Source organism: Gracilinanus agilis, chromosome 1 (assembly GCF_016433145.1).
Source record: "Gracilinanus agilis isolate LMUSP501 chromosome 1, AgileGrace, whole genome shotgun sequence".
Lineage (NCBI taxonomy): Eukaryota > Metazoa > Chordata > Mammalia > Didelphimorphia > Didelphidae > Gracilinanus > Gracilinanus agilis.
The window spans coordinates 437,829,757-437,901,845 of record NC_058130.1 but is presented as its reverse complement, the minus strand read 5'-3'; the positions used below and the strand labels follow the sequence as shown (position 1 = coordinate 437,901,845).

The window sequence follows — 72,089 nt, the reverse complement described above, 5'->3', positions numbered from 1 at the left end:
TTATTAAAGGTAGTATAGAAGAAATATCTGTACTTAACCTATATGCACCAACTAGTATAGCATCCAGATTTTTAAAAGAGAAAATAAAGGAGGTTAAGGAGGAAATAAATAGCAAAATTATACTAGTGGGGGACCTCAACCTTCCCCTATCAGAACTAGATAAATCTAACCAAAAAAAGAAGCAAAGACAATAAATGAAATATTTGAATAGTTAGAACTTTCTAGAACTCTGGAGAAAATTAAATGGCAATAGAAAAGAATATGCCTTCTTTTTAGCAATACATGGTTCCCACACAAAAATTTACCATGTATTAGGGTATAAAAACTTCATAACCAAATGCAGAAAAGCAGAAATAATAAATAAATTATTTTCAAATCATAATGCAGTAAAAATTATAATCAATAAATCCCCATGGAATGATAAATCTAAAATAATTAATTGGAGACTAAATAATGCTAAAAAGCAATGAGTCAAAGAACAAAATATAGAAACAATCAATAATTTCATTAATGAGAATGCAAATTAGGGGACATTATAACAAAAATTATGGGATATAGCCAAAGTGGTACTCAGGGGAAAATTTATATCTCTAAATGCTTATATAAATAAAATAGAGAAAATACAGATCAATGAATTATGCATGAAACTAAAAAAAACTAGAATAAAGAAAAACTTAAAAATCTTCATTTAAGAATATGAAGGGAACTAATAAAAAACATAAAGGATTGGGGACTAGCAGTACTGGATATTAAACTGTACTATAAAGCAGTGGTCATCAAAATAATATGGTACTGGCTAAGAGATAGAAGGGAGGATCAATTGAAGAGACTTGGGCTAAATGACTTCAGCAAGATAGTGTATGATAAACCCAAAGATCCCAACTTTTGGGACAGAACCCCACTATTTGACAAAATCCACCAGGAATATTGAAAAACAGTATTGGAGCGATTAGGTTTAAATTAGTGTCTCACATCCCATACCAAGATAAGTTCAGAATGGGTGAATGCCTTAAATATAAAGAAGGAAACTATAAGTAAATTAGGTGAACATAGAATAGTATATCTGAAAAATCTATGGGAAAAGAAAGATTTTAAGATCAAGCAAGAGATAGAGAATATTACAAAATGTAAAATGAATAATTTTGATTTCATTAAATTAAAAAGGTTTTGGACAAACAATTAGAAAGGCAGCAACAAATTTGGAAAAATCTTTATAACAAAAAAGTCTGAAAAAGGTCTAATTATTCAAATTTACAAGTAGCTAAATCAATTGTGCAAAAAATCAAGCCATCCCCCAATTGATAAATGGGCAAGATACATAAATAGGTAGTTTTTCAGATAAAGAAATAAAAACTATTAATAAGTACACAAAAAGTGTTCTAAATCTCTTATAATTAGAGAAATTCAAATCAAAACAACTCTGAGGGTATCACTGCATACCTAGTAGATTGGCTAATATGACAGCAAAGGAAAGTAATACATTTTGGAGGAGATGTGGCAAAATTGAGACACTAATACATTGCTGATGGAGTTGTGAATTGATCCAACCATCCTGGAGGGCAATTTGGAACTACACCCAAAGGGCTTTAAAAGACTGCCTTCCTTTTGATCCAGCCATACCACTGCTGGGTTTGTACACCAAAGAGATAATAGGGAAAATATGTGTACAAAAATATTTATAGCTGCACTCTTTGTGGTAGCAAAAAATTGGAAAATGAGGTGATGCCCTTTGATTGGAGAATGGCTGAACAAGTTGTGGTATCTGTTGATGTTGGAATACTATTGTACTAAAAGGAATAATAAACTGAAGAAATTCCATGTGAACTGGAAAGACATACAGGAATTGATGCAGAGTGAGAAGAGCAGAATTAGAAGAACATTGTATACAGAGACTGATACACTGTGGCACAATGGAATGGAATGGACTTCTCTACTAGTAGTAATGCGACAATCCAGGATAATTCTCAGGGATTTATGAGAAAAAAATTCTATCCACACCCAGAGAAAGAAGTATGGGAGTAGTGTAGTATAGAGAGAGGGGGTCATATAGTTTTTTTCAAGCTTTGGCTGAGTTTTGAAATCAGTTAGGGGTTTGGAATCTTGAGGAAAAGACAGTTGGTTTGGGTCTCTCTTGGAGGGAGGTTGTCTGATCAGCTGAGCTGCCTCCTTACCTAGCTGTAGAATTGAAATTTAGCCTAGCTTTGAAATATTTATTTAAGAAATTGTTATTTTGGATAAACCCTTTATATCTTCCTTCCCAATATTATTTCCTACCTTCCCTCCCTTACCTTATATGTCTGTGGAGTTAATAAGGAGAGTAATTAGAGAGGAGTTCAAATTCGTGAAGGGTTAACTATAATTGACAATATTAGATATAAAGAAACTAGTCAGTCATCATTTATTCCCTTTAGATATCAAGAGCACTTTGTAAGCTTGAGTTAAAGGCAGGTCCTTACTCAGACTCCATCTCTGCCTCCCTTCCCCCACCTGAGGTCCCTGAGACAACTGTTAGGGCTTCCTTTAATCCACTTTCCTGACAAATCATCCTTGAAGATAATAAGCCCTTTTGTGTTTCAACAGACCTATTAGTATAATTTGTCAGTTAGTTATTAAGAGAGGGAAGAAGAGAGAAAGAACTAACATATTCTGGGCTTGAAGGGAAGCCGGGGTATCCATCTTGAAGGAAGGTGTAACTTCAAAACAGGTCCTTTCCTGTGAAATTAACTAAGCCTGTTGTTAATTTCAGTTTAGTCTATTTCCCTCAGCCTGTGTTTAAGTCTGAGTCCTGGTCTATAAGCCCTGCTGTATTTGCCTGTTAGATTAATTCTCCCTCTTCCTGAAGATCTTATTCCTTCAGTGTTATACTCCTGACTTCAGCCCTATTATATCCTGAATCTCCTTATTCCAGCCTACCTGTAATCTAAATTTACTATCTTAACAAATCCCTGATAATCTCCTTTCAAAATTCCCTTGTACCACACACCTTTCCTCAAATTATCCCCATTACAGTAGACACACAGAAGAAAAACAACTGCTTGATCAAATGGTTTGTTGGGGATATGACTGGGAATGTAGGCTCTAAATGATCAATCTATTACAAATATTCATAATATAGAAATAGGTTTTGATCAATATCAAATGTAAAACCCAGTGGATTTGATCATTGGCTATGGGAGGGGGGTGAGAAGAAGGGAGGGAAAGAACATGAATCATGTAACCATGGAAAAATATTCTACCTAATTAATTAAATAAACTTTAATAAAGAAATAAATGTTTTAAAACATCCTCTTTTAAAGACTAAATTGGAAATCTTAAAAATTAAAGGAGAAATTAGTAAAACTGAAAGTAACAAAACCATTGAACTAATAAATAAGACTAGGGGTTGGTTTTATAAAAAATCAAAACAATTAGAAAATGTTGTTAATTTGATTAAAAAATGAAAGAAAAAAACAAATAATATCAAAAATGAAAATGGTGAACTTGACACCAATGAAGAGGAAATTAAAGCAATTATTAGTCGCTATTTTGCCCAATTATATACCAACAAATCTGGCAATCTAAGGGAAATGGATGAATATTGACAAAAATACAAATTGCTCAGATTAGCAAAAGAAGAAATAAAATCCTTAAATAATTCCATATCAGAAAAAGACATTGAACAAGCTATCAATTAAATTCTTGAAATTATCCCCAAGACCATATATATTCACAATTAAATTTGACCAAACACTTAAAGAACAACTAATCCCTACACTACATAAACTATTTGGGAAAATACACAGAAAATAAATTCTACCGAATTCTTTTTATGAAATGAATATGGTACTGCTACCTAAGCAAGGAAGAACAATAACAGAAAAGACAAACCAATTTAATTAATGAATAGAAATGCAAAAATTTTAAATAAGATACCATCAAATAATATCAAAAATGAAAATGGTGAACTTGACACCAATGAAGAGGAAATTAAAGCAATTATTAGTCGCTATTTTGCCCAATTATATACCAACAAATCTGGGCTGGGTTTGGTGGGGGTTAGTTACCCTTAGGCAGTAAGGCAGGCAGGATAGTCAGCAGGCAGTCAGGCAGGCAAGTTGAAGTCCATCTGGGTCACCATAAACTGTCACCCAAGAAGGGGGTGAATGGAGTAAGGTAGAAGGAAGGATGGATTGAATAGGAGAAATGAGAGAGGAAGAGAAAGAAAGGGAAAGGAAGGTAGGGTCCCCAGCCTTGGCAGGGGGAAATTGGCCAGAGCCCCTTTAGGAGCTCAAATAAAAAATCAGAGAGCAACTTGGGGTTTAGAATAGCTAGGTTTTATTTTAATTAGGAAAGGGAAAGTCTAGGGAAAATTAGGAGTAGATAGAAAGGGAAAAAGGTGCCAAGAGAGAGAACTCAGGATCCTAGAGCCTCCAGCTCCAGAGCAGACCCTCCAGGGTAGAGAGAGAGAAAGGGAGCCAAACTTTCTCTTTTATACTTTCTCCGACACCTCCCACAAAGGAAGTGGGAGTTGTTGGGGGAAGTTGTAGCCGGGAGTCCTGAGAGTTGTAGTCTTCTAGGGCTTAGAGTCATTATAAACTGCACAATAGTATATACCTAAAACCTTCAGCAAATATCATCTTCAATGGGATAAGTTAGTAGTGTAATGGAGGATTATTAAGAATGTAATCTAGATGGTTTTGTGGGTTCACACTGGGTTGAAGGAGAGACAGGAATGTCTGATGGTCTGGACCAAACAGGATAAGATTAGGGTTTACTGCCAAGCTGTTAACTGTCACAAGAATGGCAGTTTGGCGAATAGTCACTAAGCTCCCCTAGGTTAGGGCCTATGTAACCAGCAGGCAACAGGTAAAAGTTGTAATAGTTTTAATTGAATAAACAAATAAACAAGGATGGATATTAGGGACTCTACTTTTAACAACTAAGGACACACCACAAGGTCAAGGGAGGGACTTAACTATACTATTCTATTGACCTAAGCCAGGCAGGGCCCAAAGGAAGCAGTATTGAAGTCACAGGGGGAAAGCTCCTCCAAACCTGGTTCCAGCCAGGTTTGGTCAGCTCAGCTAAAGGGCCTGAGGATGGCTTTCAATTCAGATCTCACGGTAAATCCAAGGATAGTCTCAAGGTGCCAGGAGCCAACTCCACCAGGACAGGTGATCCAAGGTATCCAGGTAGGGAGAGTGAGTTTGCAATGCTGTCCACCAGTTCACAAACCATTTCCCCACTTGGTGCTGCTCTGCAGGTCTGTAGTCCATTGCTGAAAGCCTCCACCTCTCTCAGGATCCCAGGGAATATGGTTGCAGTTTTCCCTAACTCTGAGTTCTCTCAGGGTTAGCAACAGTTATGTCCCCAACCACTATGGAGTCTCTCTCAGAGAGCAAGAAGCACACTTCCTGCTTCTTCATTCCATCTTGGAATTCTCCAGCCCTTCCTGCTAGGTCCAACACTAATACTAAATTAATAACTAAATAACCCTCACAACAGTAGTCTTCCCAATAAGATCAGAGGTAAAGCAAGGATGCCCATTATTACCACTATTACTTAATATTGTATTAGAAATGCTAGCTTCAGCAATAAGGAAAGAAAAAAATTGAAGGAATTAAGGTATGCAATGAGAAAACTAAAACTATTATTCTTTTCACACAAATAGACAGATCTTAACAATTGGGAAAATATTAATTGCATATGGGCATGGATAATGTAATAAAAATGACCATTCTGCCTAAATTAATTTATTTATTCAGTGCTATACCAATGAAACTACCAAATAACTGTTTCGTAGAACTATAAAAATAATAAAATTCATCTCAAAGAACAAAAGGTCAAGAAAGTCAAGGGGACTAATGAAAAAAAATGTGAAGGAAGCCGGCCTAGCAGGACAAGATCTCAAACTGTACATCATCAATACAATCTGGTCCTGGCTAACAAATAGAATGGTAGATCAGTAGAGTAATTTAGATATTCAGGAGTAAATGCCCTTAGCAACCTAATGTTTGATAAAGTCAAAGATCCCAGCTTTCAGAATGAGAATTCATTCTTTAACAAAAACTGCTGGGAAAACTTTAAAACGGTGGGGCAGAAGATAAATATAGACCAATATCTCACACCCTATAGCAAGATAAGGTCAAAATCAATATATGATTTAGATATAAAGAGTGATACCATAACTAAATTAGGGGAACACAGAATAGTTTAAGTAATAGAGTATTGTAAGATGTAAAATTAATAATTTTTATTATTTCAAATTAAAAAGCTTTTGTACAAACAAAACTAATCTAACCAAAATCAGAAGGGAAACAACAAACTGGAGGAAAATGTATAACAAATGTCTCTGTTAAAGATCTAATTTCTCAAATTTATAAAGAACTAAGTTAAATTTACAAGAAAATAAGCCCAATTGTCATATGGTCAAAGAAAATGAACAAGCAGTTTTCAGATAAAGAAATCAAAGCCATCACTAATCATATGAAAAAATGTTCTAAATCCCTCTTGATTAGAGAGATGCAAATTAGAACAATGTTGAGGTACTGCCTCACACCTATCAGATTGTCAATATGAGAGTAAAGGAAAATGGTAAATGTTGGAGGGGATATGACAAAATTGAGACATTACTGCATTGTTGGTGGAGTTGTGAACTGATCCAACCATTCTGGAGGGCAATTTGGAACTACGCCCATAAGAATATAAAACTGTGCATACACTTAGATCCAGTAATGCCACTACTGTGTCTGTATCCCAAAGGGTAAAGGACATACTTATTCTAAAATATTTATAGCCGTTCTTTTCAAGGTGGCAAAACATTGGAAATTGAGAGGATACCCATTAATTGAGGAATGACTGAACAAATATAGTACCTGTTAGTAATGGAATACTACTGGGCTAAAAGGAATAAGAAAGATGATTTCAGAAAAAAAACAACTGGAAATATCAGTGGGAATGGATGCACTGTAAAATAAGCAGAACTGGGAGAACATTGTACAGAATAACAACAATAGTGGATAAAGATTATCTGTGAAAACATGGCTACTCTCAGCAATGCAATGATATAGGATAGTGATGGAGAACCTTTTTAGACTTTTTAGGGACTCCATGTCATACCCCACCAACCAACCCCCAGAGTAGGTGCCAGTGCCTGCCCCACATTGTGTGCCATGCCTTGCCCCTGACTGCTGGAAGTTACCCATACACTCTTGCGTTTGAGGGTGGGGCCAGGGGCTCATGGGACCAGAGTGGTGTAGCCTTCACCACTGCCTGGCTAGAGCTAGAAATGGGGTGTGGGAAGGAGGAGTATATCCACACCTGGGGCTGAGTGGGCTTATTTGTGCTGAGCCCCTGTGATGATGGAGAGAGGCTAGAATGCCCCAGCCCCTTTGTTCAGGGCCATTGCCAGACTCCCAGACCCCCAAGCCAGGGGCCTATGTGCCCAAGGAAAGGTGTCTGAATGCCATCTTTGGCACATGTGCCATATGTTCTCCATCATGAATCAAGGACAATCCTGGAAGACTTATGATAGGGAATGCTATCCACTTCCAGAGAAATAACTGTTGGAGTCAACTTTCACATCATTTTATTTTTGGCTTTATTTTTAGGCTTTGTTTATGTATGACTTTGTTCTTACAATAATGAATAATATGGAAGTATGTTTTGCATGACAATAAAAAATGAAGAAAAAACATATTTCATGCCCTACCCTTCTGTTCCTTTCACATTTTTCTATCACATTAAATAGATCTTTATTATCTTTCACTTAGATTATTGAAGAAGTCTCCTAAATGGTCTCCCTGTCTCATGTATCTAACCACTCCAATCCATTCTACGCTCTGTTGCCAAAGTAATTTTTCTTAAATATAGATTGATTTTGTGACTTCACTATTCAATTACAATGGCTGCCTGCTGATTCTAAGATAAAATATGAACTCTTTGGTTAACCTTTTTAAGCTCTACAAAAGGTGGGTCCTTTTTTTCTTTCTAGACTTTCTAGACTCACTGGACATTGCTCTCTCTCCTTCACACTGTGATGTAGTCTTGCAGGTCTAATAATGCATCTTTCATTTCCATGCCTTTACACTGCCTATTTCTTATTACTAATATGCACTACTTCTTGATCTCTGCCTGACAGGGTCTTTCTCTTTCTTTAAGATGCATTTCACTGGCAAACTTATACTTGAAGACTTTTCTTATACCCTCTACTCTAAGGATTCTTTTCAAATATTAATCAATTAGTTATCACAGAAAACACTTAAATATTTGATGACTGAATACATTTAATTATAAATGAAAATGAAAATTGTGAGAAATGAAATGTCCTATAGTTATCTTAAACAATCTCAATATATCCCAAATTAAATTCATTCTTTCCCAAAAATCATCTTTCCTTCCCAGACTTCTCAATTCCTTGATGCCCATCAATTGAGGAAGAGCCAGTTATGTTTTGGCATATGATTGCAATAAAATTCCTTTGTGCCATTAGAAATGATGAAAGGGATTGTGGATAGACTCAAGAAACTGATGCAAAGTGAAATGAGTAGAACATTGTACATAGTAACTGCAACATTTTTATGATGAAATATGGAAAAATTTCTCTACTCTTTAAACAATTATTCAATAAAATTCCAAACAATATGATGGAAAATGCTTCCTACTTCCAGAGAGGAGAGAACTAATCAACAGAGTATAGATTGAAATACAATAATTCTCAAAATTGTTTCTCTTGTATCTATTTTCTAAGTCAATTATTTTTCAATAATATATTTCATGTTTTCCTCTGTTTTTCCATTCCTTTGATTCTGTTTTTTTGTTTCTTGATTTCTCATGAAATGATTAGTTTCTAGATGGTCAATTCTGATTTTTAAAACCTGATTTTCCTCTTTCAGTTTTTTGGTTCTCCTTTTTCAGTTGGTCCATTTCTTTTTGCATCACTTTCCTTTCTTCTTGCATCACTTTCATTTCTCTTCCCCACTTTCCTTCTGCCCCTCAACTGGTTTATGAAGACTTTTTTGAGCTCTTCCAGAATCTGTGTCCAATCCATGTTTTTATTTTGGACTTTGCATGTCTTTCCTTTGCTTTCACTGTCCCCTTCTGTTTCTGTTCATTGCACATTGTCTCCATAAAAATTCCTTAGAGTTAGGTGCTTTTTTTTGGTTGTTTGCTCATTTTTCCTATATAATTATATGTAGATTCTGTTTTCTGGGAAGTTGAGGTACCCTCTTAAACTTCCGTCCTTCCTTGATGTTATTCTCAGCTTATTTTCTGGGGTTTTACAAGTTTTAGTTCTTGGGGGCTGATGTGATGGTCTGAGGGCTGATAGCTCTAAGAGTCCCCTCCCCTGGTGATTCAAATGACCCTTGAGATGCTAATGGCTTAAGGACTTCCCTCAGCCTTGGGTATAAGCTTTTGATCTCACTCTGAACTTGATCATGTCAAGGGATGATCAAATTCTAGCTCTAGGCTTAGGCTCAATTTTTTGGTCTCACTGTATACTTGATCTAATAAGGTACACCTTTGATTTACCCTGTCCTGGAGCTCTGCCCTTAATTTTGGACAAAATTATGGAGGGTAGTGGGGAGGACCCTCTGAACTGTATTCTCAAACCAAAGTGTGAACTATGTCCTCATCCCAAGCCTAAACTGGAATTCCTGCCTTCGCTCTGGGGCCAGAGGGATGAGCCCACTTCAGCCCAGATTGCTCTTCACTAGGACTCTGGACTTTTCCACAGGTTTGAATATTCAAAGGGTGTGGCGTGGCTTGTGCCACTATTTGCCCCAGAAGGATTTGAGGATCTGAATGTTGGCTTGAACTTAGGTTCCCAACATATGACAGCAGATGTGGGGTGGGGGGTGTGTGGCTTGCTTTTCACTCCTTGCTACAGCCTCTTGAGGCTCTGTTCTCCTCTCACCCCTGTCACCCAGATGTTCTCTGCCTAACTTTTGGGTTTTTCTTTTCTTGGTAGTGGTTTTACTCTGTCTTCTAATATTTTATGTAAAATTTTTATTCTGAGGGGCAACTGGGTAACTCAGTGGATTGAGAGCCAGGCCTAGAGATGGGAGGTCCTAGGTTCAAATCTGGCCTCAGACACTTCCCAGCTGTGTGACTCTGGGCAAGTCACTTAACACCCATTGCCTAGCCCTAACCACTCTTCTGCCTTGGAACCAATCACAGTATTGATTCCAAGATGGAAGGTAAGGGTTTAAACAAAACCAAAAGAAACAAACTTTATTCTGATGAATTACATGAATTAATGAAATTATTCTATAATTTTCATTCTCTCTGTTTTTCCTCCTCCTGATTTATTTATCAATAATAATTTTTTTCATAAAAGGAGTTTGGCTGGACTCCTTTTTTACCAAGTGTTCTTACGATTTTATGTTATATTGGAATTAGGTGATTTTTGAAATGTTGAGTAAAATTATTTATTTATATTTATTCAAGTCTTCAATAATTTTCAAAGGCTACTTGTGCCATTTTTATATTTAATACCTACTCTTAGAAATATTATAATAATACTTCAACTTCTGTTCTTATTCAACCTGATTTAGAAAATGTTGTTTCTTATAACCACACTGCATTACTATGTAATGCATTTCTGTGTAATTTGGAGCTGAGGATATAATTTACAAATATATATATTATATATATATATTAACATGTATACATACACTAATAACCTCTGTCACAGTTAAGAGCCTTTCCAGACCTTGTGATGACATAGCACTGAAAATGATTTTAAAAGATTTTTGTTTTCAGTCCATTTCATATACACTTATGCTTTCTTCTCTCTGTTTGTCAATAGTATCTGAACCCAAACATTTCAAACAGTTAAGGTATTGGCATATCTAATGTGTTCCTACATATTTTGCTTCCTTTGATGCTAGCATTACTTTATTGTCCACATCAAGTTTATTATTACAATGGCTTTATGTTTTTTCACTTTGTGGTACTCTATTTCTTAATGTCCTAAGTACAATTACATCTCCCTGAAAAGGAGGATTACACAATTAATGGGGTCACCTGAGCCCAACTGACTAGCATATTTCTTTTGCATGCTTCCATAAGTAATTTCATAAGGCCGATGGTCTCAGGAGGGAACATAAATTCCCTACTGTACATTGTTCTGACTGGAATTCCCAAATTTTGCCCTGCTGCTCTCCTACTTCATGAAAGATTCACTGGAATTTGAAAGAATGCTGCTGCTGCTGGTAACAACAATGATTATCTTAAATATTACATGCAAATTTCTGCATATTAAACTTCATAATTTAAAATAATGAATCTGCCAATGTGATTGCTGATCCTAAAAATAGCATTGTAAAGTAAAAAATTTGCAAGCTTATTTTTTATAGGGCAGCATGGCAGGATAGAAGAAGAGATCCAAAAATCACCATATCCAATCATTTTAATTTTGGAAGTATATGCTAAAATGGTATTAAAAACAACAAAAAGCTATCTATTCAAATATTTTTACATTATTACTATTGATGCTTGCATAAATAAATAAATAAAATTAATCTCATATCCAACAATAGGAGAAAGGTTACAAAGAATAAAATAAAGACCAAGAAGTAAGAATAATATAAAGCAATTGGTTCAGACTGAAGGTTGTGCAGGAGCTACCTCAAATCAGGTCATGGAAACTGATTATTAAAAATTCAGTCTAAGTATTTCCACTTCAGAAATAGGCAAATACTTCAAATTAAGGTTTTATTTGCTTTTTTGTTGATTTTGTAGGTCTAATAAGGTGACTGGAAAATGTTAACAATGCAGATTAAATTCATACATTTGTCATGCATACATTTTTCTCTTCAGAGAACCAATTATTAAATATTTGGTAGTATACCCATTGAAAGAGCTTTCTGAAATAAAGCAGAAAATAGAAGTAGAACAGAAGTACAATACCCATTATGATTTCATAATGAAAAGCAAATAAAAACTAATGGACAAAGAATCCTGATGGAATCCTCCAAGGAAATGACTGAAAAAATGTTATATTATACTTATCAAAAATAACTGTTTGTAATTTAGTATTGCATTGCAGACCCATGTTAAATTTTGTGAAGTCCAACTCCATTTCTCTTATCTTGATCCTAGACCCTGCAAATAACTTGATTGACACCTGATGAAGTGTATAATAAAATGTTTTTTTAATCTAACTTAGTAATATTTTATAAATGTTTCTTACAAGTTGTTATTTTTCAAGAGAATTTATCATATTCTAGAAATAGTTAATATGTCTTCAACAGAATCAGTTCCAATAAGGGATTTTGTTTAGTAGCCTAAAAATTATGACAATGTGAAAGGTAGTTCATATGGTCATTTAAATGCAGGTTTCCTTGTTATAAAGGACTCAATTGCCTTAAATTCCAGAAAAAGTAAAATTTGGATAGATATTTCATTGACTGTGTATTGAATACACCCCAGAGAAAGATCCCTGAAAGTAATAAGAGAGGGAAAAGCTTTTGTTGAAAAGATAATATGACACGGGGGTGGGTGGTATAGGGGGACATGAGGAGAACTCAACAGATATATTCTGACATCTGTTGTCTTCAGGATAGAATCACCTCTTAAAAGTTGATTCCTAGAATTAAGTAAGATTATTTATGTTGTGTGTTTTTTATTTCCTCAATTTAGAAAAATCTATGTCTGAAAAATAGTTCAAAAAATAAAACATCTTAATATAAGAACATTGTTTCTTCTGTGATGGTTGTCTTTACTGCCTCAAATTGAATTATCTTGACTTTCTGAAAGTAGATTAATTAGTTTCATTTGTTATTGCTTTAACAGAAGCTAAAAGAAAGAACAAAATACTGAGTGTTATACTTAGTCACAAAATTAATTTATGAGAATAAGATAATAATCACATAATATTAAATAGCATTGTAATTTCCTAAACATTTTTGACTCTATCTTCTTGATTCTTAGGAAAAAAGATTTGAGGATTTTCAAATGTATCTGTGTTCTTAGCAATGTGGATAGTTTCTATTGGCAATGTCAGTCCAAACCCATCTCCATGCTCATTATGTGCAACTCTTATCTAGGTCTATCCATATGTTTACTATTGAGGGTCCACCTAGTATGCCAGGGATCTATTTCACTTTTTCTTGACAATGCCAGTAGGGGACACATAATAGAGCACACATCAGCAATCTCTCATTATCACCACATGATCAGCCCCTTTCTTGCTCAAACATTTTTGATGGTATCCTTTATTATTTCATTCCTTTATAATTCCTTGCTTTAAATATTCCTACTCATATTCCTACTCTGTACCTTTTCATTGGCCTTTTGGTGCTGCTCTTTTTTATTATTTAGAGATTGTAATATTCCCTGACCCAGAACCATACATTATGTAATGCTTATTGAATCTGGGTATTAAAAAATGGAGGCTTGTTTTGAGGAAGAAGCTTGGTTTCAAACAAGAATTTATCAGCTTCCCAAATTTAATGCATGATCCTCTCTATCCGTTAGCTCTAGCATCCTTTATCAAGTCTTGGCAACATCTAGTAAGCTATTGGTTGAAGAGTTCTACAATCTGCCCATATAATTGCATAATGTAGTCTAAAAAATAAGCATGATTTTTTCCATGTGAACAGCTACCCCAAACTCTGTTAATTAGTTATGAATGCCAACCAGCAGTTGCCTAAGTTACATAAGGACTTAATGCAACTAGCATAGCATCTGGAAGATCTCATTGTCTAGAGGCAATCTTTCTTCACCTTCAGCACTGCACTATATCTCCACCATGACAAAATGGGACTAGAAATAACTTGAGTATTTTCTGTGGGAAAGCCATCAAGCTTGTGACGTTTAGCACAGCTTGTCACTAGTTCTGAAATCCACATGGCAAGTGTCAGAAGGATGATTGGTCCATTCAGTCTTTAAGAATTTCAAATAAAAAGTTAAAAAGTGATCTATGCTTGACCAATGACAAATGAGAATTGCTAGTTTCTGTCTACAGTTCCTATTCTATAAAGAAGGGATAATAAATCCTCCTTTGCTTACTCATGTCTGTATTATTACAATATGCTTCTAAATTGTCTTTCTTCATTCCAATCTATCTTCCACTCATTTGCAAAACTGATCTGCCTAAAGTGCAAGTTTAACCATGGCACTCTTCTGATCAATAAACTACAAATACTCTATATTACTTTCATGATCAAATATCTCTTTGTGGCTTTAAATTCCTTCATTCCTAGTTTTTAGTCTTCTTACATTTTTCTTCCCTCCACATATTCTGAAATTCAGATATGCTGGCATATTTGCTATTGCCCATCCAAAAAACTCCATCTCCTGACTCTAAGCACATTCATTGACTGTCTCTCATACATTCTTTTTTTCCTCCACTATATCTCCTGATTTCCCTGGCTTCCTTCATAACTTAGCAAAAGCAAAACTTTCTACAAAAAGCATTTCCTGATCTCCTTTAGTATTTTTGCTTCTCCTCTTAGATAACCTCCAATTTAACCCACATATATTACTTAAGTATTGTTGTTTGCATGTGATGTTTCCAAAAAGATTGTGACCTCCTTAAGGGCAAGGGCATTTTTGCTTTCCTTTTTGCCCTAGAACTTAGACAATCTGGCTTTCCCTTCAAATCCAGTTCAACTCTGGCTCCAGTCATCATCTGTTTATAATTTTTTGACCAACATATATGTACTGATGATGGTCTGTCTATTACTCTCAAAATAGGCACTCTTAATCTATTTTGGTTTTTGCCTTTGTGAATTGTAAAACTAAATGGTGAAAGGGGTCACTTTCCCTTGAATTGTGTTGAACAACTTCCTTGATTATGTAAAAGTGTTGGTTTGTTCTTTTTTCAATGTGAATAATCAGAGAGATATTGGATAAAGCTATCTTTGTTATTATACCTTTCTAGAAATTTTAAATGATTTTGAAATAAGCTTGAGAAACATCTTTTAGGAGGATAACATTTAAGTCAAAATTTTACTCTTCTGAATTAATCACTTTTCTCTCTAACAAAAAAACAAATAGTGTAATATTGTATTATTTTCACCTTTCATTCAGTTGTTTTACTATTAATATGTAGTCCAACATATAATAATATCAGGACAAGAATATCAGGATATTATGAGCAGTAACAACTAAGGAAATCAAAGTAACCACTGGAAGCATAAATATGTTTAAAAAAGTATTAGAAATCCACCTAAACAAATTTATCTTGAGAGCATCTGAGAATAAAATTGGAAGGATAAAAGTGAATAGGAAAATAATTGAAATGACCCACAAGTATTTTTACAACTTTTTTGCCCTCATGGACAAAGAAGACATAACTTTTAAACTCTTAACATCACAGTTATATGCTGCAAAATGAGATGGAAATGGCACTGAATGAAATAAGACCAGCTACAAACAAATAGATTAGGGCAATTGTAAAAAGAGGAGGGCTGTGAGGGAGATGACACATCACTGAGGACAATGAGGGTCAAGGTACCTGAAAGTTGGGAGGTATCAAAGACATTGAACAAACATTGGACCTTTTATAAAAAAAAAATTACTTCATCCACCCCACAAAGGTGATTGAGAAAATACTGATAATTCCTCATCCATGTTACTTTTCTTTCTCTAAAAGTATTTTTATTTATTGGTAATTCTTGATTAATATATGAGATGAATATATAACAGGTAGGGTTATCCTAGGGCCAGTTTGAACCAGCTCACAAAAACAGATTGTTACATTATCAGTGTGAGCATTTACACTTGATATATTGGTCAATTCCACAAATTAAGGCTTGATCTATTGTTTTGTAGATCTAAAGTAAAGAAAACAAAGGAAAAATATTAGTAATGCAGATTAAACTTTAAAAGAGATAAGTATGCTTTTCTCTCTTATAAACCAATTGTTAAATATTTGCCAGTAAACCCATGGAATAAGCATAATTTCATTGATTTTGTTAACTTGGTCTTATTTGATATACTCGAGTCAGCATAATTAAAGTAAGGAAAAGTTGTTTTGTGGTTACCAGGCTGATTTTTACATAGATTCCTCTGGATCTTTTGTAACACTTTTAAAAAACAATGTAAGGGGATGTTGTAGTAAGATTGCTAAATTTGGAATAAGAATATTTTGTTTCAAGTTCTAATTCTCTCATGTTTTACTTGTAATAATGGGTAAGTTTATTCAATCTCTTTGAGTCTTAGTTTCAATTTTGGCAGGATTGGGGGGACTAGATATATGCTTTCATTGAGGTATGGAACTCCTGGTTCTACCAATACAGATCAATACCTATACTACAACTTAAATAGTTTGAGAGTTGCTTTAGTCTCCATAACTTTAAAATGAGAATAATTATATGTTTACTACCTAGCTTGTAGCATTCATGACAGATAGATACTATTAAGATATTAAAGATATTGAAAAAGATGAGGATATTGAATGATATTATTAAACTGGACATTTTAGACCAAAATAATTTTGGCATAACACTTGCACATAAAATAACTTGCGCTAGGAATAATTTCTTTCTATGTCTCATTACGTAGTGTTTGAGAATTTATAAAATGATATTTTTTTCTTACATCATTGTGAAGTATCCAGGGTATGCAAGTGTTAGCATCCATATTATACCAATGTAGGAAGTTCAGAGAGTGAAATATTTTGCTCATCATTACACAGTTAACAAATATGCCCTCTGACTTCATTTAGTGTTCGTTCCACAATCATTATGTTGCCTCTGTTTACTTTGTGATGAGACAAGATATATATAATCATATAATTAATTTTCTTTATATATTACTCCAAAAGAAAATCTACGTTTTCCTTTTTGATTCAGAAAATGTTGTTTATTTTAGAGAAAGCATGAACCAAGAAAATAGGTGTTGTATAGAATTTGTTAGTCACTTTAGTGGCTGCTTCTCAATGAGATGTAATGAGTTAACAACATATTGATGGCATGAGCACAAAGAGTATATAACACACTAGCCATTCACTGGTAATTTATAACGTTACCAAACACATCACCATCTATTGCAAGCTCATTCATTCCATTCTAAGTGTTACATATTTCATTCTGGTGTAAATGGCAAAAATGTTGAAGTATGCCATAAGCCATTTATGAAGGGATCATTTGCCATTAAACTAAATTAATTTGTATGAGTTATTGACAACTTATTACTATTTAATAAATTGCTCCAAATGAACTATATGCATTGCATAAAGCTATGGGTGTTATGTAACTATTCCTTTAGCCATCTGAAAAAATATAACTTTCAAAATAAAGGAAATCTATTTCCTTGGTCTTGGGCAATTTTTAATCTTTTTAGTACCACAAACATCAAACATTATTGGTAACATATTTTCTAGTCCTGTATACTATCAACAGATTGCTATTAAATGAATTTACAATTTATTGCTAATTTATTCTATAGATTACCTTTAAACCATTTTTTCCAGTGTTGTGAAGTGAGTCTACAAACACCTGGGAGCTGACATCCCTTAGCAAATGAACTACAAATTACAGAGTATGATTTATTAAGTGAAAAATTTTAATAATGTTGTAAGACCTTGTTTTGAAACCTACTTTCACAAACTCTCAATATAGGGTATAATTAATGGAATATTTTCCTGCTAGGTCTATTAACATTAAAAAAATCATAATGCTAATTGTAAGAACAACATCTCTATTGTCTTTAAAAGCCCTAGTGAACAAAAAAATAGTCCCCAGATTTCTCTTCATTGTCACCCCACCAAAAAATTATTTTTTCAACCTTATTTTTGAGAATTTGTTCCAAACTGTAAAGGGATAAACTGTAGGTAGAAATTGAGTTTCAAAATGCAATTATACTTAAGGATAGAGTGTCAAGGAGTTAAATAGTTTTTCCATATTAAGTGCTAATGAAAGGAGTGAAGAAATGAATAGAATATTGTGATGTTAGTTAAATTAACCTTTGTATATCACTAGCATCAGTCACAAAAATGGCCAAACTAAGGAAATAATCTTGCTGAACATAATGACTGCTGATAGGCCAGTCTTGGATGAGAATTTCCAGCTTCTGTTCTGTCAATGTGTGAAAATGAGTACACAGACATACACACACACAAAAAGTGTGCATGCATGCATGTGCATATGTATTTACTTATACATGTATCTATATACTATACACATAGAAAACAGACCTAAGTATTCATACATACATATGAATAAACTCACACATGTGTTTATTGGACAAAAAGATTCCAAGGAACATCTCTACATACAAAATTGTAGTGGCTAATATGTTTGGCAATTATGCATGTCCTGTTTAATGACTCACCTGATGATTAGGAACAGTGGGTAATTGAACACAGTTTTGATTATTATTGTATCTTTCAAAAAAATCTTGAATAATTGTGATATATATATAAGTATATGTATATATATAAATATATATATATGTATATATATATACGCTTTCATACCCATCTAGGGACATAAATATCCCACTTTGTTTATTGTTCATGTACATATACATAGGTACATAAACATATATGCACATTCATGCTAAAGCAAAGCCCATTTAATTCAGTAAAGCAAAATATGGCCTTAAATTTTCTCTACCAAAAATGTGTATCCCATGTATAGATCATAATCACCATATTCCTGGAGGATATAATAATGAAAATAACTTTGTTCAATGACTCACTGAAACTAACCACAAAATGAGTTATTACATAAGACACGCATAATCACCAAAGATATGTATGATTCATGACAGGGATGAAAATGTAAATAGAGTTCAATATGGACACCAATTATTTATACAGAGAAATTCCCTGATATGTTCTTATTGATGGATGAAATTATGCTATTTTTATTGAAGTCCCAGATTTTTGAAAATTAAATAAATAAAATAAATTAAAAAATAAATTAAAAATTCTAGAAGTAACTACCTGAAAGAATTTGGTTTACCAATCCTATCAATACAAGGAGGATCAAATGGATAAAAAAAATGTCCACTGCTCAGATTGACAAAGGATTTTATTGGAATGATTTTGTAGTTTCTCTCTGAATGTGTGTCTCTGTGTGTATCCACACATGGTCCTCTTGAATTATAGGCCTATCCCTGAAGCACTGTCTGTTCTTGCCATTAGACCAGCCTGTCTTCTTCTGTGATCATATGCTTTCCTGGTGACCTCATTTACTTCAATTATTCCTTTAAGCACCTTATTTGTACATGTTGCAGCAACTTCATATATCATAGGCAAATAATAGCACCAGTAGTATATTTGAAAAAAAGAATAGTTCATTGTTTCTTGGATACATTTGACATAATTAAAAAGTCTTTACAATGTCTAAAAGGCAATACAACCTCTATTGGAAGGAATTAATAATAACTTAACTCTTCCTATATACTGTTATGAAAATCAAAAGAGAGAATATGTACAATTTGTAACAGTAAAGCATTATGCAAAAACAACCTATTATTTTAAATAAGAGAACAATATTTTAGTTGTGTTTATAACATAGAGTAGGTTTCTGGGAACATCTTTAATTATTATTGTTACTTATAATACCAGTCTCTCAACTTACAAAACACATTTAACATAAATTGGCAATAAAGGGAAAATAATTCTCTTTAGAGATGAGTTGTTTGGAAGCAATAATTTAAAACAGTTTTAATAACAAATTCTAATGGAGAGTACATTTCCAAGAGAAGAAATCATATACATGGTGGATATCAAAGAACTGAAACTGAAGTTGAGAAAAGGCCATTATTTTTTGGAAACACGTTATGAATTATAAATCTTACTTCTAATGCCTTAAGATATTCTTGGGAGATTAGGAATCAATTGGAAAGGTTTTCAAAAAATACTTTCAACAATTTCAGTTGAAGTAAGAAATTATGAGTTTTCAACCAATGTCAGATTCATAAACAGATAAATGTTTCCTATTGATAGGAAAAGTGTGTTGAATCTGGAGTGAAGTGGACCTAAGGTCAACTTATTTCTCAAATACTTGCTGTATGACTCTAGGTAAGTTGTTTAATATCTGTCTGATTCAGTTTCCTCATCTGTCTAATTGTGATAATAATAGTAGGTAACTCAAGAGGTTGTTATGAAGTTCAAAATGAAATAATACTCATAAAGTTTTGTAAGCATTAAAGTCCTATTTAATACTAGTTATTGTTATTATTGTTATAAAGGGTCCACATAATATCCACAGAATGAGCTCTGCTTACTATATAATTAAATTATTACTGAAAAGTATGTAGTTAATAATTTGTGCTCTCTTCCCAAAAAAGGGCCATTTTAAAGATAACATTCTGGCAATGTGTACTTATAGAATGTAACTTATTGCCTCATTAAGATTATTAACTTCTGAGTAAATGGTAAGCTATGTACATCAAATTAAAGTAAATTTGTAAAAAACTTAGATATAAATGTTTAAATTTATAAATTTGTAATAAAAAATGTGTTTAATTCTTAAGACTGGTTGATCATTTCAGTTCAGTTATGATACCTACTATGTGCACAGTAAAAAGAGCTAGGGTACAAGGGAAAAAAAAGCAATATCTGCTCTTAAGAAATTAACATTTTGTTAGGTACAAGTGAATATTTAAATGAGTGTGTATTAGAGTAGAATTCATACCAAAAATATTCCTGTGCTACAAAATTGTGCATAATTTAAAAGGGGTTGAGATTATTACTTCATAAGATCTCAAGTGATAATGGTTCTTGCTAATTAAAATAATTCAGAAAGTTGAAAAACACTGCTTTTAGAGACAAAAGGCCTGAATTTAAATCCTGTTTACATCTTTTATCTGTCTGTGTTATCTTGGTCAAATCACTTAAATTTTCTCAATTTACTCATCATTAAAATGAAGTGTTCATATTAGACAGCTTCTAAGACCCTTTGTATTTCTAAACCTATGAATTTGTTTCCAATAGACATAACATTGTAATTGGTTTTTAAAGGTTGGCAAGAATTTAGTTGGGGAGTATTGGTAGAGAGGACAATTCAGTCATAATGAATAAATCCAACCTTGGCAGAAACTCAAAGATGTTTCAATTCATGTTGCTGGTTGTTTTATTTTTCTATTTTGTAGGCAAGAGATATGAAAACTAAGAATGTAAATAATTATTGCAGGCAAATGTGTGGTAAAGTAACCCATGGCTAGAGCCCCAGACCCTAAAAGGGCAACTGTCCTCCCTATATTATCTCCAAGTCATTTAATCTTTATATATTCTTTGTACATAGTCGTTCTCATCTTGTTTCCACATTTAGACTACTAGTTCTTTTAAGACCAGGGACTCTCTTTTACTTTTCTTTGCATGCATAAGGTTCAGTATAATGCTTACTTCATTGTATGTATTTAATAAATTCCTATTTAACTGATAAGTGTTCATTTATGTATATACATATATACACATATACATATATAGAGATATGGAGGCATCTCTGTCAAAAAATACAATTTTTCTGAAAGAATGTAAACTCCTGGGGACAGGGGCTCTGCAATTTCTTTTCAAGTCTTCTACGTAGCATCCTGACCAGGATATGGAAAACTGCTTAATAATTGCTTCTGGACTGATAGCCCTGTAGAATGTTTCTGTTTGGGAAAAAATATCCTAGTTGAGCATCTGTTCTCCAGGATTTTTGTAAACAGGGGCAGGGGTACTCTGCATCTTGGAACTCAATGTATCATCCAATAAAATTAGTGCTGTCTGTTATAATTGTGCCGTGTTGAGTTTAAAGCCAGAGACTTAGACCATGAAGGGATCTTGGAAAGATTCCTAACCAGGGGTCCATTAAATAGATAAATAAATGCTACAATGATAGATAGTTGGTAAGTAGATAGGTAGGTAGGTAGATAGATAGATAGATAGATAGATAGATAGATAGATAGATAGATAGATAGATAGATAGATAGATAGATAGAAAAATAGACAGAGGAAGAGAGAGATTGATAGATTGATAGACAAATTATTTTAACATAATTGGTTTCCTTTGTAATACTCTATTTGATTTTATAGTTTCAAATATTATTCTGAGTTGTCTAAAAAGATTAAGAACCTTTTATCTATACTTCTCTCTTCTCATTTTAGGGAAGAAGCAACTGAGGTCCAGAGATACTAAATATAGCCAAGTTTACAAATGTCCAAAGTTCCACAGGTAATAAGGATCTGGAATGGGATTTGAATCAGAGCCTATAACTCCAAATATATTGCTTTTTTGAACATACTATATACAGGGGTTCCTAAACATACTAAACATGCAATAAATCCTTGGGGAACTTATTTAAATGATAGACATATATTACTAGAGCTATAATACACTTCAACTACATCATGAATACAAGAGGAATTTGCTTTCTGACAATATAAAGTACCATTTATAATGTTACTTTTCTGAAAAAATATTCTAGAATATATAAATGTGTTTGTGTGTACATGAATGAATGTGAATGTTTGTCTGTAGTTGAGTCGAATGTTGTAGAAACCAAAGCCTACTAAGACAAAATTTTTTTAAAGTGTCAATCTTTAGTAAATAGGCCATGAAATAGAGATTTGGTCTTTCTAAATCAGCAGATATTTTGTCTATTATTTAGTCATTTGTTAATCTACTTATTTATTTAGTTTTATATTTTTATGAGTACAAGTATACTTTAATATCTTCAACTAATGACCCCATTTTTAAATTTTATCATTGTTTTGTTTTCCCCACAACGAACCTTAAAATATATCAGGAAAATGGCTACAACTCTTGAATATTGATGGTAGCACAACTGAGAAGCTCAGCTGCCCTAAAAGCAAGTAGTCACTCTTCCACCACTAACCCCAGAGATCTGCTAAGGTAAAAGTGGTTTTAGAATGAACCTACCACCAGTGGCTAGCATAGAGCCCAAACTAATACTGTGGCTTTTCTGCATTTACCCATCGCCCTCTCTATAGGAAAGTCCTCTCACATTTTTGTTATTTCTGTCATTGCTGATTGCCTTCACTGAAAATTGAAAGGCCAATTGCCCTGGGCTTTCAATAGACCTCTGTCATAATCAGGAGTCACATTTGACAGGACTATTGTCGGCAGCTCTAGGCAGAGTTCTTAGATTGAGGATTGTGAATTGTGTTTGAAAATTACATGCTAGAGAAGCTCATGTACAGGAGCTTTGCTGAAATTAAATTATAATACCACTGTAAATTTTAAATTATAGGAAATGTGCTGTTCTTATTAACTGGTGGTTTTATGCACTTTTAAATACACTCTTTCTAAAATTTTATAGCAATACAATCCACAAGGTGAGACTTTTGTACTAAGCTTATTGTAAAATGGGAAAATGTGTGTGAGAATATATGATCTGTAAAATCTTTTTGTCACAGGTATAATTATTGCAGTGATAGGAATTCTGGCTAATGCTACTTGAACTTTACTTACTAAGAAGAATGATGTCTGTGGATACAGATTCAGTAATCCAGGAATGGTCAGTCTACTTGTGTTATAGTCTCACAGTGATTGCATTCCATTAAAAAGGTTTGTAAAACCCATTACCTACCACTATCCTTTTGGGGTAGATAATTGGGTGGCCATATTCATATATAATTAAATATTTTTAATGGATCTGTGATTTATTGTCATAAGAAACTTTCTGTAAGGAAACTATTTACCTATTATATTCTTCCACAGCAATACAATATATTTATAGTCTCAGAGTTACTTAGGATAACAGAGAGTTAAAGGACTTGTTCAAGGTCACACAAGCACTATGTGTTAGAATCAAGAATTAAACCTTGATATCATGGATGCTGAAGTCAGGTTTTTAAGTACTATACCATAATGAATAGTAAACGAAATTGGAGACAACAGATTAAGAAAGGAACACCTGAAAACAAATTTTGTCAGATAATGGGTTAAATGGTGAGAGAAAAAGTTAAAAAAATTAACTGAAGAAAATGAAAAAAAAATCTGTACAATATGTATAAAACATAAAAGGTGATAAATTTTATAATGGAAAGAATCGGGTGCTCAGAAATATGCTCTGTCTCTGCTTTCTCTGTGGACATCTTCTCTCTAATTATTTAATAAAACTATAGGACTTTTCTGCTTTGCTCAGTAAGAAAGAGTATGATTAAACTAATATTTGAAGGTTTTGAGAATCTACTGCTTAAAAGGTATAAAATGAATCCAAGCATTAAGGAAAAATTGTTCTGCTTAGAATAAGTTTAAATTTAATTTAACAATAACATTAGCAATCTGAAAGTATAAATGTTATATTCCAAAGATATTACATAAAATCTTATGAGGCTAAAATGAAATCAAGTAAGTCAAATGACATAACAATTTATTGAAAATACTTCATTTTATTTATTCATTCATTTTAACAATAATTTATTATTGAGTACCTAGGAACTAACTTTAGCAAAAACAGGGATAAAATATTTTCTTCTTCAGTGAATTTATAACCTAATAGATTATGTAAAATATTTTATACATTTAGTGCATGTTTGTGTGTATATCTATGTATATCTGTACATGTATATATATGTTTGTATGTGTCTACACACACACTGAATCTAAATAGGGAATTATGCATTTATGAAGAAAGTACAAAGAAAGTGACATGGGAGTTTAAAGTGGATAATAAATAAAATTTTCATGGAATTATGTCAATATTTTAAAATAGCTAGGTTAATATTTGGTGAAGTAAAGTCACAGTCTTGAGATGAAAGGAAAGATGAAGAAAGCAGTGTTGACATTGTTAGATAATGAATATTATCTTGATTCCTTATGTCATTGCATCTTATCAGCATCTACCTCCTAATAAATGATATCTTACCTCCCAAGAGGAGCCAGATAGCTTAGCACCCAGGGAATTAGAGGGAATGTTGTAGAAAGTAGTGGCATGATAAAATTAGTTGTATAGAATTCACTAGACAATTACATTCTGCTCTGTGCCCTTTTTCTTCTATCCTTGTCATTTGTCTGGTTCTGCCTACTAGATAAATTAATATTTATGCCCCATTTCCATCCTCTCAGTCCATTGGTAGAAGGAACCTAGCATATTTGACCTAGAGCAGAGAAGACTTAGAGGGCACATATAATTGGTGTTTTAAAAGTATTTGAAAAGCTGTAATACTGAAGGGTAATTAGCCTTGCTATGTTTCTCCCTTGAAGGCAGAACCAACAGTAATGAGTGGAAACTCTAGAGAGGCAAATTTAGGCCTAATATAAGGAAAGCTTCCTAATAATTAGAGCTATACCAAAGTAAATAATTCCCTCTGGCAATACTGGAATACCCCTTCATTGCAAGTATTCAATCAAAAACCAGATAACCACTTCTTAGGGCTGTTGTGGAACAGTTGACTGTCTAATACAGCTAGTTCTTCCTTCATATATTTTTTATTAATTCCTTTGATTTTCTTGATTCTTTACAAGCACCAGAGATAAAAAATAAAGGATCTTCCTTTGACTAGCTGCAGTTATCCTCCATTCACTTTTCAGTGAGAGGGAATGGAGTCAAGGAAGGAGGAAAGGAAAGATCTAGTTGAGATCCTTAGCCCAAAATGGCTCAGGGGGAGAAAATATCTGTAATTCCTCTCTCCCACCACTAGCAAACAACCACCACAGTCAAGAAACCTGGTATGGTAATATATAGAAAGAAATGGTCAGGAAAGTTCTTGGAAGTCACAGTGATAGAAAGTTGATCAATAGTCATATATGAAAGCTAGTATAAGGTAGAATTTATAGGGTATAGTAATTAATTTGATATGAGTGATGAGGGACAAGGAGGAATCAAATATGACTGTAAGGTTTTTAATCAGGTTGACTGATGATATTAAGTGAAATATGAATAAATAGGAAAATGAGCTTTTGTGGTAAAGATTTATTTAACTTTAGATTTAGATGACACATGAAGAGTTTGAAGTATCATTTAGGCATGTGTAAGAAGATGTTTATTAGATTCTACTTTGGAATATAAACCTGGAGTTGAAATGAGGTCTGAATATAGAGATTTAAGATTTTTATGCAAAGTTGTTAAGTGAAATTGAATGAAGATGCAACAATGAACTAAAACCATTTGTATTTGGATATTAAATATAATACACTTTCTTAAGTCCTTATTCTTCACATCTTTGTCAAGAAAGACAGGTGTGTTGCAGAACATTCAGCACCCTGCTTGGAGTCAAGAGGACTTGAATTTATATTCAGCATCAGACATTTCATGTTTGACTCGAGGCAAGTAACTTATCTTTTTCCTGTCTTTATTTCCTAAATTCACAATGGGAATTTAGTAGCACCTACCTTACAAGATTGTTGTGAGGATCAAATGACATAACAGTCTCATAACACTTAGCCTAGTGCCTTAAACTATTATTTCTTCCTCCTCCAAGAATCCCTCCATACTTTTGACTTCACTGCTGACCCTGACACTGTCTGTCACTGTTGATCATAATCTTGGTCGTGAATGACAGTCTCACTGTAGCCTGCTCTCATCAGAACTCAGGCCAAGTAGGTTTTCCAGTCTACTTGTCACAAAGAAGGGCAACTAGGATGGGTAACTGGAATAACATAACTTTAGATGTGATATTAACAATTAGAGCTGTTGAAAAGCAAAATAGGTTGCCTTAAAAACATGATGGGTTCCCATTCTTTGATGGTCTTCATTACGACATTGAATGACCATTTGTTAAAATTATTTTTTTTAACTCCATGTATAGGTTGGAATAGAAGGCTTCTTCTAACTTATGGATTTTGTCATTCTATGAAAGTAGCCATGAATAGATAAAAGGTTTTTTTAGAAATTTTATAATGAGAAGGAGGGGTGTTCTTTGACTTTAAAAGAAGGAAATGCGTGTAGGTATCCAGGAAGGAGTTAAGAAAACTGGAATAACTGAAGATGTAATAACAGGATCTAATCTCATTTATTTAATGGCTGAAGCTTCCCTTTCAGTTTCTAGATGCTATGGTAAGAATGCAGAGGAATAACCCTTATCCAATAATGCTTGGAGTGTGGAATAATGATTCTGGCATGAGGAGGGGGGAGTTCCACCATGATAAACAATGGGAATCTTATGTGAAAGAATGCAATTAACAAGACAGAGTTCAACTTGAGAAAAATAAAGCTCCTATTTGGGAAATTTAAGCTAACAACCAATGCATAGAAGAAGAATATCTAACAAACCCCTAGGAGGCAAGGCATCATTTTTTACCTTAAATGACTGAAGCTTTGTAGGGTAGCTCATAATATGTGAAATTCTGTAATTACAATTCTATTTGCATGGTACTTAGAACAGCTAATTTGAATTTTTCTCCAAGCCATGTTCTTAACATTTCTATACCAATCTAAATGATTTATGTTAAGACTGAATCTCTAAGTTTGTAGTTACACACAGCTTAAGTCTTTAAAGCACATATGCCCACTTATCATCCTTGCCTTAGTGTTTCTTCTTTAGCTTGGGAACATTTATGAGATAAAACCTTATGTTAATTCTTAATATTTAGATAGTTTCTCTCTCTAGAGCAGTAGAAAATGCTTCAGAGGAATTATCTTATTAATCTTCACAATATTCCTGCCAGGTTGGTGGAGGAGAGAGAAGAGAATGAGAACTTGCTACTCTGGCAACAACTTATTCTCAATTTTTAGTTTCTATGAGGATATGACAGTAAAAATGAAAGGTAGACTGAAACTCCAATAAAAGTCAAGAGATTTATGAAGTCACTAGTAGTAACAAAACAACTATCTATGCATAGTGAAAACAGAAGAGGAAATGACTCTGATTCTGGAGGATCAAAATCTTATTCCCATTTTTTTCAATGAAGGGTTTTTGCTATTTCCCTGCCACTCCTTGGGTTTTTTTCCTATGGAACTGTCATACCTCAGCCACCAATCATTTAGTAGATAGTGTTTGTCCCCAAATTGCCAGGGTTCCAAAAGTGTTAGGTTTTTCAGGGGTGAGAATCACACAGAGTCGGCAATCAATAAAGGTGTGAGACAAGTAGGACTGTGGCCAGTATATACTGATTGCCAGCAGGACAGAGGATTTAGGAGCCAATATGTCGTTTTTGAGGATTAGGTAGAAATAGGAGCATCAGATCTAGGAAGCACATAGTTGACTGAGCATTCAACCTAGAGTCACTCACCCTGAGTTTTAATCCTGGGTATGTAAAAATATAGGTGATTTTAGCAAATCAGTCATTATGAATCTCAGTTTTTTCTTATTGAAATTAAAGGAATTGAACTAGATGGATGCTGATCTTTCCCATACCCCAGCTGTACAGCTTGATATGATTCAGAGGAAGCAGTCTGTCATGCCCAGAATGTTCTTCCTCCTCAAGTCTACCTACTGACTTCCCTGATTTACTTTAAATCCCAGCTAAACTACACATTTTTGGAAACACTTCCCCATAAGGATTTGTGTGCCTTTTCTCTATTAATTTTTTTATCTTGTGTTTAACTTGTTTTGCATACATTTGTTTATATACTATATGCTCCATTAAACTATAAGCTACCTGAAGTTAGGTGCTGTATATTTTGCCTCTTTTTGTATTTCCAGAACTTGGTTTAGTACCTAGCAAGAAGTAGGTGCTTAAAAAATGTTTATTGCTCTGTTGATCAATCAACTTTGACCTGAGAAACAAAAGCACAAACCAAATCTGAAAAGAAGATTAAATGAGTCAATGGGTCACAAAAAATGAAAATAATGCCTCCCCCCTCAAATAAGGAGCAAAATGTCAAGTGAGTCAAAGTTCTGACACATGCATGCCCTGGGATACTTGTCCTTTAGATCAAAACCTGAAAATGTCTGCAGTTTTTCCTTTTTAAAGGGAAAACAATATCAAATCTTGGAACTCATACCCTTTCGTAATAATTATCTTTTGGGATTTCAATAACTAAGTCATGTTGAAATGACTTTAAGAGAGATTATCATATATGAATTCCATTTTACAACAAAGAAAAATGTGATGAAGCTCCATTATAATTTATGGACTAGTTTAGGAGACAGAAAAAAATGTTTTGTCTTTTTCTTGTTTGGGTTACTCTACACAGTAGTTTCTCAAAAGCCAACTCTGCTGAAGAAATCTGACTCTGACAACAGTAGTTCAAGGGGGCTAATTGATTAGCTGGTTATTAAGTCTTTTTCTTAATAAATCCCCATAGCTCTTATTTCTCTTATTTTATCTCTGGTCCTCTCATTTAAATGTTTTTATGTTTTAGTTTGTTTGCATTGTATTCCTTCTTTCTGCTTTCCATTCATTTAGAAAAATAAAAACAGTAACAAATGTATATAGTCAAGCAAAACAAATTCCCTTGTTGGCCATGTCCGACATAAATGTATATTTTTATGTTTTTATGTGTTTATGTTTCATCATCTCATTACTTTTCCTCTTGTTTCTTCTAGAATTCCCATTTCATTTGTAAAATGATTGTAGCTTTTTAAGAAATATGTTTTCTTTATCTCTCTCAGGAATTTCAGTTGAATTTGTGAACAAGCCATGCTTTTCTTTGAGTATTTACTTGTAAGTATACTAATCTTTTGGAGTCATTCTATATTTATTGTATTTATTTCTTGAATCTTCCTATTCATTTTAATATGTTTTCAAGATGGAATTCTTTTTTATTTGTTTGCCCTTTTTTTTCAGCCTTTCTTCTTGACTTTGGACTATCTACATAGATTGGGATCAGAGCTAGATAGTTGCTTCTTTATTCTGTACTTGTTCCCTACACAGTATATAATCTAGAGCTTGGGACTACTTTCCCTGGACCACCACTCTAGTTGGAAGTTCTTTTTTTGTATTGCACTGAGCATATGACTTCCCTAGATAGTACATCACAGAGCTGTCAGCTATAATCTATTCTGATCCTTTTTTGTGGTCAGACAACTTCTATGCTAGACCTGGAATCTCTTCTAACTTTAGTGAGGTAATATGGGGAAAATTTTAGAATGATCTGTGGTGCCAAACCTAGTTAGACTCATTCCTCAATGTCCACACACATCTGTCTATCCCTCTATTCCTCCATGGGCAGGAGAAAATGACTTTCTGAAATTTTTAATTTTGAATTCTTTATTAAGACTGTATCTGGCACATTTTCCTTGTGGATTTGTTGCATAGGAAAGCTAGGTTGTGTTTCTTCTTTCCATTTCATCATTTATTTAGTTTCTATAGCTAAATGCTGTCATAATAGGTACTTATTAGATTAATTAAATGATGGACTGTCACTCTGCTAAGCATTCCCATAAATCAATATAATTTACAAAGATTTACTTTTGCTTTCCAAGAAAATTCTTCTACATATGCCAGTCATCTTATTCCATCCCACCTTCTCCACGTCTCTCATTATTCCTACTGTCTCATTCAAGTTTGAACTCTTACTATTCTCAGCCTCTCTGCTCCCAATAGACTTATATCTCTCTCATTCTCAAAAGAAATTTTGCTTGATCTTTCCATCCTCATTAAGTTTCATTCTATATTTCTTTTCCTTTTTGTGGGAAAATTCCTTGAAAATGTCAGCCATCAAAGTCAATCACAAAGAAAAAAAATTTCAGTAATAACTACAAACATTAAGTGCTTCTACAACCAGGAATTATGCTAAGCACTGAGAATGCCAATATAAGCATAAAAATGTTTCTGCTCCCAAAGAGCTTCTATTTTAATGGGGAAGATAACATGTAAAAGGGATATTAAAAATTATAGAGGTAAGAAAGGGGAGTCATACTTGGTACAATGACATGGCAATGAATCACATGAAAATGAGTAATTGATTGAGATTGGAGAGAAATGAAGACCTAGTTGGCCTAGACCTCCTTGAATTGGGGTTTCTCTGAAGAATCAGATGGTCAGAGGGGGAGGCCATCACAGGGTCAGAAGGTACTTCCAATGTGAGAATTTTTTACATGTATGCCATCATTGGAAATGTCATAAATGATTTGTTCCTATCTCATATTTTTCAGTTCCTTTTAATTTCACCTGCAACTACAGTTCATCAAAGATAATGGTTATCCATGACATGCCACCATACAGCATTTCCACAATTGATGTTGCAAATATGAACTGCTCTACTTGATAGAATCTTTGGATCATTAAATACATCAAACTATTTCTAAAATGCAACCCTTGATTTTTCTTTCTCTTATCCAATTAAAGTCCGAACTCACTATTTATCAAGAATACTTAACCTCAAAATATGTGCTTTTATTTTTTAACTGAATTTCAGATTTCATTGATATATGTAACTCCCAGTGAAGAAATCTCATTATCAATGCAGACCAGTACCTCTTATACAATTTATAATTTTAGTAAGTTGCTTTTGGTATAGTGAGATCATTTAGGTGACTTGACCATGATCACATGTTTAGTATATGTTAGAGGCTGAACTTAGACCTTCCTGACTCCAAGGTTAGCTCTCTATTTAAGATGTTATCTTGTAGAACTAATGTACTACTCCTAATGTAGTAATTACTTAATGAACTGTGCATCCAATTTAATATTATAATATTTACAAATAATACATTTTCATTCATTTGTTTTTTTTTCCTAAATTGATTGCTAGACTGATTCATTTTGAATTGTGTTGAATTTGCATAATTTTCTGGGGGTGACTAATTAGTATGAATTGAAGAAAATTGGAAACATTTGGAAGACCTTCCTATGCATTGGAACTTTGCTCACAGCTTTGTATATAAATATTCTTATCATTACTCTATAGAGGATTTACTTGAAATCTTCCTGTTATTTTTTAGGTATTTTAGAATTACCAATGTTTGGTCATTTGATTACACAGTGGAAACAGTACCAGGTCTTAAGTCGGGAAAACAAGTTCAAAACTGGCCTCACACACACTTATTAGCTACATGGCCCTGAGCAAGTCACCGAAGCTTGATGGTTTCAGTTTCACTCCAGTAATTATGTCAAGAAACCCCCAAAAGGTCACAAATAGTTGGGTGTGTCAGAAAACAGCTAAACAAGAACCATATTTGAGTTGTCAAAATTTGCTCTCATATATGAATGGCCTACATTGTAGAATCATATACCCACTGAAAATGTGGCTCTTGTGAAAAATCCACTGTTGGTCACATGTTGAAGTCTATTATTGTCCAATATATGTTAGTCCATATCCTTTTGGATTATTTTCATGTCATTTTGTTATCATGGTAGCCTTTTATGCCAATATATTTCCTCAACGGATAATACACCAAGCCATTAACAATTAATTTTGCATTAGAACAAACTATTTGTTAGTTAATAGTAGAGCCATGAGTAAAATAGGGCCTAAAACAAGTACATTTTCTTTTAGGGAAATGTGAAATGGGATTCACTCTCTCCTGCCCATTTTTAGATTTAATCAGCAGAAGTGTATACACCTCACTTATCTGTAAGTATGGGGAGGTCTGTGACCCATGTATGCTATAGTAGATGATGAATCAGAATTGACAGACAACCCCCTGGGCAGTCCTAAGCAAAACAATAGCTGCAATTGGCCCACATAAAGTGGAAGGAAGATAAAGGAAGTGATGAAAGTAATGGTTTTTAAAAGTGGCAAGAACTTCCTGTGACCAGCTTTTTCACCTTCGAACTTGAACTTGGTAGAGCTCTGGCTGGGGACCGTGGACTGCTCTTCAATTTTTCCCTTAGAACTACCACATGGGAGAGTAAAAAAGACTGACTCGCTTTCCTGGCTTTTCTGAGAGGTACTACCCTCATCTTGGAGGAGGCCTCATGGCTAAAACTCTTGTCTAATTTACCTCTGGTCCCTCTTTGCTGGGGCCTCTGAAGACCTGCTTGGTTCTGACTGGGCCAGAGTAATTATCTACTTACTTTCTCTCACATTTCCTGACTTCACTCTTTCTCCTTTTGTAAATAAACTACCATAAAAAGTCATTCTGACTTGAGAAATAATTTCTGAGACCACATTTTTATATATTTAGTCCAACCTTTAATTTTTAATCCTTACAGAAAGAAGAAAGAAGATGCCAACATGTCTCTCATAGAAAAATAGACTTAGGTAAGGTCCTCCAGTAGGAATTCAGGCAATCAAGAAGAACAAGACTATTAGAACATGGAGGGAGAAGAGGGATGACACCAGAAAAGATGAAAACAGTCAAATTTCTCTTACTTCATATTACCTTCCAGTTTCAATGCATTTTTAATTCTATTTTTATGCAATTTAGAAAAAAATTTTCTTTCACCTTTCTACCTTCCTTATTGCTTTGAGTTGATAGATCAACACTGTTTTAGACAACTAACTCTCAAGTGATTTGGCCAAACACAACTAGAAGGGAAGATGTGATGACAAAATGATGGCATTTGCTGTACTGGAGTATTTTTAGAAAATGGCCATTATTTCCTTCCTGAAGTTGTTCATGTCTGAATAAACTAATTATCTGAGAAAACAAACTTGGTCCAGCTATCCCTCACCCCTAATGGATTTAGTGACTGACAAACATGACTTTTTGGCCGAGGTTCTTGCAGCAGAATAAAAGAAACCAAATGGAACTTGTAAACAACATCTTTCTCCAGTCTCAAGTCCATTATTTAAGATGGACTGATGCATGATAAACAGAGGATAAACATGCCGAGACAAGAGAAGATAAATGAAAAGGGGAAATAGTGCTTAAGATCTGAGGCTTTGCTGTTAACTCATTGACCAGACAGACCTAACTTACATCATCATGAAGTATTTACTTGACATATTTTGGGTCACTGGAGAGCTACAATGCTACTTGGAATCAATAGTAGCAGCTATTGTACTTTAGCTTATTTCATTATTCATCCTGAAATTGCGATGAGATGTACAACATAGCAAGTTTTTTTTTTAAATTTTGGCAAGATTGGTTTCCAAAAGAACACAGTCCAGTGAGGGGATGGGTAAAATATACTATTATTTTGGTTAGGTGCCATGAGAAGAGTAGTAGAAGTACAGCAAGATAGAGCTTGGACCTTCAGGCAGGTCTAAAGAAAATATGATATGATATGATGATGAAGATGATGATGATGATGATGATAAAACGATAATGATAAACTTTTTCATAGCACTTTAAAGTTTAGAAAGTTCTGAACAATTTTTAATTCTTTTTACCTTTACAACTCCACAAAGTAGTTGTCATTCTTTTCCCTATTTTAAAATGTACTGTCAGACTGAGAGAGCTTCACTGAGTCATGCAGGGTCCTGCAGCTACTAAGTTCCAAGTTAGAATTTGAATTGAGGTCTTCTTGACTCAGTCCAATCCTTCATTCATTAAACAAGCAAGGACCCTGAACAAGAAGTCTTGGACATCTGAGAACAACAGTTAGGCATTGGGTGAATTCATGAGAGAAGAAAAAAAAGGGAGAGCAGAAGAGGAGCAGTATGGAATAGTAAAAAGGACTATAATATTGTCAGAGACTGGTCTAAATCCCAGTGCTCTGACCTTTACTAGGTCTGTGAACCTGGGCAAGTGATTCATTTTGACTGAATTCCCTTTACAATATGACTGGAATAAAAATACCTGCCCTACCTATGACATAAGGGTTATTGCAAAGATCTGATGAAATAATGTATGTGAAATAACTTTTCAGTCTATGCAAATTTGTTTTGATTACTTGGTTGCTGAGGGGAAATATCAAGTTTTTAATTTTTTTTCAGTCCAGTTGTGATGAAGACGAACTTTCATTAAACAATTAGGAACAAACCTGGAAAAAATATAATGAGATGCTTGGTTTTGTCATATAAATTTTTAGTGTGAAAGGTAATCAGAAAAAGAAGAAATGAGGATGATACATTTATAGTTCAGAGGAAAGGGGACTTGATATAGTCAGAAGAAGTGAATTCAAATCCCATCACTGCCACTTACTTATAAGAATATCTTAGGCAAATACTGTCATTTTTCTGAGTCTCAGTTTCCTACAAAATTGGGAGAGTAGAAACTGATCTGAATACTTGATATAGTTTTGAATATCAAAAATAGATCTTCTATCAATGGTTCTTTAGGGCAATATTTCTTAGTGGATAGAGGCTCAGCCTTGGATTTAAGAAGAAATGATGTCAATTCCTGCTTCTGACATCTTCAGAGATGGGAATAATCATCACAAATATAGGGCAAGGGAGACAACAGAGGAACTAGCCTAAATGTAAAGGAAGGTTGATGTTGAGGAGTTTGGAGATATAAACTGGATTGATGACTCACAAGTTATGGAAAAATGCTTGAAAGCTGAAAAATTCATATCCTCAATTTATTATCTCATGGTCAACTTATTTTAAGACTATCATGTTTATTATAAATTACACTCCAGCACAAGGTTATAAGCTTCATAGCAGGAAAGACAATGTCAACCCAGGAAAATGTTTTAGAGGTCTGAAGGAAAAGTAACTTGACTGAGTGAATTGACTGCAGGATTGGGAATTAGCAGCTGAGTGTGTTGTTGCCAGCTTAACCACTGATGTAGTAAAATGAGGATAATACTTACTGTCTTACTACCTACCTCACAGAGGAATCATGAGAATTAATATTCTGAAAATGAGTTGTACATCCCAGATGCACATTATCTATCAACACAATTTATTATTCTAATGCTTGTACTCCCCCACAGTGAAAGGCAGTCTCTGATGGAAAACATTTCCAAGTGTTAATCTGCTTACATAGTATATTTGTTCACCTCAGATGATGGGGAACAATTTGGATTTATCTTAGTGAGAAGAATTCAAATTAATAGGGCATATCTAAGTATACCTTTCTCACAGTCAGATGCAAAGAGGAGACTCTACACATTTACTGTCACTTTAAGTGAGTATTTTACTTGCTCACAGTTAAGGATTCAACACCCTAACAGAATTAGGTCTTCTGAGATTATAGTGTTGCCAAATACCAACATGATATTTGGAAAAGATAATGCATAAACCATTAGCAGCTATTTGGTAACAGAACAATTTATATTTCAGCAAAGAGCAAGGGATCAAGGGAATTGGGGACAGACCATGGGTTTTTTTTTTAGGAGAGCAGAGATAGTTTTAAAGAATGAGAAGAAAGATTTGGATAGAGAGCTTCAGGTGGATGAATGAATGAAAAGGTTTTTATTAGGCATTTGCTTAATAATCAGCCAAAATTATAAGCCCTAACAACACAAAAAGAGAAATGATTGCTACTCTGAAGGAGATTGTATTTTAATAAGGAAAATAATAAACACTGGGGAGTTGTAACCAGAAATAGATATTTCAGTCAGGAATTTGTTTGGGATGACGATTGGGATAGTAGATCAATATACTTCATTCAAGAACAATAGCAGAATTGAATTAATCATAGTTTCTGATTACAAAAATTGAATGGGAAAGTTGAAAAAGTATGGCAAGGATTTTTTTTGGAAGGATATTGTGATAGCCAGAGGAGAGAAAGAAATAAAGCATGCCAAAGGCAGTCTCAGGAACCTAAATTTACAGATAATGAGTTGGGGAAGAAGAGTAGTCACAAAAAAGGGGGAAACAAAGCCCAAACTCTTTATTATTTTAAAGTTCAAAATACAGAAAAAAATAGACACCTAGACACAGATGGGTTACACTTAACAAAAGCTTCTAAAAATTAATTTCTCTCAAATCATGCAAATTAATCAAAAGAAATTTGATTTTTTAAAAAAAGAAGGGGAAGGGTTACCCACATATATTTACCAAGCTAGTATCCACTGAAAGTAGTTACAAGCAAAAAGAAAAAATAATGGTAAAGGTACATGTAAATTCACAAGAAACAAATAAAAAAAGGAAAAAAAAAACCAAAAATTCCATGGTCTTAGAAGTCTATACACAAATGCACAATGCACAAATGCACATGAATAAAAAGCAAGATTAACTATGCTTCTTTAGCAAAGGGAAGCAAACTTGGCATCAAAGTTATCACTGCCTTTACAATGTCCTACTCTGAGATCTCTTTGTGGTATGGATTAAAAAAATATGGAAGCATAAGATAGCCTCTACCATGTTCTTACAGGAAAGAAAATATTTAAGGTTACTCCAATAATGGACCAAGTCATTTACTCAAGGATCAACACATCTAATCACCTTGAGGACATATATATGACTATATATGACTATATATATAATATATACATACATATTTGTAATATGCATATAATTATATATCGCATACATGAATACAAAAATATACATTTGTAGTTATATGTGTTCATATACACTGCATATGCACATGGATATATGTGTGTGTGTAGTTATGTCTCTAGGCTCTGAAAGAGAAAAAAATAAATAGTCTATTATTCCTGTGCATCACCTTCATGTTTCTGCAGTGATAATGACAGAATAAGTAATAGGAGAGGAGTCAGATGGTTCTGAGAGGCACAAAGGTTTAAAATAATCAATAATTTTTAATTTGACTCTAGGTAGTATAATAATAATAACAATAAATGTAAAATAGTGATTATGATAAAAATAGTTATAAATATTTAATAACATTTACTGTTTTCTACCCTCTATGCTGTTTTGAAAATATATCATTTGATTGTCATATCAATTGGAAAAAGTAGATACTATTATAATATCCATTTTATAGTTGAGGAAACTGAGGTTTGCCCAGAAACCCACAGATAGTAATTATAGGAGGCCAAATAAAACTCAGGTCTTCCTGACTCCAGACCAAGAATTTTATCCTCTGCACCACCTTGCTACCATACAACCAAGAAAGTTGAAGCTGAATACCATAAAGAAGGAAAGTGAGGAGGTGGCAGAGAGGGTTTTATAATATAGCCAGAAGTAACAGGAAACATTTTTCTGAGATATTTTCTCATCAGATATTATCATATTGATGCATATTTGCAAAAAGATAGCTATAGTCATCATTGCCACTAATACACTAAAATTTGTTGGTGAGAATGAAGTGGAAGAGTAATATTATGAAGAACTTAAAAAGTCACCTCAAATCAAAGAAACTATAATACTTAGTTAATTTTGATGTAAAGGTGAGAATACATGCGGATGGCAAGAAATAAACAAAAATGATTCAATTAGAAGGGCTGAGAAAGGCCAAAGACATATAAATTACATAGACAAAACTTTTCTGCGAAATAAAAGATTTGATATATTTTGGATGTGGAGAATTTCAAACAAAATCATAAAAAATGAAATAGGTTACATCTTAACTGACAGGAAAAGAATTGTTATTTATGTGCTAGTGATCCCTGAGTCCAATGCTTGTATACTACACAGATCATTGATTCATTAGAGCTAAGATCAGTTATTAAAAACTACTGAAAGACAAAGAATAATGGAGAAAAAAGAGGGCAAGTATACTTGCAATAATTGAACCTGAAATATTTACTCAACTATGAAAATTTAAAAGGGGAAATAGAAAATAGTAGTGACATTGACACTGGCTGTAATAATTTCATCTAAAAGTTTAATCAATACACATTAATTATTACAAGTAGAGTAAAAGAGTCTAGAAAGCCCCTTAGTCAGCAAACCTCTGACTTACTTGCCAAATGCAGAAAGATTTGTAAAATCATAGAAAGAAAGATGATGGACAATTATAAGAAGTATAGTCTCATAAAGCAGAGAGAAGCAATGGAGGGTAAAATCAGTTTAATGAAAGCTAGGCAAGATATTGCAGTAAGCAAAGTCATCCCCAGGGAACTCAAGTATAAAAAAAGATTTTTTTCATAATAAATAAATTACAAAAATAGAAAAATTAAGAAGAAAAAGGGGAAAGAATTAGAAAATAAATTTTTTGACAAACTTTTCTCCATCATGGCCAGTGGAAACACCATATTTAGACCTAAATGCCAGTCTCAGATGTGCTTAAAGAAGAGATAGGTAATGCTTTTATAAATTTGGCTCAGTTCCCCATTTATTTGAGAAATGAAGTCTTTATCCCAGAAACTTGCTATAAAAATCTTCCCTGTTTTCTTGCCTTATTTCTTATTTTAGCTTCATTTTTTCTGGTTGTGTAAAACCTTTTTCATTTCATGCAATCTAAATGAACTATTTTACTTTCTATGATCCTATTTATCTCTAGTTTAGTCATAAACTCTTTTCTTATTCAAAGATCTGACTGGTATAATTTTCTTATTCTTCAGTCTTTTCAGTCATGTCCAAATTTTTGTAACTTCATTTGGAGTTTTCTTTGCAAAGATAGTGGAGTGTTTTGCAGTTTCATTCTCCACCTCATTTTAAGAGAAAGAAATGGAAGCAGAGTGACATGCCTTGCTTAAGTTCACACAGCTAGTTAGTGTCTAAGGACAAATTTGAACTCACATCTTGATTTTAAGCCAGGCACTTTTATCTACTGTGCCAGCTAGTTGCCCTTGTAAATTTTTCTGTGTCTTCATAATTTACTAATGATATATCCCATGATGTCTAAATTATTTGCCCAAAATGACTAGCAATATAGTATTTGATAAAACCAAAAATCACAGCTTTTGAGATAAGAACTCACTATATAATAAAACTGCTGAAAGAAGAGGCAAAAATTAGGTATAGAACTATATCTCACACCCAATATCATGATAAGGCCAAAATGGGTATATGATTTAGACAAGTGATGGGCAAACTATGGCCTGCAGGCCAGATTCGGCCCCCTGAAATGCTCTATCCAGCTGTGCGACATTATTCCTAATCTGACGAATACAATGAGTAGGATACAATACAATGAAACTTCAAAAGAGTTTCCTTAGAAACAGACTGACAGTTGACCATTTCCTTTCCTTTAGACAAAAACAGATGACACTATAAGTAAATTAGGAGAGCATAAAATAGTTTACCTGTCAGATCTTTGGAAAAGGGAAGAAATTAAGACCAAATAAGAGAACATTACAAGAACAGTACAGATGAAATATTTAAATATATCTTTAACTATGTAAATAAAATGTTTCTGTAAAAACAAAACCAATCTAACCAAAATTAGAAGGGAAACAACAACCTTGGGAAAAATTTTATAACAAATTTCTCTGATAAAGGTCTCATTTCTCAAACAGATAGAGACAAACCTATAAATAAGACAAATTTGCAAAAATACAAGTCATTACCCATTGACAAATGGTCAAAGGATATGAATAAGAAATTTTTAGATGAAGAAATCAAAGCTATCGATAATCATAGGAACAAAGTTTTAAATCTTTCTTGATTAGAGATTTACAAATTAAAACAACTCTGACTTATCACATTATACCTATCAGATTGGCTAATATGATAGCAAAGGAAAGTGATAAATGTGGTGGGGGGGATGTGGCAAAATTGGGATACTAATGCATTGCTGGTGGAATTGTGAATTGATGCAACCATTCTGGAGGGCAATTTAAAATTGGGCCCAAATGGCTATAAAACACTACTTACCCTTTGATCCAATAATACCACTATTAAGTCTGTATCTCAAAGAGAATTTTTTTAAAAATGAGAAAGGACCTACTTGTATAAAAATATTTATAGCTGCTTTTTTTGTGGTGATAAAGAATTGGAAAATACAGGAATGCCCCCTCAATTGGGTTATATGGTGGTGATGGAATTCTATTGTGCTATAAGAAAAGATTAACAGGATGATTTCAGAAAGAAATGGAAAGTTATATGAACTGATGTAGAGTGAAATAAGCAGAACCAGGACTGTACATACTAACAACAATATTGGGGAATGATCAACTCTGATAGACTTAGCTATTCTCATGAATACAGTGATCCAGGACAATTCTGAGGGATTTATGACAAAGAATGCTATTCATCTCTAGAGAATGAATTAATGAAGTCAGAATCCAGATCAAGGCATAAGATTTTTCACTTAAATTTACTTGAAATTTTATTTTCAGAGTTTGGTTTTATATGATTATACTTTTACAAAAATGAACAATATGGAAGTATATTTTGCATGATAATACATGTAAAATCAGATTGAATTACTGATGAGTTCCATGTCAGGAGAGGAAGGAGGAAGGAAACCAATTTGGATCATATAACTTCAGAGAACTTACATGGAAATTTATTACACATAATTGGTAAAATAAAATATTTTTATCATAAATATAATAATTTAACCATTTTGACCTATTTGGTATATGGTGAGAGATTTTTGTCTATACCTAGTTTCTGCCAAAGTGTTTTCAAGTTCTTGTAGCAATTTTTGTTAAATTGTGAGTTCTTGTCCCCAAAACTTGTATCTTTAGATTTAGTTAACATTAGATTACTATGCACATTTACTACACTGTAATGGGCACCTAATCTATTTTCTTAGCCAGTATTAGATTGTTTTTGATCAGTTCCACTTTAAAATATAGTTTAAAATCTAAAGGCCAAATTGCTAAGATTCACTAGAATATGGAGAAAGCAAGGGGATTCCAGAAAAATGAATCTACTTCTGCTTCACTGATTACACTAAAGATTTTGTGGGGATCACAACAAAATATGTAAAGTCCTCAAAGAGATGGGAATAACAGGTCATATTACTAGTCCCTTGAGGAACTTGAACTTGTATGTGGGACAATAATAATAAAATAGCATTTATGTTATTCTTTAAGGTTAAACATTTTTACCTTTATCATCTCATTTGATCCTCACAAAATGTCCTTTGGGATAGGTGCTGTTCCTATTACCTTTCTTCAGATCAATTTTCTCAAAAAAATATGCATGATATAGAGCAGTGATGATAAACCTATGGCACGTATGCTAACGATGGAATGTGTGCTGCCCCCTGCACCACCCCAGAGTTTATTTTTAGAAAGGAAGAGGGCCTCAGGCAGAACTGCTCCCCTCTCCCTCCCCACCTTGCCTGATGACATTTTTTTTTCACATCATCTACCCCTCGACCCTGCAGCCCAATGGGAGAACTTCCTCCCTCCCTTGTCTGGGTTAAGGTGGGCTGCTCACAGGTGGCAGAACTGTAAGGAGGTTGAGCACTTGGGCCACTCCTATCCCTCTCCCTACACTTGCTGAGGACATTCTTCATTTCACCTAGACCTCTGTCCAGCAGGCCAATGGGAGCTCTCCCTCCCTCCCCTGTATATGGTAAAGGGTTTGGGGTGGAGCATGCCTAGCACTTGTGGGAGGACACAGCAAATGGTCTTGGGTGGGGCAGAGGTGGAGCACATCACACAGTCTCTAAAAGGTTCACCATCACTGATATAGAGTCATGGGGTTACCCTGACTATAATATGCGTACAACAACATTTTATTATGCAGGTTTCTGTCTGTGCCTTTGATTATTCCTTATCTGTGCTTTCTAACAATATATATTTTCATTATCTTTATCTATACCTATTTTCATATTGAAGTTACCTAGTGTAAAAGAAAAAATACTGAGAAACAATATTTTGAGTCAAACTGAATTTATTGTAAGAGCTGTAAATCACAAAGTAATGGTCTCTAGATATACCCAGCATAGTCTAAGAGAGACCCCCTAGGCCAGTGATTGCAAACCTTTTAGAATCTTTGTGCTGTGCCACCTTTGCCCCTACAGAGATTGCATACTGTGCCCTGCCCCACACCTTTACCCCACACAGAGGAGGGAGGAAGCCCTCCCTTTGGGCTGCTGGGCAGAGAGGCGGGTGAAGTGAGGAATTTCCTCAGTGAGTGGTCTGAGCCCTCCACTACCCTCCAGTTCTGCTGCCTGTGAGCCACCCACCTTACTCCCTGTACTCTCCCATTGGCTGCTGGGCAGAGGGGTGGGGGATGTGAAAAAATGTCATCAGGCACAGTGGAGAGAGAGAGGGGAGCAGATCTGCCTGAGTCCTTTTGCCTTTCTAGCAATGAACTTTTTTTGAGGGGGGTTGCTCATGCTCACAGAAAGTCCTCTGCATACCATCTTCGGCATCTGTGCCAAAGGTTCACCATCATGGCCCTAGACAATCAGCTCATGTATACTTTATGTAAGAGAGTCAGATTAAACAAACTCCCACCCATGGGGGATTTGTTAGCTAGATATTTGTTCCTTTGAAAGGGGTACAAACACAATTTCATCTTCCATCCTGTAAGTATCCTTCTTTAGGAAGGTCAGGCTGTTTTTCCCTTCTCTTCTTATGGGGGCAGATTACTTAGTCAGTTGATCCACATATGGCAAAAATAAAGGTGGTCAAGGTTATTCTGTAGTTTCAAAGCCCAAATGAGATACTACAACCTTAAAAAGTATGGATATATTCCAGGATGCTAAAGGAATACACACATTGTGGCAAATATATTTTACAAGACATAAAGAGAATTTCCCTTCCTGTTTTATTCATAATATAATTATTGATTACTGATACTCAAACATAGTTAATCAACTAATAATTAGGATTACTAATTACTATTAATTCTACTATGATTATAACTTATAATATTGGATAACATATAATTACATAGAAGATATAAAACTCTAAAAAGGCATAAAACAATATGAACTGATTCAAGCAGCTTCTTTGCAGAAGCATAAAGTTTCTGTTGATTATGATTGTCAAGTTTTTGCAAGTTGTTCAAGCAATTTACCTACCACTTTATTCTGTTCAAGAGATATTTATTACTAGTTGTATGACCTTGGTGAGTCACTTAAACAATTTCTGCTGCATCAGTTTTCTTGTCTGTAACATGGGGTTATAAAAGTTATCTCCTGGAATGACTCTCAGGATCTACTGAGATATTTCTAAATAATTTTATAAATTTTAAAGTGCTATATAATTTTATTGGTGCAAAGTTGTGATAATTTTCATTATGGTCTTTTTGTAAATTCTTATCATGAGTACTGCAATATAATGTGAACAAAAGCCCCACAAAATAATGTTTTATTACCTATAGTCACATGTAAAAAATTTGCTCAGCCAATTCTTTCTTCAGTATGTACCTATGAGCTACCCTTCAATCTAGCTGTAATTTCCTTCTTTCTTCATTCATTTTTGGGTAAGTGATTAATATAACTTAGATTCTTCAGAAAATATCCACTCATTGATCTCTAGACAGAAATATCACAATTACAGTAACATTTTTTAATTTATAATTTATTTTATATTTTATTTATTTATAAATTTATAAAAGTCTAGCAAGTATTTTTTTAGTATTCTCTATTCTCTTTTCTACCACTCTGCTGCCATCATCACCAAAGAAGCAAAAGGGTGCTATATAGAAGTAAGGATATAGTTTGAATTTTTCTTTTTTACATAGGATGCTGTGGAAGAAAAACTATGCATCAAATGGCTAGTTTACTGGTAATGAGCCTATCCATTTTTCACTGGACTAGTCCACAAAAATAAGACAAGGTATATGCCTGGTTCAGATGTAAAACAATTCCAATTTGAAAAATCCTATTAGAATTGCTCTGCTGGCATAACCTTCAAGGCCCCAGTAACTGTGGTTTTTTTTTTTTTTGATGGCTGGTTTTAAAAAGACTAACAAAGTTGATGAAACTTTAGGTTATCTCATTAGAAAATAGAATAAAAAAATAATCTCGAAAAAAAGGCAAAGAATTTCAAGAGAAGTAAAGGAAAAAACAATGAAGGAAGGTGGCATAGCTATAAAGTATCTCAAACTATATTATAGAAGAGATACCAATAAAACAATCTCTTAAGACCCAGGAAACAGAGTGAAGGACAAATGGAATAGATTAGGCACTCAATACACAGTGATAAATGACCATAGTAATCTAGTCTTTGACAAACACAAAGATCTAAGCTTTTGGAAGAAGAATTCACTATTTGACAAAAGCTGCTGGGAAAACCGGAAGATTTTTTTTTTTATTACCAAATCCTGTATAAATATTGATATTAAGTGAATGTAAGAATACTGGAATTACTAGATTAAAAATAAGTATAAATGTTCCTGTTATTCCTTGTTTTAAATAAACCTGAATTACTTACCACATCTTAAGTTCAGAATACCTGACCTCAGATCCACAAACAACTGAGATTTTTTTCCTAATTGTCTTTTTGTCTTCTTGTACTTATGGGTGAATTTGTGATTCCAGTTGGTTTGCCCTACAAGTAGCAACAATCTGTGAAGGAATTTTGTGCACCCTTTGGGATAACAGAAACAGGAAATTGCCTAGACGAATATGGACATCACCTCTTACCTATGATACAGAGATCCCTCGAGTATTTTGGAGTATCCTCTTTAGAAAAGAAGAAATTTGTATAAACTCCAGTTACATGCCCAGGTGCTCTGAGGGATTTATTAAAAAAGTTTCCTCCAAGGACAGTTTAGTCATTTCAAAAATGAGTGATGCCTCCTTGGCCTCAAAACCCTAGTCCCAGAGGAAAGAGTTTAATGTAGTTTAGAAAGCTAATAAATATCGATTTAAGACGGAACTCAGTTTTCTTTGACTTTTTCTTCTTTTTCTTGTGTATTGAGCAAGACCTAGCAAACAGAAACATTTCAAAACTGCATGAATTGTTTCCTGTCATTGTGAATCTGCAAAACTTTATATTTGAGGAAAATTGCGATTTTCATTTAACTATGATTATATATGATAAGAAAATCGCATGTTTTTGTTGTTTTTTTTTTTTATTTAATGACATTGGAAAAGAAAGTATAAAGACTTTGGTTATGTCTCATAGAAACCACAGAGAACTATTCTAAATTTTAAGATCTGAATTTGGTATAACTGTCTTTAGGGGAAAAATATTCCCCAGGCTATTTTCCATCAAAAGCAAATTTCAATTGGGGAAATATTTAATAAGGCCTTTGGAACATGCTCAGATCACCTAACGTTGGAGGAACCACCTCTAAGGAAATTTTTTTTCATTTTGAAACATTTTAAATATCACAAAATGTTTTTAAACATTCTTTTGCGTCTCTTTCACACTGAATCTGCTTTCCTTCATATCTTGGTTGTTTGGGCACTCACCTCCCTATTTGTCTAAAATTAGATTATAAATTTCTTGGGAAAAAACCCCATATCTTATCTGTCTTTATATCTGCAGCACCAGCACAGTACCCTGTGCAGAAGATCCCTTAGGAAATGTTTGTTGACTTGAGTTGAAACTTGCCCCTGTAACATATATTCCACTCATTTGGGGATTTCCCATGGTTGCTGAGTTCAATACAAGGATGATACATGACTTGAGTTCCCATTGAGTGCTTACTTGTCCCAATCTGTTACAGGAGTTTTGGGACTGAAGAAGGAACTGATTCATCATCATAAAAGCTAGTAATGCCTTTACAATCTTTTTTTTTTCTGTGATTCTTTTTTTTTAAGTAATTTTTTATTTTTAGAAATATTTTCCATGGTTACATAAGTCATGTTTTTACTTTATCCTTCACTCCCTTACCCCCCCTCCCCATAGCTAATTCGCATTTCCACTGGTGTGGTCAGTCAAGACTTATTTACACATTATTGATAGTTACATGGATGTGGACTTTTCAGGTCTACATCCCCAATCATGTCCTCATCAACCTAAGTGTCCAAGCAGTTGTTTTTCTTCTGTGTTTCTATTCCTGCAGTTCTTCCTCTGAATGTGGGTAGCGTTCTTTTCCATAAGTCCCTCAGAATTGTCCTGGGTCATTGCATTGCTGCTAGTACAGACGTCCATTACATTCGATTTTACCACAGTATATCAGTCTTTGTGTACAATGTTCTTCTGGCTCTGCTCCTTTCACTCTGCATCAATTCCTGGAGGTCTTTCCAGTTCACATGGAATTCCTCCAGTTTATTATTCCTTTGAGCACAATAGTATTCCATCACCAACATATACCACAATTTGTTCAGCCATTCCCCAATTGAAGGGCAGACCCTTACTTTCCAGTTTTTTGCCACCACAAAGAACGCAGCTATAAATATTTTTGTGCACGTGACCATTCAGAGTAGAAGCTGCCTGAGGTCTCCTCCGAGATCCGTCCGCACCAAGTTCAAAGCTGGAACTGCCTCCACAGGAAGTAACCAACATACTTAAAGAGATAGTGTCTTTTGTCACTTCCCATGGGTCCACCTCTAATTCAAGTGGACAAATGGCAGTCTCTACATTGATTTAGACTGCCCAAAGGGCAGTCCCTTGTTCTTTATTTGTTACTTGTTGTCACATGTGGGTAACTCGTCCCCCTCCCCACTAAGGAAGGTGAGGAATTACATCATTCTATGTCTAGGGTAAGTAAGAGTTTAGCTAAGAATGGGCTAGAGCTAATTTTATTTACACACTTCTAACTCTTAGCCAGTACCATATTGTTTTGATGACTGCTGCTTTATAGTATAGCTTAATATGTGGTACTGCTTAGCCACCTTCCTTCACGTTTTTTTTTTTTCATTATTTCCCTTGATAGTCTTGATCTTTTGTTCTTCCAAATAAACTTTGTTATAGTTTTTTCTAATGTAGTAAAAAATGTTTTTGGTACTTTGATAGGTATGGCACTTAATTTTCTAAGGAAATTTACTTGGGAACATCTTTTTTGTTTTGTTTTGTTTTGTTTTTTGTTTAAACCCTTAACTTCTGTGTATTGGCTCCTTGGTGGAAGAGTCGTAAGGGTGGGCAATGGGGGAGTCAAGTGACTTGCCCAGGGTCACACAGCTGGGAAGTGTCAGAGGCCGGATTTGAACCTAGGACCTCCCGCCTCTAGGCCTGACTCTCAAACCACTGAGCTACCCAGCTGCCCCTAGGGACCATCTTCTGAAGGAGACACTTTTCTTTCCCTACCACATGTGTGAATTTATCTCCTTTTGAATATCTATGCAATTGGAATATACTGGTAAACTAAAACTGAGATGATTGTGCTATTTCTATTGATCTTTCTTGCACAGACTCTTTCCTATATGTTCCTTCCTGCTGAGTCCAAAGGCTTTGAAGATCGCAATCAGTCCACAGCATGGGGACCATGAACTGAGCCAATGAGAAGGAAGCACTTGCTTATTTATTTCCCCTCTTATTTACCTGCATTCTGAAAATTTGCCCTGGGGATATCTGTTCTATTTTGTTTATCTTTATCAATTTAAGGCACCTTTTAGGGGCTATGAGTTTCAGCCATGGTGACCTTGTTGCCAGGACTTTGATAGGATATTGAAGCCAATGAGCCTGGCAGAGAAACCAAGATGCCCAGGACTTGAGCACAAAAGGAATTCTGGACTTGGAACTTGGAATTGTGCTCTATAGGAACTAAGAGGTATTGTACCTCATCCTGCTCCAGAGTATGAGGTAATATTGAGGCAGGATTAAGTCTCCCTCATATTGGGGGAGTAAGTTTGTATATTTGTGATTATACCCTTTAAAAGAATTATTTCTTTGTAAAAGCTAATTTGACTTTTAGTGGCTAAATAGATCCTTTGCATTTAGGGCTATAAGATGGCTGGAAGTTGCAGCCATTTGCAGTTACATTCTCTAATCCCCAGAAAGACACTAGAGAAGCCTGGACGGGAGATGTAATATAACTTAGATGACTTTCTAGGCAGCAGGGGCCTTGACAATCTGTGCCACATGGATCAAAAACCCTATTATTATTTCAATAAATTCAGAAAATTTCATTAACAAATTAGATCATTTGCTAGGTTTTTAAATAGTATAAAATGCATAGACATCAAAGAATGCTTATTTAATACAGTCAGACTATAAATGGAAACACAAAGACTAATATTTTTTGCAATGAAGAAACCTTAGAAGCTTTCACAGTATAGGCAGGATTAAAATGAAGATGATTCCTATATTCCGTATTAGTTGACATAATTTTAGAGATGCTAATACGAGAGATGAAAATTGAAAATATCAGTATTAGGTAAATAAGTAAAAGTGAGGCCTTTGCAGGTAATTATGACTTGTTTAGAAATACTTACATTCGGTCAAGAAATTAATTGAGTGGTATACAAATAAATTCTACAAAATAATTTGGATTTGTAAGCAGTACTAACAAAAATGGAAATAAGAAGAATTCTGTTGAATAAGACTTTATGATATTATAGTGGAATTAAAAAATGAATGAAAAAAATGACATCTAATGAATTCAGAAAAAATTCAAATTCATGTGAAATGATAGTGTGAAATAAGCATAACCATGACAATAAAATGTTAGTAAAAGATCACTGAATAGGAATGAAAATCTGAGTAACTAAGAAAAAATCAATAAAGGGCCTGAGTACAGATGATGAAGCATACTTCCCCATCATATTAGAGAAGAATGAGGATTATTAAAAAATATATTTTAAAGTAACAAAATGAAAATGATAAATGTTGGAGGAATTGTTGAAAAATCAGGACATTAATATAGTGGTGGTCAATCTATGAACCGATATAACCCTTCTGGAGAACAAAGTAGAACCACACCATAAAACTATTAGGTTCCTATACTAAAGAGATTAAAGATTGGGGGAAAGAATGTTCATTTAAAAAATATCGATAGTTGTTCTTTTGGGGTGGCAAAGAAGTAGAAACTGAAGGGAGGTCCATCTATTGGGGACTGGCTAAACAAGCTTTTGTATATGCCTGTAATAGAATACCATTGTGCCATAAGAAATGAAAAACAGGATGATCACAAAAAACCTGAAAAGACTTATTTGACGTGATACAAAGTGAAATGAGCAGAGCCAGGAGAACATTGTACACAGTAAATACAATAATGTATGATAATCAGCTGTGAGTGACTTAAATATTATCAAATCTAGGACAATGACGGTGAATTTATGGCATGGTGCCAAAGATGGCACACGGAGCACTCTCTGTGGATAGGCGGCTGCCCTCCCCCCTCCATAAGTTCATTACAAAAAAAAAGCAGAGGAACTTGAACAGAGCTGCTCCCCTCCCCCTCTCTACCACGTGTAATTGCATTTCCTCTTACGTCACCCGCCAGTAGCCCAATGGGAGTGCACAGTGGGAAAGGTGGACAGCTTATAGGCAGCCAGGCTTGAAGGAAGCCCAGAGCTTGGGCCACTCCCCATCTCCCTCTTCACCTGCATTAAGGGCGTTTTCTGGCTTCATCCTCCCCTCCACCCAGTATCCCAATGGGAGTGCTTCCTCCCTCTCCTCTATGGGGTAAGGGGGTAGTCTGAGGGGTGGGGAAGTGGCGGTGGGGACCCAGCATTCAGTTTCTACGGGGGGGGGGGGGCGTGGAGAGCGGGGGTTAAGGGCATAGTACTAGGCAGGGACGTGCACTAAAAGGTTCTGATCTAGGACAACTCTAAGACTCATGACAAAAAATGGATAGCCACCACCAGAGAAGAAACAGACAGAATTCAGATACAAATTGAAGCATATCATCCTTTACGTTTTTCTCTAGTATAAATAACATGCATAATGTTTTACAGAACGATGAACATGGAAGTATGTATTGTATGTATTATATGATAATATATGTACCATCTATATCATAATATCTTGGGGAGGAGAGAAAAGTGTGAGATAGAGAGAGACCATGGATTGCAAAATATGAGAAGGAATATTAAAATATTTTATTGACAAATGGTCAGGAAAAATTTATTACAATAAAAATAATGTTATATATAATTATAAAAATTAATTTTATACATTCTCAGATTTATGTACCATGTTGCATACAGATACTTGTTGCAATGACACTTTGGAGCACATAAAATATTGAAATGATTGTGATATATAGGCAAAAGATGTCAATAAAATATATGGCACTGTATATGGCAAAAATGGTTGGAAACAAATCCTATGAGTAGTTGTATGTTCAAGGGAATATTTTAATTCATCAAATCTGGAGTCTTGCTAACTTAATCAGAATACCATCTTTCCTCAATCTCATTTTCTTTCTAGTCAATCACATTGATTGTAGCCATATCATATGGGATTTTAAATATCAGATTAAGGATTTTTATCTTAGACAAAGCTGGGAACAATTAGAGGAAGTTACAAAAAGAAAAATTAGTGTTTGGCATGAAGTAAAATATTTTCTAACCATTAGAATACTAAGAAAATTGAATGAAGCTGCCTTAGAAAAGAATGAAATTTCCATATCTTTAGGTCATTAGTCAAAGACTGTAGGATAACTAATAAGAATATCATATTAGAGCTCATTTGTGTAGGACATGAACTATACAACCTTTGGGGTTCTATTTAATCAATTCTTTTAAAGGTTTGACTTGATAAGATGATTTTTAACTAAACCATAGGACCTACTCTTGTTCTTTTTGCATGTATATTACTATTTATAGAGGCAGCATATAACAGTACATTTTGTTTTTATTCATTTGATAAAAATATTCCCTTTAAAAGGAAAAGCAATGTTCAATACTCAGAAAACAAAAACAAAATTTTTAAATTTCTTATTATGATAACTGAGAGTTAATACATACATGTAAAATATTTCCACATGTAAAATGATGAAAATATGAATAAATATTTACAAGTCATCAGATCTATACCATAACCAGTATATGAATTTCCCTTTCCATTAAAAATGAAAATGGGCATCTGACTTCTTGAACATTTCTAAGGCCAGAACCCCACAAACTCTTGAAGTTACTCATTTAGTTTTCTGAGAACTCTAACTGGTAGGTAATTTTTCTTTCTGTTTATCCAAAATATGATCCCATAGAACTTCAATCTGATGATTTGGATTTTATACTATAAATATGTACAGAATTTCAGTTCTTTCTGTTATATAGAAAGAAAGAAAGCTAAGTGGATAAAACACAGAAAAGGGCTCATGAATAGTATATATTTTCTAATTTCTGGAGGAGAAATGTCAAAGCTAATTAGTGAGTTTTTATATTAACACTGGCTTCCTTTGGGCAATTTTTACGGCAATTCAGAATATCTGATCATTGAATTTTCTTTTGGAACTATGATGTATTGATATCAGCATATCCTTATTTCAAAATGATCAATATGATAATAAAATACTATTTTTATTTTTAAAACTTATTTTTAGAAACTTTTTATTTACTTTTTGCTTATTTATTAAAGCTGCAACCTTATTATTAACAAGTAAAATCTTCCTTATTAGTGAATTATTCAGATAATTCAAACAATCTGTGAGTCCTATACGTATTTATTAATACATTGTAATTAATTCTAATAGAAATCTGCACTACCCAAATCTTTAAATCCTTCAGCAAAAGCATAGTGAATAACAATTAAGTATTTCTTGAAAACTGCAATTATTATTTATACATATATATTTATACATATGTAGAATATTCATATATATGCTATACTTGAATTATATCTACATATTCATATCTTATCAATATCTACTTTTTATGGATGGTATAGATATAAAACCAGATTTGGACATAATTGTAGCCAATGATACTATCCAGTGTAAAAGCCTATTCACCCCTAAAGTATAGGGCCCTGCATACATGTTTATGAGTTTGTTCACTTTTAGTTTTATCCTTTCATCAGCATAAGTGATGCTCCTTTTCAGCTGCATCATTTGATAAATAAGTTAATTAGAGAACTGAAAAGAGCATCTAAGAGATTATTATTATCCAAATGGTAGAGATTGCCATAAGCATGGCATTTAGACAACTGGTTTCAATAATTGGCAAGATAACTTCTTTGAAAAGTTATATTTGTTTACATTAATTTGGATTGAGAAACAAAAGAATATGTTATAAAACTTGGAAGGAATTTTTTAATGAAAAACTTCTGAGTATTAATTATTTTAGATTTATTTAAAAATTGTTTTACTAGTTTTGTTTGTTTGTTTAGTCATGTTGCCTTATCACCAAAGTAATTTCTGGAAAAAAACATTTTCCCTTCTTTAAATTGAAGCCCATCTTTGTAACAAAGAAAAACAATTCAACAACAATATGTGATACAATGGCACCCCAAATTCTTCCTTAATATTTGTTCTTACAGCTCTGAGGAGGGAAGAATGGTTATCTTTCCTTCAGTTAATTCATTATGGATATTTTTAGATATTTGTAATGTGATGTTAATTCTGTTTATTCCACTTCTTCAGGTTACTCTGAATTTCTTATATTTAGCATTTTTATTTCATAATAATATTCCATTGATTCTAATATGTATGGGAGACAACCTAGAAAATCTGGGACTCTACTTAAAATTATAGTAGGAAGAAGGAACATTCATGCTTTGTCCTCCATACTGAAATTTTCTAATGCTATCATTTGCTTTTAACTGTATGTTATCTGTCATGTCAAAAATGTTCTAATTCCTCTGATTTAGAGTATTTAGCAAATATTGGCAAATCTTCAAAGAATATAAACTGGAAGTTTTCAGAAAAAAGAAAACAAACTATCTAGAGTCCTATGAGGAAAAAACATGCCCTAAACCCAACTGAATAAAGACATACAAATGAATAGTTCTAAGGTAGCTCCTCATACCTATTGGACTTGCTAATATGACAAAATAAAGGAAAATAATTCATGTTTCAAGGTATGTGGAAAAAATGAGACACTAAGACATTGATGGCGGAGCTGCAACCTGATACAACCATGCAATCTGGAACCATGGTCAAAGGACCATCAAACTGTGCATACTCTTTGACCTCACAATATCATTCTTATGTTTATTTCCTAAGGTGATCAAAGAAAAAGAAACTCTTTATATATATTAGCATATATATACAAACACATATATATTTTAAATTTATTTTTAAGAATTCCAGAATTGCCTGAAAATGAGTCTTTTCATGCTTGTTATTTTTTTTTTTTGCATTAACTCTTGGGTTTTTAAAAGGACTCTTATGATTGGAGTGGAGACAGACTGGTAGAGGAGGAAGGATGCTGAACTAAAACTTGGTTTGGGTCATATTCTCCCCTTAACTTGACCTCAGGCAAGTCACAACAAATCTGGGATTCAGAGTTATTTTTTCACCCCAGTTTGTCACCAGCTTTGCCCATCTCACAATGTTATTATGATGCTCTAATGAAGTAATTACTGAAAAATGCTTTCAAAAGTATTAGGTGTGTTACAAATGCAAGGGATTACTATACTGCTATATTCAGAAATGAAAAAAGAAATTGATGTTCTAAACTGAACACAGATGATCAATCTTTAATCATCTTGGTCATGTCATTTTAAAATAATAGCATCAATAAGTTTAGATTTTTCTATCTGTCCAGTTAGGTCACATGTTTAGATAGAAACAAATAGGTTGAAAATCATGGGGAAAATACCTTGTGTTCGATATTTTTCCACTTTCCCTGTTTTCTGATCTATGTCTTATGACAAATGTTACTTCTCTATATCTTTTGCTTTATGAAACAACTCTTTCAACACCATTTAAAAATTGTGAAGGAACCAGATTTAAGCAACGGGGTATTGTACTTTCAAGGAATTTTTAAATGAAAGGTAAATATATTAATACATATTGCTATGTTCATAAAAACATAGAAATTATATTTACTATGCTATCTAACACATCAAAAAGAACCAGTTATCAAAGCTTAAAAGAAATTTCAATATGAGAAAAAATTAGATTCAATGCTAAAAAAAGTAATATAAACTCAATTGTCCCATTTAAAGTTGAATGTGAATATAAGTCTCCATTACAAGATTTTTTTTTCCTCCAAGAACTTAGTTGCAAAAGCAGAGATGTGTGCTTGGGCTTAAGTAAAAGGAATGAAATTTATTTCTTTTTTATGAAATGACTGTTGGACTCAGATTGCCATTAATGTTCTTAGAAAAATGAAAACTTTTTAATAATTCAAGGGAATTGATGTGAAGTAAGGACTACAGACAATTTACATATTAAACAGAAAAGAGTAAACCTTAGACTCATACAAATTTTCCTCCCTATAGGAAAGAATTAGTTATGTGACAAATGGTTGCTCATAAAAGCACTTCTTGTGAATAATATCTTTTGACATCTCAAGAAGATAAAATGAAAATCAAAAGTTGCAAGCTTGTCAAATTCTTTCAACCCAACCACACAGCTCAGATTTAATTAACAACCAACATATGTTGTCACAATCAAATGCCACTGTTGTTATGACCTTTAGCTGAATTTATGCACATGTGAAAATTATATGTAAATGTGGCAAAGTAACTAACAAATATGTTAATTACAGTAGGGTTCTCACTTTTAATTTAGTGATAGAGAAGCCCCTTACAATACTATAAAGAAGCCCCTTATAATACCATAAAGAAAGATCATGGATTTGCAGATATCAGTAAAACTATAGGTTTTAACAATAATGATTATGACATGTAAAATAAGATAACGATGAATTCTGCCAACATGAACAAATTGAAAAAGATTAGTCAAAAATAATCTGAACATGCAATGCTCTCTTGAATATTCAGTTTGCAAGTTTACTACTGAGAAACCTGAAATAAGTCTGTGGGAAAGAGTTAATCTGATGTGTGAATAGTTCTGGTATTGAGGTAAGAGAAACTGTTCACATTCTAACTCCATAACTTAACCACTTTTGTGACTTTGTATTCCTCCTTTAACCTTTCTTGGACTTGTTTCAAGAATTGTAATATGAAGGTATGGACATTTAAATTTACTGTCTCTTCTAGCTCCAAGTATCATACTATCACTCTTTTTATCTCAGCCCTTTCCTCTTCTAATCTCCATTCCCAGATAATGTCTATAGTCCCTCATAAAGGTTGGGTCCAAGGATATAGCTCCAGTATATGAATAAGTCATGTGTTGCATCCTTATTGTGATATCCATAAAGGTAGGGTGGAGGATGGGGGCTTAGCTTTTAAAGGAAGGTAAATAGAAATTTGAAAAGTTTCCTCCATGGTTTTTATTTGAGCAGAGCCAATATGAATGATTTGTGATTAAGAGTGATTGTGGGAACACTGAGTGTGAACCTCTTCATTATTCTGTAAATGCCTTGAAAGGAAGGACTGGTTATTGCCTCTCTTTTTGTCTCCATTATTTAAACATAGAGCTTGATACTTAGGGAATGCTTAATAAATGCTAGCTGATTGACATAGTCGAGAGAACATTGATCTGGAGAAGAAGGATAAATTCATTATTCAGAGTATGGAAATCATTTTAAAATATAATTATGTTTTAACAGGAATGGAAGAAGGAATGATGACAAAAACACTAATAAATAACTTAGAACATGTCAAATATAATCATCACTGATTTCTGGACCAGTAAGTTCCTAAAATTATATGGTTCTATACAATAATAAAAAGGTACTGAATTACTAGCATTTATTCAATAAGAGGAAACATAAGGAAAATATTTTCAAGTAGTACTTTACTAATTATTGCTTCATAAAGTAATATTTTTTGTTTTTATCTTTTATCATTCTCACTAATAAAAGTTCTCTGGTTAATCATTTTTTCTTTTTGTTTTATAATTTCTCTTCTTTGCGGTCTTATGAAGTATTTTTTTACTTGTTCAGAAATAATTTAGAGAATGAAGCAACAATTTTTTCAATTAACATATAAAACTTCCAGAAACCAAAATAGAACACCGCCACTCCATTTTATGCACTTTGAATTGAAAAATCTAAATGAGAATTATAAAAAATTTTGTATCCATAGAACCATATATATATACATATATATATATATATATATTTGTTACACATTTAAAATTATTCAAAATGACATTGGACTTGAGTCAGAAGACTTGGGTTCAAGTACCAATTCTTTCTCTTAGCATCTTCATAGTTCTAAGCAAGCCATTTGAGTATCATTTTCCTTCCCTGGATCTCAGAATCCTTGAGTTGGAAAATAATTTAGAATAGGGCAGTTATGAGTACTAGGCCTGAAGGTTCAAATCTGGCCGTAAGTACTTCCTAGATGTTTGACCCTAGCCAAGTCAGTTATTCGATCCTGATTGTCTAGCTCTGCTACTCTTTTGTCTTAGAATTGATACTGGGAGAGAAGGTAAGGATTATTTAAAAAAAATAAAAAGAAAATAATTTAGTGGCTCTATACTATGACCCAGAACTAAAGAATAATTCCATCTTTAATATACAGGAAAAGTGGCCATCCAATCTTTAGAAAATTATGAGAAGAAACCCATCATCCTCATGAGGAAGTCCATTAACTTCTAATTAACTCTGGCTGTGAAGTTTTTGTTTGTTTTATCCCTGACATGAAGCCTAAATTTTCCTCTTTGCAACTAATTCATATTGAACACAATATTCCAAATTTGGTTTGTTCAATTCATCCAACTACTTGGTCTCAGAAAGCAGAGAGACTTGGCAAGAGTAGAAGTTGAGGACTAAGAGTAAGGAAGTTCCTGGGAGAAACTGGTTGATTGCCTTTCACAGATTCCATATAGGTATTCCTTTCCAGATATATTTTGAATTGGCAGACATCTGAACACCTTTGGTACACTAAGAGTCTACAATTTCCTGCATAAAAGTAAGTACATGCTTATAGTTATACAATATTAATATTAGAAAGGCACTCAGAGGTTAGCAGATTAGATTTTAGATCATATGTGAATGCAAATCTTAACATTTCCATCTGAAACTTTCACCTTTTAGTTGGTTCTGTCCATTCCATTCATTCATTCATTCAATCATTTCAATTCAATGTAATTCTGTAGCTTTCTACCATATCTAATTAAATACAGACCTCTTAGATTTTCATTTAAGATGTATTTAAATAGTTTAAAAATGCCCTACAATTTATCTCTCCAGAATTGTTTCACATTATGTTCCTCCCACACCTTGTATTCCAGAAAAACTGAACCACTATGCTTTTCTCCAAGTTGGGCTATTCACCCTTCATTTTCATGCCTTCACAGTACAGTCTTTCATGTTGTAAATGCCTGTCTTCCCCCTACCCCAATATACACATCTCTTTGATTCTCTGGCATGATTACAGATTCAGTTCTGTGGCCACCTTCTGCCAGAAACTCATCCTGATATCTCTTCTTATTAAGTTTTTTTCTTTTATCTTATAATTATTTATTTGAATCGCCCATCATAATGGAAGCTCTTTGAGAGATTTCCTTTATCTGTGTCATCACTACTTAATATAATGCCTTGAATATAGTAGGTAATAAATGACTTTTAATTTTTATATGGTTTAAGATTTTTTGATGATTCTTCCCTCTCCATTTCCCTATCATCCATCTAGTTAATTGTTCAGCCCCTTCTTTTATTTTCATAATACAGTTGGTATTTTTCATATCCTTTCCACCCAAATTGTCACAAAACTAATTCATATTTCAGTCACAGTTATCCTGTAATTGTTTCCTAGGTAGTTTCCTTGATGCCATCTTTCTCTTCAAATCATCCTTGACAGGGATTTCAACTTCCTAATTTATACCCTTACTTCATTCTTAATTAAAGCTTCAATTGTTTCTTATTATTTATAATAGAAAGCTCCGAAATATTTAAACATGTAATCTTAGTGTGTGTATAACTGCTTACTTTATATAATGAATAATATGTACCATTATAGTAAATACACTAAATATACTATGAATAATATGTACGTTATAGTAAATACCTCAATAGGCATTTAAAAAGATGAAATAACATTTGTTCCTAGAGTTATCATTGAATTACTAAAATTCCTTGACTATAGAAGAATGACATCAGAAATAAGTTTTAGGTGAAAATGACTTTGAGAGTGGTGCAGAAGATAGAAGGTAGAAGGGAAGATCTTGAAGAAGACATATTATACCGATACTACTTTACTTCAGATGAATGGCAATAAAACTGAAATTAGACTGAAATCTGTGAATGGTCCGAAGAATATAGAATAAGGGGTGGGCAGGTAGATATATGAGGAGCAAGTGTAAATTGACCCAAAAGTTGTGAAAACCTGGATAATAAAAGGTTGGTGGTGCCCTTGAAAGTGATAAGGAAGTTTAAATTTGAGGTGAAAGATATTATAAAAATCCTTATGATTCATCTATCTTTCTAAAACAACTCATTTTGTGTGCCCCACTCTGTCTCACAACAACTAAAGGTGATGGACTTCTTACTTTGCAGTCACAACTGGCAAATGAAGACATTATCCTCAGAATGGCATTACTGCAACCAAAATGTGATTTGAGGGACAAAGGATTAGATAGTTTGAATATCCCAAACAGGATCTATATACTTGTATGTGCATTAGTCATTTTTCTTTATAATTGCTATCAGAGACCAGCTTTAGACCTGTAAGAGAAGAGCTTAACAAGAAAGAGAAATAACAGAAGGGTAGAATTTTAGGGTATGTTATATTGTACACAAAACCCATTCAAGTCACAGCAAGATTGAGACATTGCGTGTCTTCTGATTCTCTTACTTACTAATTACCCTACTCCTTGAGATGAAGCTATGGCTTATATATTCCGTATATTCATAGGAGGCCTACTACTCATTTTCGAGAAACCTGTAATATAGGGGGGTAAAAAAAGCAAAATCCCGAATTTGATATTTACATTTATCAACTATGTTTTCAACTACTTTTACAGATATAGTTAACACTAATTGCCCTTAGTATATTTCATGTACCAATTAAGCTGGACTACCAATTTTTCGTGAGTATTGCTCTGGCTTTTCTCACTTCTCCATATTTTTGCAAACCAGCTTCTAAGTATGATTAAAAGAACATAGTTCTTTAGAGAAATAAATGTTTTAAATGCAGTGAAAATTTGATAATTTGGTGTTAAATGAAGCAGAATATTTAAATGATTCTGCATGTGTAGTTTAAAGTAATTTTTCAGTAATGTTATTAAACTTATGATGACCAAGTGTAGAGAAGGAAGTACAGTTATATTTTCATTTAAAACTCCTGTTATAGGTTTTATAACATCAACAAATCATTAATCAGTTTTACACTCAGATTTATTTCTTGCCTTGATTCCTAAGCTTTTAAGATATATTTGTTTAACTTTTGTAATGCAACTTTATGTGAGAAATACCATTTGTGTTACTTGCAAATTTTTACAACTATGAATTATCTAATTTGTTTAAATATGGAGTTACCTTTCCCATCTCTACTTTTCTATTCTTTTTAAAAGTAGGTGCCAAACCTTCTGAAAAATTTTTTGCTATTGTCTAATCTGAATATGATCTTTTCCTATTTAAAGTTTCTCACAATGCTTTATCTAGCTCCCTCCTTTGCCTTATTACATTCTACCTCATACTTATTCGTGACATTTCACATTTTAGTTATTAAATGCTATTCTCCTTGGGGACAGGGCATAGAGTGGAAATCCTTTTTAATCTCTATATTCCAAGTAGGAACATAGGGCTTTGCACAGAACAAATGGTTAAAAATACTTACTGATTTGAATTGAATCAGTGTCTATGACATGCCCTGGCCCCAAAAAAGAGACACTTAATTCTCTCTTCTTCTAATAAAATGAGAATAAAATTTGTAATTTAAAAGGAAATGTAAAGCTCTAACACAGACTTGAACAGAAATTCCGTATCGAATGTCTTTGACAAATTGTGATCCAAATTCCATCTAAAGAAATCATTGAAGGAGAACCTGGTATTTCAACCCATTCTATTTGAGACAAAATTAATTGTTTGGAAGTTTTTCCTTATATCCAACCTACTGTAATTTCTAACCATTGTTCCTAATTTGTAGGATCGCAGATCATAGCTTCCAAGCTTAATGGACCATTGTGTTCATCTAATCTCACTCCGTCATTTTATAAATTAAAAAAAAAAACCTGAGGATTATAGAAATTAAATAACTTTTAAAAGGTTTGGTGGATAATGAGGTGATACACTAAAGTTTGGGGGTGCTCTCCTTCCCTTGCTGAGTGACAGAGGGGTAAAGGTGATTGAGGTGATAGGAGAGGAATGAAAGGGATGGCTGAGTTTAGAGAGGAATGGACAAGGTGATATTAGGATGATAAGGGTATAGGGTGAGGTGTTCAGGAGAGGCAGCTAACACAGACTAGACACCCAAGCTAGAGACAGAGGGTAATAGGGGTAATGAGCTGAATCCTTCCAGGCAGGAAAGGTACTTTACAGACACAAGGAATAGGGCCAGTCAGAAATGATTGAAATCTGACTTGAGGGCTTTCTTGTCAGTTTCTCAAGTCCTCAAAAGAGGAGTTGCAAGACTCCTCCTTCTCAGTGAAACTGAAGGGATTCAGGAGGAAACTTTGGGCAACTACTTCCTCCCAAGATGGATGCCTCCAGTTTCCCTCAAGAAATAAAAGAGAATAATTTCTTCCCCTTCAACCCTTGCCCAATTCTTAAACACAATGAATCTCCAGAGGATTTGATTAGGTAACAAAGGGATTTATTAATGTTCAGGGTTGGTCAGGAAGGAGAGAGGATGGGGTTTCTGATAGCTGCTAGGGAGAAACTCAAGATGGGGGAGGTTCCCAGGAATGGCTTAGACTGAGAGAGGACCTACTTCTCTCAGCATAGGAAGATTTGGAAGCTTTTAAAGTAGAGGGTATACTAAAGGGATAGTTTGAATTCAAAGATATCCTACTTGCCTATTGGGGAAACTAAACCCACAAAGTCTATTCACTAAAAACCCGAAAGCCACCCTGTCTCCCAGAGCCTCAGGAAAGCAGGCAGGGAAACAGGGAAATAATATGGAGAAGCTCAGGGACAGGTCCAGAGAAATTAGCTAGGTTCAAATTGTCCAGAGACAAAGCACAGGCCAAAAGCAAAACCGAAAGCCAAGCAGAGCTCTAGTTAGTCCTTCAGTTCTAGTTAGTCCTTCCGCTCTGTTCAAGCCTCAGCGACCAACTGACTTCTCTCAGAATTACAAGGCTTCTAACTGCCAGAAGTTTTCAGTTGGCTCCCTGCAAGAGCAAAAGCCTCTCTTGTATCTTTTGCATTACAAAGGCTACAAATGAAGATACTAATACAAGCATGATTCCAACCTAAGCTTTTTCACTCCATGGTGTCTGTGGGGTCGATAAAAATAAGCTTAACCCCTCTTTTTTAAGATAATTTAAAAAAAAACTTGAAGAAAGTCATCATTTAATTTAGAATTTTTGAATCAATGCTAAAACACAAAAAATAATCATCAGACACAGTTGATATGAAAATTAGGAGGAAAAACTCACTATTGACTATGTGTATGCATCATTTACCTTTTCTGTGGCCTTAATTTTGTTAGCTGAAAAATAAACAATTGAACCAAATCATTTCTATGACTCCTTCTAGTTTTAATATTCTCTATGTCTATAGGTCTTTGATAGGCATCTTATGTCTCTAATTTCAGTTCTAACCAATAGAATCACCTGTAAATGGTCCATGATAGAGTAGACATATGTATGTCTTTCCCCGAATGTATGACTTTTTCGCTCATGAATAGAGACTTGAATGAACACATAATATATTCATGTACTAATACATATGAAACAACAACCTATACTGTGCTTTTAGGCACAGCCTCTTTTCTATTCAACCTGGTTTTTCTCTTTATAAGGGAGAAAAACATGTAACTACTTTTTATTTTCCTTTTTCTTTTGAGATAAAAAAGAATTTTAATAAATATGTTACCTTTTTTTTTTTCGACCAAGAAAGTACTGAGGATTTAAAAATATGGAACGCTTCACGAATTTGCGTGTCATCCTTGCGCAGGGGCCATGCTAATCTTCTCTGTATCGTTCCAATTTTAGTATATGTGCTGCCAAAGCGAGCACAATATGTTACCTTTTGAGAAACCATCCCATCTTTATTTTTAGTCAGTCTAACTTGATTTTATCATGTTGCCAAATATCACTCACATTTCCTTTTCCTGCTTCCTGTTCTTCATTTTGTTCCATAATATTGTGAGACATCTGGGTTTATTTTCCTAAAGTTCCCTGCTCTTGAAGGTTTTCAGGAAGATATTAAATGGCCATTTGAGAGGTATGTCATGGAAGCCATTTATTGTTCTTATGGCTAATTGGGCTAACTATCATCTGCAATACCTTTAGGCTCTAAGAATTACATTTTATCACTATTAAATGTACCTCAGAAGCTTTGTAGATATTCATAGTCATAAATATATGTCTGTTGCATGAATCTTTATGAAGTAGAAAGGTTGTTCACTTTGCAGCAAAAATATTGTATAATTATGTTTCAATAAGACCAAAAATATTAAAATAGAAATCCACTTATTTCTTTATGCTGTAAAGATATGTCCTTATTAAATATTTCTAGAGGGAATGGAGGCTATGGTGCTCATAAAAAGACAACACAGAATATAGGAAAAAGAGCTCAAGGGATTTGTAATATCTCCTCGAAATCTAGTAAATGTTTCCACATCTGGGCAACAATGCGCAAAATTGAGCTAGAGATTAATGCATATTCTCAAATGCTCTCTACTTTCAGGCTAAAGTGAAATGGTTTATATGGCGGAGTTACATTAAACACTGTGTTCTAGAAGGAAGAAAACATGAATTAGGTTAAAAATAAAAATAGTTTCAGGCTGTTATCCCTCTTTCAATAATATTTCAAGCAAATAAAACAATATTTCAACTCTAATACCTTCAATCCCTTTTCATAAAAGGGTATTACCTCATTCTCTGAGCTCTGACTCTATGAGCTATGATGAAGATAGAAGAGATCCATTTAGCAAAGGATCACTTTTCTAGAAGTCCTGCTTTCTGACCTCAATATGTTCATGATGGTAACATTTAGAGCCAGACTTATGTTAGAAGCCATCCAACTCTAGCCCTTTCATTTTACAGAAGTCCACAAAGGTTCAGTGACTTGCCCAAGTTCACACAAGTAGTCAGCTACAAAACTGACATTTAATCCTGGCTCCTTTTATTACAATAGGACAGGAATAAAATTTTAAGATGTCATATGTGTATTTATTTTATCCTCTTCTTATTAGAGATTCAAATCCAAGAGGATTTAAATTATATTTGACATGATAAATTATTACATTTGTTTTAAAATCCCCGCTCTCCTCTGTATATATAATTTTTTCTTGCCTAAAAATTTCAATACTCTTAACCAGTCTGTATGGTCCTAAATGGGGATATTCCCTGAAACAATGTAAATCACAACCAATTCTGGCTTTCCCATAATTTCACCATCAGGTTTCTCTTCAATGTTCTATGGTCATTCCTGGAGCTCTCTTGACATCAGTAATGTCAACAGAACATATGAGAGGCCCATCAGATGACCCTTAAACTTTCATATAATGGTTCTATTCATGTTTCTCTATTTACATACTCCATACCTCTCCTCTTTCAGAATTCCTCATGGGTATATTAAGATCTGTTTATGGACACAACAAATACCTCCAATTGTCTTTCACTTATCTCCAGTTTCTTTCTACAAAGAAACAGAAATGGTTCCTGATAAGGCATAACAAAGATTGTTGGCTCAGAAACAATATTTGGAAATAGAACTGGGAATGTGAACATACAATATAGTGCATTCACATAAGCTACACCAGCAGAGGCCAATTTTTTTTTTTTTTTGTGTGTGTGAAAATCATGATGATTATGGTAACACTACTTTCTCTTCACTTTTCAAAATTTCGGAGAAATTCTGGTTTGCACAAAGAATGCTAAAGTCCAGTAGTTAGAATTTGTGTTCAGTTGCCTGTAATGGTATTGATAAGGGCTGGCTTTATAGAAGGCAGAAATGGTAAACTCACAAGCTCATTGGAATCCTTTACCTTCTAATTTATAGACAAGAATTTCAGTCTGAGCTCTTCAATGGGTTTCTCTAGTCATGGTCTGGCAACAATTGCTTTGGGAGAATTTTAACAAATTTAATGTATGTAAGGTTCTAGGACTTATAGAATGGAAAAATGAAAGATAAAAGAAACATTATAATGAAAGACAATTATGTTAAAATGAACACAGTGAAATTGCATTTAGCAAAAAATGAATAAATATAACCCCCAAATGCTTTTGATGTGCAGCAAACTTTCAAATTTTAATTATCCTAAAAGTGACTGCCCTGCTCTAAACGCACAAACTAGGAAGGAATATTTCTCTTGTCAAAGAAAATGAATACTTTATTGAAACATTGCACACTCTTATCAGAGCTACCATGTCTAAATTTAGCTTCATGACTTTAAAACACATTGCTGAATTTAAAAAGTACCAAGTAAGGACACAGGTTAGGTGCAACGTAAGACAACAGATTTGTGTTGTTTAGGAAAAAAATCATAAAAATGTATCATATGTTCTGATGATTTTGATAAGGACGGGAAAATTAAACAGTACAATTAATGTCTTCTCATATTTGTTGAAGGAGATTTTACTAAATATTGAAGTTAAATTACTTAAACACTATAATTAACTAAATATTAAATGGTACATGTAGCTGTGTGAAATAAGAAAAATGTTTGAGAGGTGGACTGATTTTCTGGATTATGAAATTATTTTTGTCATTCATGTATTTCCTCTCATTTCCTGATGAGTTATGTTATGTTTATAGTAAGAATTGACAAGAGGAACTGAAGTTATTTTACTGTTTTCCAAGACAGAGAAGAGGCTTTGATCTCTTTTAAAGCTGGAAAACTATTCTTCATGAAGCAATTGGTATCTCTCTGCCTCTCTCTCATTATGTTTCATATGTTCCTATGAACTTTAATCCATACATTTCTCTCAAAGGTTATTTTTGAAAAGACTCACGTAAATTTTGAGCCATTATCCTTACTTGAAAGTAAAATTCTTTTATATTCACTTAAATATGCTGTTTAAAAATGTCCTGAAAAACGGGACCTCAGAGATCATTTAGTACTCTATCATTTTATGACTGAGAAAAATGAGGGCCAATTAGGTAACTTGCTCAGATGGCATAGACAGTAGGGAACAGGACTCAGACTTTAACTGAAGTAGTTTGACTCCAGTTGTGGTGATTTTCCATCATTCACTTAAAAACATACCAAGAGGAGACTGACAAACACAAGGGAAGAGGAGCTCATGTCTATTTTCTAAGGCAAAAAAAGCCTTCATGTTAACCATAAATGTTTTTTTTAATTTTCTTTAATTTTGAATATTTTCCCATAGTTACATGCTTCATGTTCTTTCCCTCTCTCCCAAATCCCCACATAGCCGACACACAATTCCACTGGGTTTTACATGTACCATTGATTAAGACCTAATTCCATATTATTGATAGTTGGACTAAAGTTATCATTTAGCATCTACATCCCCAATAATATCCCTATCAGCCCATGAGTTCAAGCAGTTTTTTTTCTTCTGTTTTCTACTCCCACAGTTATTCCTCTGAATGTGGCTAGTTTTCTTTCTCATAAGTCCCTCAGCCTTATTCTGGATCCTTGCATTGCTGCTAGTAGAGAAGTCTGTTATGTTCAATAGAGAAGTCTGTTATGTTCAATTGTACCAGAGTCAATCAGTCTCTGTATACAATGTTCCCTTGGATCTGCTCCTTTCACTCTGTATCAATTCCTGGAGGTCAGTAGAGTTCACATGGAATTCCTCCAGTTCTTTATTCCTTTGAGCACAATAGTATTCCATCACCAACAGATACCACAATTTGTTCAGCCATTCCCCAATCGAAGGGCATCCCCTCATTTTCCAGTTTTTTTGCCACCACAAAGAGCGGGGCTATACATATTTTTGTACAAGACTTTTTCATTACTATCTCTTTGAAGCATAAACCAAACAGTGGTATGGCTGGATCAAAAGGCAGATAGTCTTTTAAACCTCTTTGAGCATAGTTCCAAATTTCCATCTAGAATGGTTGGATCAATTCAAAACTCCACCAGCAATGCATTAATGTCCCAATTTTGCCACATCCCCTCCAACATTCACTGCTTTCCTTTGCTGTCATGTTAGCTAATCTGGTAGGTGTGAGGTGGTACCTTAGAGTTGTTTTGATTTGCATTTCTCTAATTATAAGAGATTTAGAACCCCTTTTCATGTGTTTGTTGATAGTTTTGATTTCTTTATCTGAAAATTGCCTATTTATGTTCCTTACTATATATGTTTTATTTTGTACATAATTTTTCTTTATAAAATTGAAAATGAATATATATATATATATATATATATGGCAAAGGGCAAATAGAAACCTAAAATGGTGCATTTAAAATGCAAATAACTATAATCTATGGTATGAGCAACAGGAACTCTAAAAAGGTGAAGATCCTTTTAAAATAAAAATAAAACATTCAATTTATAACATCTATGATTCATAGAAAAGTCTATTCTTATGGTAATTGTGACCCAAATAGGATAAGAAAATATCACAAATTGTAGAAAAAACTCCCGTTCTCATCAGATTTTTATTGCAATTTCTCAACCAAGGAGGATCTGATAAATTTCTGAGTAGTTCAGATGATCTCTGATGCAGCTATCCATTCTAATGAAAATTAGTCATTCTTATTCATTTAATAAAATATTCATTTAATCTAAACAAGCATCAAGGAAAAATATCATCCTTATTATAACTTTTATTAGTTCCTCAAAACCAAAAACCCTACAGTAGATCACATTTGCATTAATTATCATATGTAGGTTAAATTCAGTAAACAATTTAGTAGTTTAAGAAGATTAAGAAATTTGCTATTAATTTAGTAGTCTCAATTTCAAACCTAATTCTTTTGTTGATCTATTATGTGACTTTGAGCAAGAAAGTAAGTTTCTGACTAGAGATCAAGATGCTAATATACATATTGTGTAAAAATTGGTGATTAAGTTTCTTATATTGTCTATCTATTCAGATTCATTTGATGGAGAACAAAAGTTTTAAAACATTCTATAAAATATTTTAATACAACACTAAAACCTAAGATTCATTCAAGAATTCCTGTATCCTACAACATTTTTTGCTAGTTATGTGCAATCCAGCTTATATTATTAAAAGATGGAGTTAATTCATAACATCATGGTTTCTAGCCTGGTGAATCATATTTAAAAGTTGTGGATCACAAAATGTTTTAGGGTCCACTCAGCTAGAATTGGTCCATTTACATCCACAATCACTACATGGTAGTAACCTCTCCCAACTTTTAAAAATAAGCATATTTGGTAACATCTACATATTTATGAATATGTATATATGTGGCTATATAATACTTTCAAGTTTGTGAAGCACTTTACATATAATATTATCTCACAATCTTCAAAGCAATATCCTCTTGGGTAGTTATTATAATTATTATCTTTATTTTGTAGATGAGAAAACTGAGGCTGAGACTATAAATAATTTTTCTTGTATCATGTGGCTAGTACTAGAGGGAGGATTTGAAATCCAGTCCTTGTGTCTATAAGTCGACTACTCTGTCCACAATACTACTTAGCTAATTTTACTACTTCTATTCCTCTAACTGCTACTTTGATTTCACTAAGAGACTGGAAATAAAATGGAGATAATAAAACTGACATAACCCACTTTACAGAGTAATGAGTATCAAATGGAATAATAGAGAGATAATTATTTTGTAAACTAGAAATATGCTTAGTTCCATCATATGCTTAAATGTTCACTTTTTTTGTAATAAAATTAGCCAGGAATGGTAGTAGAGAATCTCATATTTTAAATGGACCTTAGAAACTCTCAATAATAGAGGTATCTGGTGTATCACCTACTGGCTTCAAGTGGCCCACCCCACTCCAAAGTGTATTTCAAAACCAATTATAATATAATTGGGAAATCTTTTTTAAAAATAAATAAAAATACAATAAAATACCAATAATGTTAATGTGTGACATTCTAAGTCATTATGCTTCTACAAGGATACTTAAGTATATTTTAGGAGTCTCATCTGTATTTGAGTTTGATACTGCTTCTCTAAAGTAGTTCATAGATGAATAATAACCCCCTTAAAATCATACCTTATCACACACAAATAAATATAGTGTTAATCATTGTTTGAAGAACTCCCATGATGGGTATCTCAGTATTATGCTGGGCATCCTTTTCTTCCTAATATTTTTTCTCAGGGGTCAAGCAGGGTAATTCTAATCTTCCTACTTTGTGACAGTAGTTTAAATACTTGTTAAGAGCTATCATATCACATATTGTATATGACAATTAGATGACTCAGTGGATAGACTCCTGGGGCCTAAAGTCAGGAATACTTAAGTTCAAATGTGGCTTCAGACACTTTCTAGCTGTGTGACCCTGGACAAGTAACTTAAACCTATTTGACTCAGTTTCCTTACCTGTAAAATTATGTAGAGAAAGAAATGGCAAAGTACCACATTATGTTTTCCAAGAAAACTCCAAATGGGATCAAGAAAAATGAGCTATGACTTAATAACGTAAAATGCATCTCACATCTTCAGGTTAAATCCCAAAGTTACTTTTACCAATCTTCATATTACATTAATTCTGGTTTCCTTCCTCCTTATTCACCATATAAATTTATTTCTTAAATAAAAACTGTGCCAGGGATAGAATCGATGGCAAATTAGAGGCAGCAACTAAGCTGAATTCTTTCAAAATTCCCCTCCTAACAACTTTAAAATAATGCATCAAATCAAATTTTGGAAAAGCAGAACCCACAAAAGATCAGACTGAGACATTTTCTGGACTAAGAAAAGTTAGGAGTCTAGCAAGAGATATCTTTGACACTTGAGTTGAAACTTATCCTGATCACACTCTCTGATTTGGCTAATCTGATCAATATATGTAATAAAGGAACAATAAGGTGGGTAATGGAGGCTTATATTAGGCTTAGTATTTGAGGGCTTGGGTGTTATCAAGTTGAGTCTTCTAGGCAGGGATGCTATCTCTTACAGGATGATTTGGGTCAGCCAGAAATTATGAGGGTCTGACTGAAAGTTTAATCAACCTCCCTCTTATTACTAACCTCCCTTGAGGGGAGGAGTAAGAAGCCCCTCCCTTCTGGAGAGAAACTCTAAGCCCTCAGGAAGTGAACCCTATTCTCTTTCTGTCCAATATGGATGCCTGGTTTACCCCTCAAGAAACGAAGGAAAGTTATCTGTCCTCTTCAGCCTTGGCCCTAGTTGATGGTATAATAAATTAACAGAATCTCTTTGAATAAAGACCAAGAGTTTATTAAGCCAAGGGTAAGCTGAGGGAAAAGGATTAAGGTCTGATAACTAATTGCTAAGGGTGAAGCTAGTGCTGGGGGAGGGTCACAGAAGATGGGAATCAGGCTGAGGGAACCAGTCCCTCAGCCAGGGATAAATTTCACTACCCTGATGTAGAAGGGTTTAGTAGATTGATAAACGAGGTAGTGGCTTGGTCTAAGATTGTCCCTGCCTTCCTAAGGAAACTAATCCCATGTTCTGCTCCCCGCAAAATTCCCTCCTCCCAGGGCCCAATGGGGAGATGCAGGGGATAGCAGGATGTCAAGGGAGAGATCAAGGTAAATCAGGCAAAAGCCCAAAAGCCAAAAGCAAAAGCCCCCAGGATGGTACTCCAGGGATATTTATAGTCCCAGGTTCCAACAGTTTTTTGGCTATGAGACTAGGGTCAGGCTGGGTCAACATTTCATTTTTCCAACTGTCAGAGTCGCTTCTGTTGGTTTTGCAAATGCAAGAGATTCTTGTAGCAATCCTACATTACATATAACAATCCAAGACAATTCCAAAGAATTATGATGAAAAAATGGTAACAGAATCTAGAGAGAGGACTGACAAACTCTGACTACAAATTGAAGTATAATTTTTTACATTATTTTTAAAATTTAACTAATGTGGAAATATGTTTTGCATGATTTCCCATGTAAATTTAATGTCATATTGTTTATCTTCTTAGTGGGTGGGGGAATTGTGGAAGGAAGAATGAAAATTTGGAACTCAAAAAAGGTTAAATAATATATTTTTAAATGCAGTGTCCAAAATTGAATGTAATAATCTAGTCAACCATAAGCTATCTAGCCTTCAGTACATAATGTCAACAATTAGCTGTCCAAAGACCTCATTCATTCTTAAGAATTTAACCCCATAAGAACTATTCTATAGACAACTGAGCTTCTTAGTAACACATTACCTACTTTAAACCATGAAAATCAAGTCAATAAGCATTTATTAAGTACCTACTATGTGTCAGGCACTGTGATAAGAATGAGAGGAATGACATTCAATAAATATAGTGATGATGAAGATTCTTGCTATGATCATTGACTCCTTCAAGAGTTATTTTTCATATTTAAGTTTTTCAGATAAGCTTCAGGTCATATTGAATCAATTATATTGGTCTTTAACTTGAGAATATCTGGGTACAAGATCCACCACCAACACTTAGTGACATTGTCATCACAGACAAATCACTTAGCCCCTCAATAACTCAGGCAATTTCCTATAACTCTAAGCTACATATGAGAATGTTATCTCCTGAATGTCAGGATTTTTTTTCACTTTGTGCCTCTAGTGTCTTCAATATAAATGGTCAATAAATGCTTGTTAAAATGAATTGAAATGAACCAGATATAAATCTGTATTGGTCCATAGTTTGCACGCTGAGACTCCCTCTTAGCAATGAAATTTGATCAAAAGCAAAAACAACCACCAAACTAAAACATGATCTTATATACCTGCAAGGGATCCTCTCCATCATTTCCTGAATGTAATTTTTTCCGAGTGTGCCATTTACTCACTTGAAAAAGTACGTTTTATACATTCAAGTCTATTATACACAATTTAATAGCCTATGGCTTTAGGATAGTGAGAAATTATCCAGTTAAGAAGTTCAAAGATTTTCTTCCAAAAACACACAGGTACACACACAGACACACACACACACACACACACACACACACGTGTGCCAGAATCTATAGGCACACACACATAGGTACCCCCAATCTCACACAGATCCCTCAAGACCATGAAGCCTAAAAGTTATATCTCCTCTATGTGCTAAAGAACTGTATTAACATGTCAGTTCCATATTCAAAATACTGTTTGCATACCAATTGCAAATATAGGTTACATTTAACAAAGAATATCTGTGAACAGGAAACAGAATATTTCTGGAAAGAACACTTGCTCTTTGCAGACAATGTAAAGTATATATTCCTATAGAGAAGCATTACAAAACCAAATTTTATTCTTCCCTGGATCCCTAATAGCTCCAGCACTCATTGGAATAAGTAGTGATTTTCTCAGCAGAAAAAAGAAGTATTCTCTTCTTAAATAACTAACAAATCTATTTGAATTCTGATTTTCCAATTTTCTTTTACTTAGTGTAAAGCATTAGTTTTGCTTTTATCATTTTCCCCATTGTGTTAGTTCTTTTTATCTCTTGATGCACTGGGTTATTTCACATTTGGGATTTATTTTTTTTCCTTTTAGCTTTGAGATTAAAATATTCTAGACTTTGCTTCATTGTGGTCTTTGTTTCATTTTTTCCTTCTGTGGGTCTTCCTTCACCATAGCTTAATAGGTACTTACTCTGTGTGACATGCCTACCTAATAATATTGATAATACTTAGCTTGAAAACAATGGGTCTAAGAAAAGGTATTTGTATCATGTGGCTGGCTAGATATATACCTTCAGGTCTTTTGGTGTCTTAGCTGTGGCACATATCTAAAAAAAATCGGAGTTTATATTCAGCTGATAATTATAATAGTAATAAGAATGAGAATTAAAA

General features: G+C 33.7%; 1 non-coding gene across 1 annotated transcript; it reads right to left on the bottom strand.

The window, feature by feature from the left end:
• Positions 1-62,140: 62,140 nt before the first annotated feature.
• On the bottom strand, positions 62,141-62,247 carry LOC123232627. The gene has a single exon (XR_006505156.1). It is a non-coding gene; the product is annotated as a U6 spliceosomal RNA (small nuclear RNA).
• Between the last annotated feature and the right edge of the window lie 9,842 nt (positions 62,248-72,089).